This window comes from Echeneis naucrates, chromosome 14 (assembly GCF_900963305.1).
Source record: "Echeneis naucrates chromosome 14, fEcheNa1.1, whole genome shotgun sequence".
Classification (NCBI taxonomy): domain Eukaryota; kingdom Metazoa; phylum Chordata; class Actinopteri; order Carangiformes; family Echeneidae; genus Echeneis; species Echeneis naucrates.
The window spans coordinates 12,992,065-13,047,414 of record NC_042524.1 but is presented as its reverse complement, the minus strand read 5'-3'; the positions used below and the strand labels follow the sequence as shown (position 1 = coordinate 13,047,414).

Sequence of the window (55,350 nt, the reverse complement as noted above, 5' to 3'; positions counted from 1 at the left end):
GTGAAGACATCAACATTTCCAATTTCCATTTGACTCCTCGCTTTTTAGACATTTACTTAGAAATGAAAAGTGAGGAGAAACCTGTTGAACTCTGAGAAATCACAAAATTTCGTGACAATCCAGTAAATTGTTATTTATACTTTAGTCAGAGCCTGAGCTAAAATGACCAACTGATAGACCAGCATCGCCATCCACAAACCAGCTTCTCTACCTATAACCTTAGCTATTGGTCATATTGACTGACCAGACCAGGTACTGCAGTGTGCCGTGACTTCACCGAAACTCTGTCACATACAGTACAAATACTGACTGTTCAAAGTACAAACATCACATTATTTAAACAGCTTTTACTCAAAGCCCATTACCGAGCCCACACATTAATCATAGTCTAATTTTAGACTGTTGGAGAATGTCTCAAAAGTGAGTTAAATTATATAGCTTTAAACATTAAAATCATCTTTGTTAACAGCCGACTGCAGACGGCAGGTATTGTTGCTGATGTTGTGCAGCATCATGGTCACAGGGCCAATCTCATCACTGCCGCTGCTGCTGCCTGTGCTACAGTAACTTCTTCCATTCGATTTCGCATGAGTGGATTTAAGAGTATCTAAATTCGTTTATTCAAGTCATCTTTCAAATGTTAAGAGGTTGCTTTCCGGCTTGAAAAAAATGTGCACTGTCTTCCTCACATGCAAGTAACTGCAAGGGAAATGCAGCACTGCTTTTGAAATGTAGCATACACACATACGTATTTTTTTTTCTATTATATCCACACTAGCTTGAGTGTTCATCTATGAATCATAATGAAACAGTAAATTTACTAATTAAAAGTGATTAACTGAGAGGAGAATGGAAACAAATTGCAACCACAGGTTCGTTTTTAAGTGAACTTTCCCTTTAAGCAAGGAGGTCAACGGGGACAAAACTGAATAAATATTTCAGCTGACTGCAGGAAGGACAAGGAAATAAAATATTAACAGGCAGATGATTAAGAGTTAAAGCCTAAGTGTCTGTTCATTACTGTAAATACTGTATCTGACAGTACTTTGAACTATGCCTCTGATTATTGGACAGCAAATGTGAATTCACATTTGATAAGATACAGATTGTAAATTGTGAGTTTGAAGTTTATTGTTTATTTGGCTGTTTAAAAGAACATTATTTAATACTTACTAGTATAAATCTTTACCTTCTTTTAAAATTCATCTTAGCATTGGGTAGGGTCACATAATACACAACGCAACAATACAATTAGAAAGCCTGAACATGAAATTTCACTGTAGATTCAGCAGTGCTTCTAAATCTTGGACTTTTGTATACTTCCATATTTCCCTTAACATATAGAGATCACCAATTAATTAAAAGGGCGTTTTAGAAGAACCTGCCCTTTGGTCAACTTCTTTTAGCTGACAGCACTGTATGACTATGTAAACACGACATTTCAATCGCTGTTAAATCTATATGCTCTAGCAGGAAAAAAAATTATTTGCTAAGAAAAAGAGTTTCAACATATCTTTTGTCATACTGCAGACTTGTTAATGCTTAACCGGTGCTAAAACGGACACTTTCTGCCTTCAATAAATCATCCATCGATCACTTAGTTTTTTCTTTGCAGCTTTCAGTGATTGCTCTGCCCTCTATTCACTATTTCTCTGTAAGTATTTGCTTATGGGACTCGATATCACCGCTAAAATCACATGCTACCAATTCCTCAAAAGGATTTACAAGCAGGAGGACAAGATGATGTGGGCAACCAAAAAATCAGAATGACAGGGAAATTCTCCAGAACAACAGGACCATGACTTCATAAAGGGTTTCCCAATTATTCAACACATCAGAAAACCTCTCCGTGACTTAGTTTGTCCTTCTTCTTTTAGTACTTTTTGCAATGCTCTGAAAGTATTAAACTGAGAGAGAAGATGGCAAAATTATTCATTTTCTCCTGCAGAAGTTTCAAAAACAATCCAAGAGCAATCCATCCCACAGCTGAGATAACTGCCTTGCAATAGATTACCTATCTCCACTGCCAATCAAAAGAGAGAAAAACTCTAATTGTATACTTACATTTCTATGGTAACGTGCCAGGCACGTGAAATGTCATCAATTTTGGGCGGGATTGGAGACTTATAATGTAGCTAGCCAACAAATCAATGTTCAAATTAGTCAAGGTTTGAGTGCTTGAGAAAAAAATCCTGAGTAAGTTCTCACACTCCTAAAATGTATATTAGACACAGGAGCTGCAAATAGAGCTCCTCACTATCTATTTAGGTTTGCTAATTATTAATAGAAAATTTCTTTCAAGATGAAAGAGATCATCGAGGTTGTAGCACTTTTTCTAGGTTTTGTTGGCTGGATTCTGATTTTCATATCACTACAAGATCAGTATTGGAAAGAATCCACCACAGAGGGCAGCGTAATTACAACCTCCACAATCTATGAAAACCTATGGATGTCTTGTGCTAGTGATTCCACAGGAATTTATAACTGTCGTGACTTTCCATCCCTTTTTGCTCTCCCAGGTAAGTAAAGAACTTGACTAATGGTGTATTTACAATCCTTAGATTATACAGGATTGTAGGAAAACCATAGAAATATTTGTATCTGCTGTCAAAAATAAAATATATAACTATGGCTATGTTGGATGGATAAAGTTATGAAAAGGTTATTATAAATAGGTTGGGCATCTATGAATATTTTATACATCAGTATGTATGTAGTCAGTTTTTTCTGATGATTCAGCTGTATGCAACAGCTGAGTGTGCATTTTATAATCTGCAATTTCAGAGTTGGGGAAATGGCAGTTTTACATTCTTTGGCTGATTGAGACACATTCCTTCTTTGAGAATCTAAATTATTGGCTGGTCCATTCTTAACAAACCAATAAAAATCAATACATAAGTAATTTATTTGTAATATGTAATACAATGTATATCATTGCTGACAAAACTCAGCCACTATAAAATCTGTTACAATACTGCTGTAAAGTTTCTGAAGCTTGTAAAGTTTGATTTATTGAGGCTGTAAATAAGGTGCTACATTTACCTTATGAATGTTTCTGCCGAAGACTAGATTAAAGTGAAATACGTTATACTTTTAGGAAAATAGTGTCTCGACAAACTCATATATCATACAAATTTTATAGAGCTGTGAGAGTTTATATAATTTTATATTATTAATTGTATCATTTGTATTTATGTTGATCGCAGACTACAGTTACAAAATGGTTCTGTCACTCTGTTATTCATTCTTGTTGACTGTACACCCAAAACTACAAGTAATTCAGTAAAACAGCATTACAAATACTGTGTCCTAATCAACCATGACCTTGACAGTGGATGGAATTAAAGCAGATAAAACAGTTCCAGTTGATATATTTAAGAAGCACCTCACTGCTCAAAACCCTTTGAGGTGATTATGTTGACATTACAATTGCGATGTGAGTCGTGATTTTAATAGATGTACACATTTTTTGCAACAGAATTTCACTGGAAAAATATATTTCGATGTGATTTTTGCTGGGGTCATTACCAAACAAGCATGTTCTCCTATATATATATATATATATATGAAGCAATGGTATTAAATTTGGAAAAGTATGTTATGCCACTTCATAAAAAAATGCCACTCCTACATTACTCATCTTGCACTGTTGTTCTCTGTCGAATACTTGCTCAGCCATGGAGCATGTGCACAAGTCACTGTGCTACTGGATCACTCAGCTCAGACTTTTTAGGCTGCCTGACCAAAAGACTGCAGTGATACTTTGTCACCATGGTGATACAGGCCTAATAGAGAACAACTCGACAATTGATAACCAACAAAGCCGACTATTTATGCTCAGTTGTCAGATAAGCAGGTTTATCTCTGGGTCAGTATGCAGTGGGACCCTCAGTGCCTTCATATCTCCCATCATCCCTCAGCCACAAGGTGAAATGAGGATCCACAACATGACTTGAATCCCGTGAATAATGGCTTGACCTTTTGACCTAGTGTTCAAAAGCAAACAGCAAAAGGTGAACTAGCTTTAAATCTATAGACGTTAGTGCGCAACTCTGAAGGTTGGCCTACACCTCTCTGTTGTCCTTTTGGTTGGGTAAACATTTGGAGCCTATGAAAAGGTTCAATAGAGGTGAGAATAATAGGGGAAATCATAAGTGGGCTATTTGGAATTAATCATTGATCCGTAGTTTTCTGGAACATCTTAGCTCAGGTGTTGTGGGAAATTGGTTGGGCACACTGAGACTGTTGGGCCAGGAAAACCACACGTTTGTAGAGGAAGATAACTGTGGTAGTGAAAGTTTGAATGGTTTCTCTCTCCGGATAACTCTACACGGGTCAGACAGAAGAAACAAGGAGATATGAATGCGATAGTGGAAGCTTTTGCCTTCTTCCTGGGCTTTCTGGGCTGGTTGATGGTTGGGGTCGCCCTTCCAAATCGATACTGGAGGGTCTCTACAGTGGATGGTAATGTTATCACAACGTCAACCATCTATGAAAATCTGTGGATGTCCTGTGCAACTGACTCTACTGGAGTTCACAACTGCCGGGATTTTCCATCTTTGCTTGCACTGAATGGTATGTGGTCAACCTAGCAATTGTTTTGTTATATTGATGACTACTTATCAGATTGGGATACAGAAAATTAGATTCAAGACTTTACTCTTAGAGCAACTTGGTGTAAGAATTGTGTAGGTAAAAAAACACTTTTGAATCTGAGTACTTTATAAATCATCTCCTCGTTTGTAAAGGAGTGACCATGTTAAGTACAACAGGACAGTATAAATATTTGCTAAATCAAATCAACCGAGAATGATTCTTTTTTTTGTTAGTGTTCATCCTCATTCACTTGATTTAAACATGACCTCAAAGTACCTTTACAAACTTTTCAGGAGTCTTCTACTGTACTATAATCATTATCATATAATCATTAAATAGGGGTGATATATGGAAAGGCATGATAAGACGAAAGAGGGTAAGTAAGTACAACAACCGTGAACAACAGTAAAGATAAATTGATACTCAAAAAATGATAAAACCCAGGAGACCTAATGTTATTTATAATGTGATAGATTTAGTTACTTTGTTGGTCTAAAATATGGAATATAAACAGATTGCTATAAATACTTTCCTGTGTCTTTAACTCTGAACAACAATCAACACAACAATCAAGGGGCAGGCTTTTCTACAAAGTAGCTTAAAAAAACCCCACTGGATTCCCAGACCCAGTCTTTAACTGTTGTCTTCTTAGCTTTTATCACAGACAGAATTCATTCTCTAGTTCCAACATAAAGATTTAGTGTTTTGAGAGGGAAGATTGAAAGGGGTGATATATTAGGGCAGAAGTAGACAACAGCACTTCTGAAAATGGTATTTTAGGGAAATGTGTAATTTGAAGCAAGGGTGTGATTACATTTTCTTTTATCTTTGCGCACAGGGTACATTCAGGCCTCCCGTGCACTGATGATTGCTTCCATTGTGTTTGGGACTTTTGGGCTTGTGGCGACTCTGGCAGGAATGAAGTGCTCGAAAGTAGGAGGAGAAAACTACGTCCTGAAAGGAAGGATTGCTGCAATAGGAGGAGTGTTCTTCCTACTACAGGGTAAAGACACTGAGGTGGATGTGAGGCATCTGACAAAAGTAACAATCCTGCCAAGCTTATGGTACAAACAATTACTTAAAAATATAGATGAAACTGTACAATCCCTCTGGTTTAGAAGAACTGGTATCAAGTATTTTGACCAATGAGCAATGGTTGTAAGAAAAAGTGGAAAACCTTTACACAGAACCCTTAATGAGGTTAACATGGTAATCCATCTGTGTACAGAAGACAAGCTATCAGAAAATGGGTCACCCGTTCGAAAGGTTATCGTTACTCTAAGATTCTATAGACATAACTGTCTATTGATTTTTTTCATATGATTTAGATAGTTTTGGTGGGTAACTTATTATCATTGCTCAGTGAGATTTGTATAAAATGGTTTTAGCCTCAGTTACACCTCAGTTGACTTTGAGTTTAAGAGTTTTACTCCTAAAATGTTGATGTGAAAAGTTTGTTACATCATCTATACCACTTATCTGACAGCCTCACAGGGCGTGCTGGAGCTAATTCCAGATGTAAAAGTTTACAGTTTCATGATTAATGTGTGACATTTGTCTTGAAAAATACGACAATGGTTTGAAGGAAGGGATTTGTTTTGTTTTGTAGGGATTTGCACCATGATTGCTATATCCTGGTATGCAGCCAACATCACACAGGAGTTCTTTGACCAGTTTTATGCAGGGACTAAGTAAGTCAATACAATCTGCGTCTTTCATTAAGTCAAAATAAACTTAAATTGCAAAAATCATGTTAAATCGTCTTCTATCGCAGGTATGAGATTGGAGAGGGCCTTTACATCGGCTGGTCTTCAGCCATACTTGCCATCTGTGGAGGTTCATGTCTGCTTTTTGCTTGCAAAGTGAATACCCCCAATGAAAAAGTGTGAGTATCTGTTGATGAAAAGTTGGGTATGAGTCAATGGGTATGGATGCATTGCTGTATGTTCTCCTTATTAAAACAAGCCTTTTGTATTTTAGACCATATCGATATCATCAGTCTTCCAGAGGACACGTGGTGTCAACTATGGCAACATCTCAGTCCGTGCCAAGCAACTACGGAAGGAATGCATATGTCTGATTGTATCAGAACTAATACAGTCAAGTCTGAGTCACTTCACCAGGCATCAGCAGAGTGCGTTAGGAGACAGAATTCACTATGGGAGGGCCACATTTACCTGGAAAACCAGTTTATGAACAGTAACCATCGATTAATCTGGGGATTTATTAGTTTAAGCCAAACTGAAAACTGCATCACTATTTCAGATTTTTTTCAAATGATTTAGACAGTTTTGGTGGGTAACTTATTATCATTGCTCAGTGAGATTTGTATAAAATGGTTTTAGCCTCAGTTACACCTCAGTTGACTTTAAGAGTTTAAGAGTTTTACTCCTAAAATATCGATGTGAAAAATTTGTCACATCATCTATACCGCTTATCTGACAGCCTCACAGGGCGTGCTGGGGCTAATCCCAGATGTAAAAGTTTATACAAAATATAAAATTGGTTTCATGATTACATTTATTTTGCATCACTATTTCAGTACACATGTTCATATTTTAACTTGCTGTAGACTGCTCATATTTAATCCTCAGATAACTGTTCCATAGTTAATCATGTTCAAGTCTATGAAGTTTCTGTTGGTATGTAGGTGTTGGTATGAGGTTTCACCCAGCGTGACTTCATTTTGAACTTCACATTTGAGTAACAGGGTTAAAATGAATTTAAAAATCATCTTTGTAGGCTTTTCTGTATTTGAACTTTTTTGCTGCATGTGTTTCTTAAATGTAGTGGTATACAGTTTTCTTATGGGGAATTGTACATATCCTATTGTGGATTTGAATGTTTTATACACAAACGAATATCATTTTCAGTGACTGGTGCACTAGAATTTTAATGAGAGGATCCATTTCAAGATGAACAGAAATGTTGGGCTTTGTAATTAATAAAAAAGTAAAAAAAAAAAAAGAAAAGAAAAGAAACATCTTTTTTTCTTTTTACATTTAACTCCATCAACTGGCAGAAAACTCAAGTGTGCGCGTATTAACCACCAGGTGGCTGAGTGGTGCGGTGCAATGTCCTGGTTTTGATTCCATCCCAAGACCTTTGCTGCAACCTTGCCTGTTTCCTGTTGGCCTCTTGGTGAAATTATGGCATTAAAAGCCCCCAGAACTTATTGTAGCAATAAAAGATGATGTGCAATTCCACATAATCTGGAGTTCATCAAACAATAGGCCATTTTAAAGAGAGGGGCATCACTGAGCATCAAACTGTGCGCTCTATTGGCATTGTGTGTGCAGTTCAATGTGCCACCTGCTGGGAAACATAAAGTGTACAACTGAGATTGGGTTTACTCAAGACAAATCACAACCTTCCAAAATTCCCTCTAATGAAATTAGAACATGTAAAATTATCTTTACTAACTAAAAACCTTTTCATGCAATGGGACCATTGTCCTGATGCCCAGAAATACATTGTTCTTCAGACCCATGAGTACTAAGTAGTCATTTCTATATTATCACAGGGGTAGGCACTGCTCATGAGTTGGAGCACACCCATCTTCACCCCCGGCCTTCAGCTGGGTCTCAACTACCCACTTCTAAATTTTACAGATTGTATCTTTTACAATTGTGACACTATCACTGTGACAAAATCTGTCCAATCACTAAATTGAAGCTTATTAATATTTTACAAAGCATGAGTCAAGGCAGAAAGGAAACCATATATATAAAAATTTTTTTCTTGAAAAACTTCTAACTTTTAGGGGCTTCGTTTGCTAAATTGTCCAGGTTTTGTCCATCAAAACGAATGAAGTGCCAGCCCTCACTGGCAGTGAGGTCCTGAGCTCCTTTAGCAGCATAGAAATCTTGAGTAGGAGTATTCCAGTTCAGTACAGACAACTGCAACCGCACACACTGCTTCTTTTTCCCCACCTGAACAATCAAAAGACTATTAGTTGATCATTCACTGCTACCTCTCATCACGTAGGACAACAGCTCATACACAAAAATCATTGTTACCTCAGCAACTTTGCTCAGTAAACCCTTGCCAATGCCATTTCCTGCAGAGGAAAAATGTTTAAATCACAAGTTCAAGAAGAAATCACGAAGGATTTTTTTTTATTTGGGGACAAAATATCCATACAACAAATAAAACAAGAATATTGTATAATATAGAAAAATATTCAGATTTAGAAAAAAGTGAACTATCACTTAATTCACAATTCGACAGCATATATAATTTACCTCTGAACTCTGGCATCACATACAAATCCTCCAAATACACTGTGCGTCCCTTCCAAGTACTGTAAGTGTAAAAGTAAAGGGCGTAGCCGACAACTTTGAATCCTATATGGACAAGACACAAGCCACCCAAAGACAAGAAGGGAAATTAAAAGCTCCATAAAATTAAGGGATGACTGTATTTGTGTCTTAAAGAGAAGTGGGGTCATTTCAAATTTGAGTTTGCATAACTATCATTAAAGTACATACACAGATTGTTATTGATCTGCTTGATCACTTTTCTTTATAAAGCAAATAAATATGAAGTAAATTGATAATTATGAGGAGTTCCTTTAATGCTGACTACTCGAACATTGTGTGTGTACGATGCATTCATCTTTATTAACAGAACATTTTCTGAGTAAGGATTATGATTTTTGTGCAAAAGCCCGCACCAGCCTTCAGTTAAGGTTGATTTATGAGGCAACACTTGAATAGTTATTATGATCTGACAGGTACGAAATGGGCACAAACGGTTAGGAAACAAATCTTTTATCATCTGCACAAGATACTGATAAGTTCAAAGCTGGCTGAAAAGGAAAAACTACATCTCACCTTTACCTTCTTTAGATTTATGCTCATCAGTTACTTCTGCGACAAGGCATTCAAAGAAGGGATTCTGGGAGAAACCATCACGCTCCAGTTCTAGTAAAAGAAGACCGATATATGTCACAGACATTGCATTCTTCCAAGTTATGTTGTCTTTGTTACCACCCAAAATACAAATGAAAAATATAAACATGTAAGGCACCTGAAAATAAATGAACTTTTTACAACTTAGCTCTTATTTTATAAGAGTCACTAATATCCCAGCACTTGGTGAGGTTGTCATAAAACAGGCCATTAGGCACTCAAAGGTGGAAAGAAATCATATTATTCCAGCTAAGGATAACATCCTTCCTCTGTCGGTCTCACAATTTTACAGCTAAATCTGCAGGTTCTCCTCCAATTAAGCTGTTTAATTATATATATGCTGCATTTACTCTGTCATAAAACATTTGCAAAGTGATCCTGAATGTGTCAAAGCTGCTCAACTTCAAGTCTTTTTCTATTACTCTCTTGTTGGCTCATTTCTACTGATATAAGAAATGTCTATTGTGTCATGTTTATGTTATACTGAAATAAAAGATCCTTTTTTTTTTTTCATACACCCACACACATACACATCTGTGAGTGAGCACTTCTCCTTTAGATCACCCATCCACCTGACAGATGTGACATTTTAACATGCTGATCACACAGCATAGTTATTACATGTGTACCTGGGACTGGTCACAAGGAAAGTTTGTTTTACGAAATGTGCAGTTTTATCACAAAGGGCACTGCTGCACATGTTGCAGGTTTTCAGCTTGTTCCAGCTCACCATCCCAACAAACAGATTTATTTACACACACACATTTATTAGACACTGGATTTGGGATTTTGCATGATTTATGGTAAAACTGAGCGTTTTGGTTGGTGTGACCAACATTTGTCTCACACAAAGCATCTTTTTTTTTTTTTTTTTACACAGAGCTGATCAGGTTGCTGTCTGCAGTTTGCTGGTCCACTTTCTTTCAGCAGCTCTGCAAAGTCACTGGCTATTAGTAGGACATGGAAGTCCAATTGCATACATACAGGTTAAGAGCATCCAAATGTGCTCAGTGGATGACATGGCTGCTGAGTATGCAGCCCACTGGGATGTTTTCAGCTTCAAGCAATTGTACGCAGATCTTTGCAACTCTGTGCCATGCATGATGATGCTGCAAAGTGAGGCAATGACACAGAAGATTGGCTCCAAAAGGTGAGCATTTGGCCGCTCAAGTTGGTCACAATGACAAAACGGCAATCAGAACATGAGGATTTCTTTGCAGAAAATATTTGGTTGTGGTGTTGGGATGGTGAACTGAAACAAGTTGAAAACGTGCAACGTGTGTGGCATTGCCCTTTGTGATGAAGCTGCACGTTTTAACATGACCAGCCCAAGGCACACCTGTACAGTAACCTCACTGTGTAATCACAATCTTGATATGCCCCACCTGTCAAGGGTGATGAAGGCTCTAACGAGGTGCTCACTAACACACCTGTGAAAAAGATTTATGATAAATACGACCTCTGTGTGCATGTGTTTAGAAACTCCTGCACTCGTGAAAAATGGGAGTGCTGTGGTATATATTTGTGCAGTGTCTGTTCAAACAGCGTTTAATGCATAATGCAGTCCGAGTTGGTTGCATTGTGTATAATTTAAAGGTGACCTGTCACTAACCCTGCTCACCCAATCAAGCACACTTACAAATTTCACAAAGGTGTGAGATCTTATCCTACTAAAAGTTCAACACTGCTCAATTCACAATTTCTGAGCTGACTGTATTACCATTACTGATTACTGCACTCTATGTATCATTTCCTATGTCTCACAAAGCCTTACTGCTCCTGTAATAACTAAGCTCAGACATGTATTATTCACACAGACGCAAACATACAAAGCTACTACTGCAACTGCACATAAGATATTCATGTATCATATCAGTTGAAGAACAGATTTATGTGTAAGTTTATGATAGGTTAATATTTGCCAGGCTCAGTGCAGTATGCGTCACTGAAATGTCACTTAAAATTTGTATGAATTTGTGGCATTAGGTTTGCCTGAGTTTTTCCTGCTGAAGGACTAAACATGTGTGTGTTAATGGACATAGTGTTGTTACAGATGTGAGTCTGGCCAACTTTTGTCAAAGACACTGTGGTGAGCAATCCTTTTCAGTGATTAAGCAGATTTTAGGCCTAAGACGTGGATCCAGTGCGTGTTAATGATTGATATATACAATGTGTGTGTGTTGGGGGCTCACTCTTTCATTAAATCCTCCAGTACTGAAGGTCCACAGTGGATGGATAGTAGCAAGTTGTCTGTGTTTTATCTATGCACCAAGAATCTCAAACAAAATTACCTTCGTGCGAGATCTTCACTTGTTCGGACATTTTTTCATAGACAGCCAATTCCTGTGAAAAGGGGATTTAATAATGTATTATGTGACTTTATACTGCAGCAGAGGGAATGGAGGCGTTCCTCCCAGTAAACCCACTCTGACTCACCATTATCATTCTCGATATGTCTTTACAGTCCTCTTTTTCTGCAGCCCGTATTTTAAAATCCATGCTCCCAGAAGCCAAAGACAACTTTCCACCGCTGCGTCCACCTGTCAGTCCGGCCGTCCTTCTTCTTCTCCTCCTCCCGGCGGTCAGTCCGGCTCTGAAGCTCGGTGCTGCCCTCCGCCGTCGACATGAGGAAGAACAGATTCCTTCTCCCGCCTAAAACGTCCCCTTCTTCTTCACCGTGCGGACCTTTGTTTCCACAATGACCCTTTTATTCTTTGTATTTTCTTGGCATTACACCCAATTCAGACAATAACAAAAACTTTACTCCGTGGTCATCTGTCACATCTATATCTTTATATCTGCATCTTTTTTCCAAACGTCTGCCTTTTTTTAAATCTCGTTTTCTTTTATTTTGCCAAGAGGATGGTCTCATAAATGTATGTAGCAAATATGAAACGGCATGAAATATTTTAATAATGAAGGTTTTTGGCTTTGCTCTATTTTTTAAATATGATTTGACTTAATTTTCCCCTCGAAATAAATGCGTTTGATTATAAATAGATTATTTGTGAACCATTGCTGCTGTATTAGTGGCTATGGTAAATGATTTTTAGACATTATTTTTTACGGAAATATAAAATCTTTTTTTTTTTCTTATATTTATGGGCTCAGTGTATTTTAAAAATGAATTAGCTAATATACCACCGGTATGCCCAAAACTTATCAAAACTTTTTTTTTTTTAATGAAATAATGTGTGAGGCAGGTTTGGTTGCTATGGTGACACGTTGATATCATTTAGATCTCGATCATCATTTGAACACAAACAAACTCAGAAAACGTTCACACACAAATTTCACTCGGTGATTTCCGGCCAAAGACGAGTCCAACCGACCGGACTGACTGACCTTCGACTAAAGTGGACTAAAGCTGTTCCAGCATGGAAGATGTGAGATTTATTGTTTTAATCCAGCTTGTTGTTCGCTGTGTTTTAACAGGACAGCTCTGTTTGGATAAAGCACATTTTCCAGTCAATGTGCAGAGATGACATCAGATCTGAACAAGATCATATAAATAACAGAAATATAAAAACACTTTCAGTCCTGGGTCAGTGTTTTTCTACTTTGCAGAAATACTCAGGTTATTTAAGACTTTCAGAAATGCATTTCTCAGAGAACAATTGAAACAGACTATAAACAGACGATATCTCTGTGAGATGTTCAAAGTGTATTTTTTAGACTAGTAATGATAGAAGTTGCAGTGCAGTCAGAGGGTTTTCCTCTCAGGTGACCGTTGAAGCCGAGCAGAGATTTGACCTTCAGTAATCTGATCAAACGGTTTCTGATGACCAACAGTGAGGGAATAAAAAACACTTCGTCCAGCTGTTTTCATTCTTCCCCTTAATATTGTACAATAGTTGAAATAAATATAGACACATTTTACAGATTAATATGTTTTAATTGTTTCTGAACCAGGTGCTCTGTGGTCTGAATTTATTTAGTGAATCGATAACTCTTTTAGCAAAAAGAAGAAACAATTTTCACTGAGTGAGGCACAAGTTTCATACCTACTTTCAGCTTTTTCTGCAAAATGCGATTACAACAATGACTTTCAGCGTTTCATAGTTTGCACATAACGATTTAAAATAGTTCAAGCTTTTTATTAATGATGTGATGATGCCAATATCAGACAGGTCTGGGTGTCCAGGTAGAGAACAGGAAAATAATCTGAGAGGAGGAGGAAGACCAGGACTACAGATGTCTGACTGTCACTTTCTGCTGTTTAATCTGAAATTACTTTTCGTGCTCTTGGTCTTGGTCTTTCTGATTCTCTTCTTCTTCCACCTCCTGCAAAACTGTAATTTAAAGAGACAAGGGTGTTTTCCAGAAAGTCATTATTGTTTACAGTTATGTTCATGTGTTTTGCAGCAGAAGTTTAAAAGTTGACTCTGTTTCTGATTTTCAGTTTTACACTTGGAATGCTGTCCTTGTACCCGTCAGCCAGCCTGGTATACCAACGCTGATCCTTCAGAGGGTGCCAGTGCCAGCCGTCTCCAGCAGATCTTTATCCACACCTAGACCCCATCCTGACTCACTTCCTGACTCCCCCTCTCAAACAAGCTCTCGAGTTTTCTTTTCACCTTTACCAGGATAGCTTAAGTCAATAATATAATAGTACCTACCTTTCTGTAGCAGTCACCTTATGACTATTTATGGGACATTTCTAGCTGGCATCTAGAGGACACACCTGGACCTGACTGAACTCTGCTCGCTGAGACAAGCTGTCAGATAACATCCCCAACACTCTCAGTGATACAGCGGAAAATTTGAAAATGATAAATGATTCCTCAAATAAAAAGTCAAAGCATGAAAACAATCCCCTCAGTTTATGCTTGATCTTCAATTTTACGTTATATCTCCCTAAATTGTGTAACAATATCAATCTATATGCATTACTTTAAATTCTTCACTTTTCAAACGCTTGACAGTGATGATTAAGTGGTGAGTTAACACATGGTTCAACTTCGGGCTAAACTTTTCTTTCTAACTTGAAGTTAAAAAATGGAGTCTTGTTATACACAGAAATGTGACAAACGAGGTCAGGTGTCCAAGGATGGTATTGGGTCACTATGTGACAGGAGGACAGCTTCAATATGTCAAGTCTCTAAACTCCACTGGGCTTCAGCGCCAGGGGAGTTACCACTTGTGATATTGTACACATACAATATTACTTATTTGGTCAAAGATTATTTGTCTGCTCTATCAGCTAACAGAAATCTGTTTTATTCTGTTCTTAATGTTTGTATACATGATGTGTTTAATGTATTTATATTGTAATTATTTTCTTTCCAACCGTCAGTTATGGTTCATTACTTACTGAGCTGCTGCTGTTCACTGTGGGGAAAATGTGGGTTTTTCAAAAGTGTTTTTTGAAAAAGCAAACAAACTGTTGCTATTCAAAAATAATTAGCAACTTAAGCAGATGATTAGTTTTGAAATATTTTTAAATATTATTTTTATTATTTGAACACTTTTTATATTAAGAACGTTTACTTCTATCACTAATTTTCTTTTGGCATCTTCTCTGAAGTTAATCATGCCCTTCATAACAAAGAAACAATGCCTATGCTGAAGTGAAGGTAAACTTTAACTACTGAATTAATTAAGTAAATCTCGTCAGGTTATCAGTATAAAAAGCCGTAACAAGATACAGCCAATTTCCTGAGCATACTGAGACAACTGTGGGACTTTGCTTTTGTACTTAATTACTTTCCTGTGCCATTCATTAAATAGAGACCTTAAATTAAATTAAATTAATGAGGTTATTTTATCTTTAATGATCTTGGGTTCACTTGAATTTTATAAAATGTGTTAACTCTGTTCAAAAATTTCTGGTCATCCTCCCTCTGATTAAACGAAATGACCATGATACAGCCAGCGCTAAACATCCAAGTCCTTTGCTTTGTCTTATGACAAATACATAACAATTTATGAGAGCTGATGGAAACAAAAATGACCAATAACTATGGCTATTAATTATATTTTATAGCATACTTCTATTTGATAATCATATGTACTCTTAAGTAAGCAATTTATTCGACATGTAAACATCAAATAAAGGCGTTCATACAAAATCCAATTTATTTTAGAGTAAAAAAAAAAAGAAAAAAAGAAAAAAAAAAGAACATGAAATCAATTAGAATATAAGATGAATCATTACAGATCTCACAGACTGACCTCAGATTTCATTGGGCATTAATATATTTACAACTTCTGGTCACATTTGAATCAGTCAAAAGTTCAGATATTCTTCCCCTTCATACCATTCCAGAGTTTAACCCTTTACGTTCAGCCCAAACAAACCTTGTGTTTTCAGCTGCACCAAACATGGTAAGATTCTCCACTACCTAAACAAGTCTCAGTGTGGTGACTGCGTGCTCGCTCCAGGAGACTCGGACCGTTCCATCTTCATCCCTGCTTCTAATGAGGTTGAGGAAATTGAGGTTGGTATCACAGAGCTCTTTGGCTCCAAAGAAGAAGACGCAGAGGAGGGCAAAGACACCACTATGTATTTCTGTAGAGGTCGGGATCCTGTCAGTCCAGGGCCACTGCCAGACTCCAGTTTTACCAAAGGCTGCAAGGTCGAGGTGGCACTTGGAACAGTGCTAGTTACTGGTGAAGCTGACTGAGAAGAGCTTAGGGTGATTACCTAAAGGAAGAGAACAAGCACATATTTAAATTCATGCGTTAAGGAGTTATGGGTTTTATAGAGAAAGGTTTTATTAAGTAAAGTACCTGTTGGGTTGTGGCAGTTCCTGCGCTTGTTGCCATGACGATGTACTTTGTTGCTGGGGGAGAAGGCTGTGATGGGGTGCCTGGTCGAGGGGACATGAGGGTGAGGGAGCTTGGAACCTTAATGATGCTGGGAGTGCGAGGTCCTGTTGACCCACTTAGTCCACTCTGTGAGACAGAGAGGGTGGGACGAGGCTGCAAAATAAAGCCATCACTGATTATTCATTGTTTATTTACAAATTGATGTTTTGTCTAAAACGGCTTACAAACGTTTCACTGTATGACGTATAAAATGCACCTGAGTGATTGTTAATGTCGTTCTGTTGACTTGCTGAGCTTGCAGCGCAGCTTGAGTTCTGGCTTTCATTACATGAGAGCAGAGCATGGGTCCGAGGTATCCATAGTCTGTCCGATACTGCTCTACGTTGTCTGGCTGAGGGCGTATCTTGGCAATCACACTTGCACAGTGTTTCTTTGACAAGAAAACAAAAGCACATTTGTACATATGAAGTTCAGTTCTGGCCTATAACAAGAAACAGTTACTGATGAATGTCATATAGAATGTTTTGCTTTAGTCTACAAACATAATGATCTTGGAAGCTGTCTGTTTTTAAAATGCATAACTGTTCAATGTAATTTATTACCAGTAAGAGGCTTTGAACATGGTCAGCTCCTATCTTATCAATATTGGAAACCACGGGTCCCTCCATCACTGCTTTGATGCGAGCACCCTCTACAGTAAGCCGAGGAAGGATTAATGTTTTAATCACCTACAGAAAACAAAACCCGAATGTTAGAAGAACAAAAACAATGATAAAAGGTTTAAGGAATGCAGAATTACACTCACATCAGGTCCCAGTTCAGCTAGTCCAGCGATGCAGCCGTACCGCGTTGTCCACTGAGTTTTGTCATCCAACCAACTCTGCAAAAGCAATGGTTTGCTTTAGGTCTGCTTTTGGACAGCGTTATCAAATTCAAGTGTAGCATTTACTGTCTTTATATACAGTCACTTCAAACATACCGTAATTTCCAGATTATAAGCCTCTACTTTTTTCACACGCTTTGAAACAGCTATGCAGCCATTTTATGGATTTTTATGGGTAACGAGCTTCATGCCGCCAATACATTTAGCGTCACATCAGACCAATGAAATTACCTAGCAGGTCACAGTGGACCAATGAAATAGTTTGAATTAAATGAAACACACCCACATTTAATTCTTCAGCTCAGTAATTTATTTTGTGCTTCATGCACAAACCCTTATCATGAAAAACACACTAAGCAATGGATATGATGCAGCTTTCAACTTAAAGTCTATTGATCTGGCGAAAAGTTGAAATCTTTCTGTGTAACACAATTCCTGCCACATGCCATTTCTCGCACACTCCCATATTTCCCACACCTGCGGCTTATAAACAAGTGCTGCCGATATATGTATAAAACTCTTTTCCTCTTTAAATTTAGCGGGCACGGCTTATATTCAGGTGCACTCTTTAATCCAGAAAGTACAGCACAATATCTTTGGATTCAATTTTTTTAACCACTTTAATGGCCACAAAACTGTAAATGACCAATCATTAAAAATAAGGGTCAGGTTATATGAGTTTTGCTTTAGTAACAAAAGTTGTCTTTATTTCAACACTTTTAGGCATCTGAAAAACTCACCTTAGTAAAAGTCTTGGTAATACGGGACTGGATGTTGTTGGTTGTAGTACTGAAAGTTTTACAACTTTGGGCCATAAGGCGAGCAGCAAAGTCTCGCAATGCCCAGTGGTTGTCAACATCTGGTCGCAAACACAGCTGCTTACTCACAATGCATGTCACCACAGCTGGGATGAGTTCATGCAGCTACAAATAGAGATAGAAAAAATATAATACAATAAAAGTATTTGTTGCGATTTGACCTTTAAAAAAAAAAAGGATACAAAATGTATATTTGTTTTCTTTACTCACATATTTTTCCAAATATAAGGTGGGGTTGTCCATCAACGCTTTGACCATCCGCATTAGGTAAATCAGCAGAGCCAAGTTATTTTGCACCACATTTACACGAACCTTAGAGGAAAGTATTAAGTCAGTTATCTCAGAGTCATGCGTTTTTCATGAGCTGAGTATTAGAAAAATGCGTGAAAAAACTCTTACCCCTTCAGAAATAAATGTGCTGAATCTTGGAAGCATTTGATACAATCCAGGATCTGTAGCAATGCTCTGTAGAGCTTCCTGAAAGAACCAAGAAGGAAAAATGGTATGAAATATGGGACAGTTCTGTGGACTGCAATGGGAACTGCCTTTTACATGCAAAGTGCTACCTTTATTTTACTGGCAAATTAAAGGGGTCTACTGCGTAATTTCTCAATAAAAAATTTGATTAATCTTCAGAATGAATAAAATAAATTATGTATAAACGATATGAACTTACAGCTCTCTTGGCTTCACAAGAGCCAACACATGCTTCTGTGATTTCCTTGTAGTAGAGTTGCTGTTCCACCGACAGTTCGTGAGTGCTGCGTGGTTTCAACCTTATTAGACCTTTTTCCTTTCCTGAAAGACAAAGCCAAACATATGTGACGAAGGCTACATGGGTTTGATGGACTGGTAAGTGATGTAGATGCACAGGAGACAAGAACAGAAACTCAATTTTTACATAATGTATGTTAGACCTTTGCCATCAGCAGCCGTTGCCCCCTGACTCTTTCCTTGAATAGCGGCTTCCTCTTCCTGACCAGGTTTGGCAACTTTGAGTGGCTCTGTAGATTCAGCCTTTTGTTGTTCTTTGGGTGCTGAAACATAGGAAGTACAATTTAATAGTAACGTCATTAATCATGTGTTTTGTTTTTTTTTCTTCATCAAGAGAATTTAAAACAGGACTCACCTGGTGGTGGATTTTCTGGAATAGCAGGCTGCACCCCTTCAATACTTAACCAGTGGGCTGTGGATCATCAGGAGGGTGACATATAAGCACACGAGCCATGCAATCAAAACAGGACAATATCCTGACATGTAATATGATGATCTGAGTACCTTTGAGAGACACATCTAGTGGAACTCTGGGGAGTGGTGTGTTTATGATGTCACTGAGGTCGACTTCTCTTTCCTCATAGAAATGAAGCTCTCTTCCACCACCACTTGCAAAGCGAAAAGGGATAAACTCTTGCGACTGGAAGCCATACAGAGGCTAAAGCAAGAAGACTTTATTTAGAACACAGACTTCGAGAAGGGAAGACCCAATTCATACTTTTCTTCTAACACATTCATACAACCAAACTGTTTTGTCTGGAAATTTATTCTATAGTGTATATAACCTCTCTTACCTCCACATTTTTTAGTTTGAGAGCATTATCAATGTCACTGGTGGTTAATTTGCGTCTCTTCCCATGATGCATAAATTTGAGGGCATCCTATGTAAAAGGTTGAAAAGACAGAATTAAAATATAAAGTTTGTATAAGAAACTAACATAATGTCAGCTTCAATCATCTGTGATTTACCTGTGCAATTTCTTTAATTCTGTAGCTGACTTCTTCACTAATAGCTACGCAGCTCTCCTCCTGCAACTGCCCCACTCCAACAGACTCTGCCATGGCCTTCATGGACTCTGTGGGCAGGATTACTGAACACTGCTTTTGCCGTCTTTCCTCCGCCATGTCTGACAAAGTACATAGGTCTATGATTATCACATCTCATATGCTCACACCAAAGCATTGCACACATTATGATAAAGCTTTGATTAAGTGGAAATTTTTTAGCATTAAATAAAATAAATAAAGCTTAGCAGGTGTTAAATCGGTCACAATTTCAGATTAAACTTAAATTACTGACAGACCCAATATCATTGTATTGTGCTACACCTATTCATGAATTAGTAGTTGAAAACAATTAAAAATTACAGTCAAAAAGGCTGATGATTAAATCATAATTTAAATATTGTTTAGGCAGAAATTTTACTTCATACAGGTACAGATTTTGTGCATTTCTTTATCACACTTGATAATAAACAGGCTGGATTTTGGCCAGCTTTTCAAAATGCAGCTTTGTGGGGCAGTGACAAAAAGGTAGGCCACTCTTAGTTTTATAATCTGATGGTTGTTGCCAATCAGAACCAGGGTCACAATTAACTTTAGCCAAACTCTATCCAACCACACGCCAGAAAATCTACAATCGTTGTAATAACATCAACAAGTTGTGAGATCTTTTCCAATCACGTCCAACTGAGCATACAAGAATTTGGTATTATGACTCGAACATAACAATCGCAAACATGAAGCCAAATCTGTACGATTTTTTTTTAAACGAAAACAGATTAGGGGTTATACTATTAGACTATTACTACATTTAAAACACAACCTTATGTTTAAAAAACCTGATAAATTAATTGTGCAATTTTCGGAGAGCAATTACGCGAAAGAGAGAAGCCAGATGTCAGTTCAATATCGACTGAAGGGGGATACTTATTATTTCTGTTATTTCTGTTCTCAAAATAAACTCACTCATATGAGCCTGTCCAGGTCAATTGTTGCAAGGAATGAAAACCATTAACAGCAGTGTGTTAATGATTTTCATGCCTACTTGGTGTGTGTAAACAAACCAACTGAGTTCCACAGTTTGACGAGCCTGACGGTACAACAACCAACTAGCTACATGCAAACTATAAGAGACGTTAAAGTATTTTTACTCCACCGGACAGCATAATTGCAACACAATTTTAAATGTCACATTTAAGCTAACCTAACCCTTTGTTGGCGATTTTATTATAGAATATTATATTTCTTTAATATTAACTTTAAGTGGGCTTAATTCTGTGTATTAGCTTGCATGCTAGTAACTAGCTTCCGTTGACGTTTTTACCTGAGCGAAGTTGTTCTCTCCTCTCTGAGTTCAAACAGGAACTTAAGCGAATAGAAAAAGTCAATTGCTATATTTGCAACAGAAAATGGCACGAAGAGCTAATTCATCTCGATGAATGTCCATCGCTTGATTTAAAAATATAACTAATTCATGGTTTGCGGCTGGGACCTCGGTTCGTGAATTAGCGCTTGTTTTGCGTCGCCATTTTGAGTCACGTTTGAACTGGTTGTGATATCGCGAGACTTCCGGTAAGCACAACTTGAATAACCGCCAAAGTTTTAATGTAAATCATATTAAAAAGAGCTTATATAAAAATATTTTAAACAATAACCATATAATAATATAATCTAAAGTTAAAATTTAATTTGTTGTGGAAAATAAAATGTCAATTTCCTGGGAAAATGGCATTGGTTCGGAGCCCCCGGAACCATTGTAATCTTCGAGTTTGCAGGGGGACGCTTGGACTGCAACAACGGCGACTAATGTCAGGAACGTGGAAGGACACTTCCAGGAGCAAACATGTACAGGTTTTTATTAAGGACTGCAAACGCTGCTCGAAATTCTGGCGTTGGTGTGTATGAGTGGAGAGTGCTGTCAGCTAAATGTGACACGGCTGTAGTTTTCAGGTGAGTGGGGCCTTACACACGCAGACGATCCCACACAGCCTGCTAAATGCAGCTACTGCAATTTATTCTTCAGTGTTGCATTATTGTTTGTGCAGCCGAAAAACCTGCACCGGTGGAACATTTTGACGGACATTTCTGTCACTGGCTAGTTGTTTCCACGCAGTTGAAGTTACAGCTGCTATGAAGCCAAAGTTTTTTTGGTTTGTTTGTTTTGTCCCAACTTGCTAAATGGATAAACTTTACTTCATGGCATTAGTAGAATGACACTCTTTCTGTTTGGACAACACAATCATGTTTCGATTATCATATGGTCTTCTAAGTCAGTGAAAGAAAAGACGTACGTATTTGATACAAAATCGTTTAAGTTGCAGATGTATTGGTCTTTTTTCAGAGTTGAGATATTAAAAACAAAATCCCATGTGTCTTTGTAGCTTTACCTTGTCCACATTGTCCGAATATCTGTTTTATGAATGTCCGCTTACACATTTTCAGTATTTACAAGTGATCTGGTAAAACTACCGTCAATTTCTTAACTTAAATTCTGTCAGGGACGTTTTATACAGTATTATTGACAGTGGAATTAGTTTCAATATGATCATAATTTGTTATATCAAGGTATTCTAAATTTACACAATGTGTAGACCAGCAGTGAGCATGATGGTAAACTTACATTGATGCTAGCTTCACTGTGGATGAGTTGCTAATGTGTGGAAGGGGTGTATTTATCATATGTGAGATCTACCGTTGTAAACCGTGTGAGAAAATGTTGACTGCCAAACAGGATAATACGATGAAGTCAGTTCACAATGGCATCCAAACACACACGGTTCAGTGACATGTAGTCTTTCTCAGGTTCTTAGACCAATGATAATTCACTGTCTGTTCCACCTAACATAGGGTTGGAAATGAAGCTGGAGTGAAAAGCATCAGCACATGTTCAGTCAAATTCTGTGAAAAGAAACCTGACGTCATACTCTCTGGTCAAGATGAAAAAACACAAGATGACAGAGATGAAAAGGCTGACCCAAGTGTGGTTGCACAGAAAGCTGGACAAGACAGAACGGACATAAAGATGGCTGAACAAAGGGAAGAGCTGATAGTGTTGAAGACGGATGATGAAAGCTCAGTACAGCAGCAGGTGGATGTCAAAATTGACCAAAGTGCAGCAAAGCCAAGCCAAGTAAAGATTAATACAGCTAAGAGTGGGAAAGAGAATCTCCTTGACCTTCTTGGAGCCATGAAAGTGGACGTTACCAATAAGAGGAAGCTCAAAATAATGAAAGCAAAGCAAAATTATGTGTCCGCACCCAAATCACATCCAGCTGTTATGGAGAGCACCATCAGTATGTTTCAGAAGGCTACAGAGCAGGGTTCGTCACATAGGTAAGGGGGGTATCATTAAAGTTTGTACTTTCTTATCCTGAAAGGATAACTTAAAGTCTTTAAGTCTTTCTTAAACCACTAATTCCAGTCTCTGCGGTTTTTAGTACAACTTTGGATCCTGAACTGGTCGCAGCTGCTTCTGCTGCTGCCTCCACTCTGCCCAACCGCAGCCTGGCCGAGTCTGAGCTGCTGAAACAACTGAGGAAACACGAAGCTATCACTGAAGCTCAGAAGAAGGGGGACATGAAAGACCTTGGGTATGTGTCCTGAGTCCTGTGCGTCTAATATATGGATGTTAATTATTATAATTTTTTTTTTGTGTCAGTTTAGACAATGAAAAATAAAAGGCCCGATTTTAATGTAATGAATATGACTTCAATAACTTTTTCTCAGAGTGATAATTGCTGACATGAAAGTAGGAAAGAATCCCAAACGATTTAATGCTCGTCAGACAAATCAGATACAGTTTGATGATGATGAGGAGCGGGGATACACACAGAGCAGAGGAATAACTGCTGAGCTTGGCGGCATTCAGAGAAGGTAATTGTTTTTGCCTTTATTCAGATGGTTTTTCAGATGGACTGTGTATTTCATCCTTGTTTTACTTTTTCTTTTTCCTTTTTTTTTGTTTGGAGGAACTTGTTCAGAGTGAAAAGACTCAATATCTTCTCTCCCAAGACGGATGAAGCTGGAGTTGAATCAGCAGTTGGTAATAATAATTTTAGTTTTAGGTTGTTGTTTTTTTTTTTTTTTTTTTATTTTAGATTTTTCCGTATTTTTGTTGTCCACCTGTCTCATTATTTTAAGCATGATATTGCCATAACAGAATTTCTTGAAATTTGGCACAAACATTTACTATGTTGTATTTGTTAGAAATTCTTGTGACCTCACACAACAGGTTTTGGCCACAACTCAAGGTTAAATGTAGCATTATGTAAAGAACAAGCACAATGTTTTTCAAAATACTGAGCAAGTTATAACTGCATCTCTCGTTTTACAAGTATGACTAATTTTTCACTTCAATCTTACATGTAGGATTACGCTGAATATGGTTTGAAGTTTTTACTGCTTATACACTGGGTTAGGAAATATTGTTTCAAGTCTTTAGGAAGTGTTTTCTTAAATTTCAGTTTCTCAGCTCAATATCTCTCTTATCTTATAGCTTGTGTTTTTATTTATCCTCACAAATTTAGCCAAACATAAAAATGAAATGAAAAGACAAATTTGTTTACCTTGAGTTTTATATCAACTTACAAAATCTTTTGGTTTGAACTTTACTGGAGCGTTTGACAACTATTCTTTTCTCATATTTCAGCACAGCCAACTCTATGGGACATAGACTTTGCTAATCAGTTGTCTCTATCAATCAACCAAATGCCTCGCAATGCACTTGAGGAACTGATCCAGTGGACCAAAGAAGGGAAAATGTGGCAGTACCCAGTCAACAATGAAGCTGGTGAGTTATCAGTGCTGTAATTGTTTCTATTGTATAACAGAAACCTAAAAGGAAAAAAAGATTGGCTAAGGGGCATGGTGTCGGTGTGTTCTTGTACTTTATCAGGCCTGGAGGAGGAAGCCAGTGTCCCATTCCATGAGCACGTCTTTCTAGAGAAACATTTGAATGAGGGCTTCCCCAGCAAGGGACCAGTGCGTCACTTCATGGAACTCGTGGTGACCGGTCTGTCCAGCAATCCCTACCTGACTGTCCAGCAGAAGAGAGAACACATTTCCTGGTTCAGAGACTATTTCCAGCAAAAAGAAGATGTCCTCAGAGAAGCTGAAGTGCTCAACTGAACTGACAGTTCAAAAATGTTTTAACATTTATTGACTAGGAAACGCCTAAAAGCAGGACCCAGTCTTGGCTATGTGCTATATGAATCCCACAGAGTTTGACAGGTTCCCGTGGCGACCTGGTCTATATACCTTGGCTCTTCCAGGAGGCCTGTGACAGTGGACTGGAATAAAGTGTGTGACATTGTCAAACTTGATACAGTAGGTACTGCTTCTAAAATACTGACTGGGCTATAGAACCACTGTTCAATCAATATTGTTCAATATTGTCATATTTTGTGATGAATGGAAAAATAAGCAGGCAGAAAGTGAAATTTAGCTTTTACTAAGTGTACAAACATTATAAAGCTGGAAATATACAGTTTTTTGCTCGCCTGCATTTACCACTCATCGTTTGCTCACACTGTATTTACATATTCCAATGCTAATGCATACAGTCAATGTTAATGTTTCACCAGCTGCATTAAATGACTTTCAGTTTCATTGGGGATGTTTGCCAATGCAGTAGTTTTGTGGTATACTGCTGTATTAAGTAAACTAAAACATGTTTGTAGAATAGGTTGCACAAAAGTTTGATAAACTGATGATGACCATCACATTCTAAGAATACAGGTTTGAGAAAAATATTTTTTGTATTAATTTACTGTTGGGGTCATGAAAACAGCTCTGATCATGATTAATGGTGTTTTCCCCAGCAGGATAAGTTGTGTGCTGCATCTCGGACCTTAGATCAGGACTGCAGTAGGAGTGTAATGAGACCTTGAACCTTGTGCACTTTGGAGGGGAAGTGCTTTAAAAGTAAAACATGTTAACAATGTACCACACAGATTCCTTCTGGTCTAAAAACACCCATGGCAACCTATTGTCCATGAAACTGTGGAAATTAAGAGCTTGACATTTTTAAGTGCCTCATTTCCACATTTTGTTCACTTTCCTTAAACACAGCCGTGATTGGCATGATAAGATGTTGGCAACGCTGCCTTAATTTTCTAGGTGCAGACTGCATAAAGAAGAAAAATTGTGTGGAAAGACACTCGGTTCACTGAATGTTCCTATTTGCGAATAACCCACTAGATGTCACCACTTGCAGCTACGGTATCTTAGAAAGTCAGGGATTCTGACAATCCGTGGTGTTGTATCACCTGTGATTTAGTGTGGCAACACCAGTGTACTGGCTATGAAAATCAAAAGTTATGCTAAAATACAAACTAATGGCTGGGCTGTTCATTAAAAGGAAATCAATATTAAATATAGAACTACACATCATATCCCTCTTATAAATATATGACAGCTGTTAGGGTTACTCATGAAAACCACATGGAACGGAGTTGGCTTTTCAGAAATATATTTCTGGCGTGGCGAGATGGGCTCAGCATGCCACAAAGATAAAATCGAAATATTCAGCTGCAGCTATGGTGTATTTACGTGCCACCAAAATTACCATTAAAATTACAAAATTATGGGCCATTCTACAGAAATGTTCACTTTTGGGATGGCAAGATGTCTGAATTTTTTTTTTCCTAACATTTAAACTTGGACTACATTGTTACATAAGTCACTGACTTTATGAACACACACAAATGAAAGCTTGATTTTTTTTTTTTTGTACATTTATCTAAAGACCACATTAACTGCTTTTTTGTCACTGGTGTTAACACACTTTTTTCTCACTATTTAAAGCTTTTATAAAATATTATGTCTCAGTCTCTTCAGCACATGTAGTCAGAGTCAGAGAAGAATTATGATAATGCAATGCAATCGGGAGACTGTATCTTATTAATGTATTAATGTTTGTTAAAAGTGTGATCGAACGACTTATTTATTTGCACAACCATGTATTTGCTACAGCAATGAAAACGTGAAAATCTGGTATAAACAATGAATAATGCAGTCCTTCAAAATCTTAACTTATGAGTGAAGCAAAATTTTAAATATGACACATTTTATGAATCTGAGGAAAACCTCACAGTAACACCAGTGACATACACAAGACAAAAGATTGTTACATCATGAAAGTTCATGAAGAATTTAAGAACACATGAAGTCCATCAACAAACAAACAACTAAACTGTTTCACAAAGTTAAGATTTTTAAGATTCAATTGTCCACTACTATGGAGAAAAGTGGTCGAGTTTCCACCAACAAACTTGGAACTGTTTACAGTTCATGGCAACTTTTTTCACTTGTCCAGCTTCCCCATGATGAACTCCCAGAACTGCTGCTCAATCTGCACTGAACGCTTATTGAGTGCCAAGGGCTCTGGAATCAGGCACGTGATCTGCTCATCACTGTACCAGTTGACATCATCTCTGGGGCTTGGCCAGAAGAATTTATTAACTCCATTCTGGTGCATGCACTTGACTTTTACGTCGTTTTCTTCCAGTTGCAGGATGATGCCAGGGTAGGGCTCGTCATCATCTCGCACAACACACCATTGTCCAATGTGATGCTCTTCGATGGCATTTGGTCTGAAATCCCTCTCTGTTTGATCTATTGCCTCCATAGCCACAGGAGTAACCTCCCGTCGACTGTGGCATGGACAATCAAACACGCCCTCAGCTCCTGCTCCTGCCTGTCTTTGCCTGCATCTTTGCTGACGCTGCCTCCATGCCTTTCGTTCTGCCCTTTTTTCCCTTTCACTTAAATCAGCTATTCTCCTTCTCTTCCTTGTTTCAATGTCTCTGGTATAGCCCTGCTTCCTTTTCTCTAAATACTCTGCTCTTCGTTCAGGATCAGCATCCCTCCGCTGTTTATAAAGATGCTTCTCTTCCTTGTTTCAATGTCTCCGGTATAGCCCTGCTTCCTTTTCTCTAAATACTCTGCTCTTCGTTCAGGATCAGCATCCCTCTGCTGTTTATAAAGATGCTGCTTCTCAGCTGCACTCAATTTAGCCATACCTGACCAAAGAAGGATTAAAAACTAAAAGACACAAATTATAATGTTTTTATTTCATGCAAAAAACCTCAAACACCATTAAATAAAGTGTATCCACACATCTGGAGTCACTGTTACCCATAAGGAAGGTAACACCCGTGACAGTTTTCATGAAAAATTTATTTTACAAAATGGCTGCTACAGAGCATGAAACCACATGTTGTCAGTCATGATCTATTCACTAAAGTATGTAATTTAATACATTTGTATACAATTTGTTTGCAATTCCCTGGAAATAAAGTAGGTTACACCAGTGACAGTTAAAAGCTTCATATGAAATCATGAGATAAATGTTAATATTTCTGAAAACTGAAAAGAGACAATCTTCTTACCATGGCCCTTCTTCATAGATCTTCAGGAAAGAGGTCAAAGGAAGTCAACTGATGTCATCAGTGTGATTTCTTTTTCCAAAATAAAGAAGTATTGTCACATTGCAACACCAGTAACATAACTGCAGGGGACGACTACTTTTCAAATCACTTTTCAAATTTTTAAATATATTTTATATTTATTTGGTATTTTGTTTTAAGATGCCATTTGTATCATATATTTGATAGTTGTTTATACATTTTTTGCATTTTGAATGGTAGAAAGGCATATTTTTAAACTCAAAATACAGAACTTTCCCTCCATAAGTGACTGTGGGGACTAGCACTTTGGTGGTGGTTGGGGTTATAAATAATTGATTAAAAAGCAAATATTACCTAGATGATGGCTCCAAATGGTGTGATGGTTCAAATAATATGTTTTTTTTTGTTTGTTTTGTTTTTTTTATAAAATACAAAAAAAAAAAAAAATGTAACAGACTATTTTTTCAAGAGTAATATTTCTCTAAAGGCCAGGGACAGAAAATTTGAATTGTTCTGATGATTTAAACTCATCACAATTACAAAAATTAATACGTAATAGTAACCAAATGAAATATAAGAATTCATGTATATAGTTAGTTAGAATATGTTGCACATGTACATTTGATTCTAAACAGGGACCCACATTTCCAACCAGCGAACACTTGACAGGCTACTGCGCTGTCAAAAGGAGAGTGTCAGAAGACGGAGCCTGTGAGTGGGCCGTGAACGCAGCAGCAGCGCTCCTCTCCTCGTTAACAGTGACAGAGCTGCAGACTTCAGAGACACAACTTGTGAACTTCAGAGAGGACCTTCAGCCAAACACCTCCAACTTTGAGTCCACAGTCTCTGTCCTCTGGACCCGCAGTCTGGGGGAGGCAGCAAAACTTTTTCTCTTATTTTATTTTTAGCCCAGTGACCGCCCCCCCTCATTGATTATAGTTGTTATTTGAGTGTCTATGTGACTTTGAGTGCTGGTTTTCATCCTGACATGGCTGAGGTACCGCCGGCACAGACGCAGCCGGTCGAGATAGACCCGGACTTTGAGCCTCTCTCCCGTCCCAGATCTTGCACTTGGCCGTTGCCCCGGCCGGAGCTCATCGACCCCGCCGGCTCCAACACGTCCTCCCCGGCCCCGTCGGTGCTGCAGGAGCCGGGAGGAAACCCGGAGTTCATCAGCAACCTCGGCTTGCTGGAGGAGGACTATGAAGAGTACGCCGATCAGAAGCAGCCAGCGGCCGGCAGCGACTTTCAGTGTCGGGACGGAAGCTGCGTGCATCCACGCCACCGGCACCACCAGCGCCACCATCATCTTCAGCAGCAGCTCCCGGCTCCGCAGCTGCCGCCTCAGCAACAAGTGCCTCCCCCTGCCGTCGCACCCCTGGGTGCCGGCCAGAGGAAGAGCGCCCACAGCTCGTCCCGCCGTAACGCCTGGGGCAACATGTCGTACGCGGACCTGATCACCAAGGCCATCGACAGCTCACCCGAGAAGAGGCTGACCCTGTCTCAGATTTACGACTGGATGGTCAAGAGTGTGCCGTACTTCAAGGATAAAGGAGACAGCAACAGCTCCGCCGGCTGGAAGGTGAGTGCGCGCACGCCGGCCTCCTGGGCCGCGTCGATGCGCATGCACGGAAGTTTAGGGTGACCCTGAGATGGTTCATGGTTGTATCATAGCATACAAATATAGTCAAAAGTGAAGAAGAAAAAGTAGAAGTATGGAGTGCCTGAGAGCAGGCAGGTGAAGTTAAATTGGTCTGTACTTGTTTTAATATAAGTGACCAGACTTAATTGATTCATCTTTGGATTTTCTCGCTGTGCAGAAAGTTCAAAAACCGCAATACAAACATTTCTTTGCTGCACTGGTGCTCCATCTGCTGAGCGCCTTTGCGTTACAGACACTGATGGGCCTTCATTGAGTCAAGTCGCAGTGAGGAACTCACAGGTGTAAATAACAACAGCAATGGCCTCCGAGTCCCAGTTATTGCCACCAGTAGCGTGTGTTTCCTTCTCCTGAGTCAGTGATGTCAGTATTTGTTTTCAGTTAGCTTCAAACAGCAGAGTACCTGGTGTGAGATCACTTGTGGTCAGTGTAACATGACAGAGTGCATCACCATTTTACCACCCGATGTGTTCTTCGGTAAATGTGTCCTTTAAATTACTGTCTATTATAATAACATAATGTCTAAAAGCAGGGCAGGTAAGTGTTTGGTTTTGTATGGAACTAAAAAAAAAAAAAGGGAGGAAAAAATTTGTTTTATACTCCAATTATTGTACTAGTCAAATCAACCTGCCACGTCCGCCGTGAGGTGGTGAGGATCATATATCAGATATGAATTCAAAATATGATAATATTTTGACTATTCTCAAATGTTGTGTCGTGTAAGAAGGCAAAAAAAAAAAAAATAACATGGCTTCAAAAATGCTTTGGTTGGTAATATAGCTACTGAACTTTGGCATCTCTGTAACCTTTGAAGTTTTGGAGTGGTTTCCTCTGTCAGTGGTAGTGCACGCCTCTCTGCTGTGTCACTGAGGAAATGACTCTCAACCAGCAGAGCACCAGCCAGCATGCAATGATATAAACATCCTATACATCTCTGAGAAAGCTCCTCACTAAAAAGGCCTTTAATGTCATTTGCAAAAATAAAGTTTTGTAGCGCAGTGAATAATACCTGCTGGCAGCAAAAAACTGTTAAGACAATGTTCAGTTTTATGATAAATGTGCAAGCGTTTATCGTAAAATGTTTGCACATTCCCCAGTGTTGGAGAAAAAGGCTGGGCTGAGTGATAGTTGAATTTTGGTTTGACCGAGGAGAAGGATACAGATTTCAAAGATGCCTTCTCTTAACAAACATTAGTGGGAACAGACTTTCCAGTATGACCGCACAACAAACTGACTCATGCTCCATGCAGCATTTCCACAGTCATGGGAAACAAACCTTGTTTGAAAGCTTGGGATGTATTGGAAATATTTAGTGCAAGGGACAAGTTGGAAAAGCATTTGCCTAATGTTCTTACAGGCGTTTTGGTCCAGATCCTGACATTGTCTCACCAGGTGTGGTGACAATAGCAACAGAAGGATAGAAGTAAACCAAGCAGTCAGAGCATATAACAGTAAAGATCTGCAGAGTCAAGTGTGCAGGCCTTCCTGTAACCCCTGCATACCCCTCCAAGACGTAATTTTGAAGTTATGTCAGGAAATGCCTTTGTGGACCTCAATCAAATATAGTTTCCATTGTTTAACACCCCCACGTAAAAGTTTGATCGCAGCTTGTATCGTGATTGAAGGCTTTTGCTAAACATTCCTGTTCTCCGTGATTTTCTTTGTACATGTTTGTAAATGTTGTTGCACTGGTTGGTGGGAAAGCAGACAGATTTTAGATCCCCCCCCCCCCAGAGAGCATGTGAGTAAACTTTTTGGAGTTGGCCTGACAATAACAGGAGGCAGTACAAACAGCTCAATCAGTGTTGGAGAGTGCGTTGGAGGGGAAGGAGCTGGTTGAAGGGGATGCTGGGAACAACGTCAAACATCCTCCATTCCTGAGCTGTGTGCTCATATCTCTGTGTTCCTGTCTTCTAGAGTTTCCTCAGCGGATGCTACAGCTTGGAGAAAGGGATTGCTGCTCTCTATCCTATCACTTCCCTTTGTGCCCCCCACTCTGGCTTTATGCTGAAGGTGTTTGTTCAACAGAAATTCAGACAGAGATTTGCACACTTCAGTTTTAAGGCCACTATTATCCAGCACCAAGATCACTGTGAGACCAGTTCCTTCACCTCTTTGAATACGTAGTTTGTATTGCTTAAGAATTTAGAGTGTGGTGAGTTTGAAGTCCCAGTCTGTATGTCCTCAGAGGACCTCTGAGCTGCTGCTTGTGCAATATCCAATAACATGATTCCGATGTGCGTATCTCCAGATTTGCTGGCATTACTGATGACTCAATCTACATCAGATCACATTCTACATGACTTTACTTGCCTTGGATCATTTTCCATCCTGTGATCCCCTTAAGCTTGGCAGAGTTTATAATACTGGTCCCTGTGGTCTACTTTTGAACTTATAAGATTAGAAATTATAGTAAACCATATATTCATTCTCTTTCAACATCATAAATTAAAATATATAAAAATAAGACAAAAGCCATCTTTGTTGAATACAGCTTTGAAAAACATGCCAACTCCTGATTTACAGCTAAAAGGACATAAATCATCTATGTGATTAGATGTTAAAGGGGATTAATGTGAGCGCTCTATACTGCAGTTGTGCTGCAGCTGTGATGTGTCACAGTGTGATGGTGTGTTGAGCGCATACAATGAACTGACATGAGCATGAATCCAGCTGATGGTCTTTTATTCGGTGCGATCACTCCCCTCTGTTCACACAGCGCTATCCAAAACTACTCAGATACCTACACACCTAAAACATTGAAATCAACGCGTCTCTGTTTCAGTCTCTGAGCTTTAAAATGTTGCTATGCTCAGCGGGCTTTGGAACTGGTGAATAGTTATTTTTACACTTTCCTGTTAAAAAAACACGACCGTCCCCCCACAATGAACTATGATGCATTTCCTGCCAAGTGGATGGAAAACAGTGCCATGCGTTAACATCCCCGCCCTGCAAAACACGAGGGTCAGGGCTGGAAAAAAAAAGTTACCAAAGGGAGAGCCTGTATATGGACTATGCTTGTGCATTTAATTCTACATGAAGTCATTTCATTCTATTTCAGCTTCCCTACCACAATGTAAACGGAATCACCAGTCTGCTTTATTATGTTTTGTGTTGCTGTATTGACTTTGGAAACCACGTGCATGAGCATGAACCCTGATTGTAATGACAGACAAAGATAAGCCAGAGCCCTCTTAGTGGGTGGAGGACAATGAGTTTGAACTTCAGCGATTATACAGCTCCACCTAGAAAACTGAAGGTGGGTGGAGGGTGGGATGGGGGCAACACCGGTGCTGCTAGAGCTTCCTGTCTCCCACATGTCATGATTTTTTTGTCTTCCCTCCAAAATTGTGCAGCAGCTTAGTGATTTCAATGCCGTTTGACACAAAGTGAGGGCCCCTACCAAATGGGATGACTGGTTCTCTTGGTATGTTGATGGGTGTACGTGTTGAAGTGTGCAGTAAGCGAGGTACTTTACCCTCTTACTGGTACTGCCACTGTTTTTCTCAGTGAACTGTGACCTTAAATAATGGAACAGGAAGTAGCACCCCAGAGTTTAACTGGCACTGAACTTCTGTATTCATCTGAAAACGTGAAATGTAAGAACGTACTTTACTTACTGTACCGTCTCCAGTTATTTAAAGGTTATGAGTTGTGAGTGACAGCCAGTGGTTTCTGGTGCTACACTGACTTTAAACAACTTGAGCTTTGACACACCAGCACTCCATGAGCTAGTTTGTACGCAGCCTGAGGAAATACATGAAATGGTTGCGTATTATCTAAAATGGCTTATAGGGACCCCTTCACGCCTGTTGCTGTCTGGGCCTACTGTTTTCATGTGACAGTTGTCAATATTACACTTAAGATGAGAGGAGCTGCTCAGTGGAAAAACTTATGTTAAGTCCATTTGTACAACATCTACCTGATCAAGTGAAAGCTGTTGAAAGTGCGTGGCACTGTAGAGTTGGCAAAATGCAAACTGCTGCCCTGGATGAGTTCAAATTCTAAAAAAAATCTGATATAGTGCTCCTGCTGATTTCCTCTCCACCCGCTGCAATAGTGCTTGCTCGGATTTTGATCCAATTTGCTAAAGTGTCTCAAGTAATCTGGCAAACTGAAAAACTGACCTTCCATTTTGACATGAAATGGAGTCATGGTGTCTAAATGGCCATTTGAGGTACTGCAAAGAAAGATTTCCCTGAGTCCATAAAAACAATTTCTGTGAAGAGCTCCATTATGAAAGATGTGTATAAAACAAATGACAGGACAGTCTGCCAATAATTATTCTTCTTTTATCCACAGAGGCTGCGTATTTCCTAAACTGTCCTTGAACCTAGAAAGGGTTATGTTATTTAAAGTGTTTGACGTCTTCCAATGTAAAGTGTGTTGGCTGTGCAGGAAGCATCAGAAACAGTCCATTATATGCCTATAATGAGATAAATGGGCAACACCAGTGAGTCTGCTATCCACTTTGTATAATATGACCATAACTAAATAAATGAGAGACACACCAGCTTCAGAATTAATTTTTGATCTATAAGGCTTAGAGGCTATTTTAACTGTGCTGAAGTGACAAACCGAGGTCTTGAACATGGTATTACGACTAACATTAAACTTACTGAACAGCATGGTAGCATGCTATTCTCTATAAAAATATTGTTTTGGTTTTACTGTCCATTTTCAAAAGGGCAATGGTTCCATTTTAAAGTGAATCTGTCTCAAAGCCTTTATTTATGAACTTGGTTTGGGGACATAGCTTGAAAAAAGACGACAGCTACTGAAAGAGTCAAGAAAAAAAAAAACCTGAATAACTGCCAGCTATTTGTCTTTGGATCACAAGGTTAAAAAGGGAGGTCTGCCCTGAACTTAAGAGGCCCACTGAATGCTTCAAGTAACCCCATGAAGAAAGGGAGGCTTGGGGCAGGGGCTTTCAAAGTGGAGCGATCGTGGCTTGAGGGAAGGAGGAGAACTGTCAGCTGACTGGCTGGCAGGAGGCTGAGGCCTGTGTACAGTCTGCTGTCTACACATGTGTGAGTCTGTGGAATCTGCGGCATGTGGGTTTCTCCATTGACCTGAAGCCTGAGCAGGATAAAAATCCCCCCTCTATATTATGCTCACAAAACGAACCGAGCCTCACAGTCTTTATTCAAAATATTAAGGATGTGGGTTGAGGAGACAAAGTAACATTTTGCAAAGGGAAACATGGTCAAAGGTCATTGAGATTAGTGGCAACATCTTGTAAGAACACAAGATTTTGGTAAAGAAAACTTTACCCTGTAAAGTGTGCAATGTGTGTTAATTCAAAGATCTGACTGAGATAGACTGGAGATTAACTTTATAATCATCACAGAATTTCAGAATATTTGAGGATAATTTAAGTAGGATTGTGTGTATTTTTTCTTATCAACAACACATCACATCATATGAGATTGTCTAACTCTTTCTGTCATCCTCTTTTGGTCCCTCCTTGTTTATCTAAAGTTGAACTCCAAACACAAAGCTCTCCATTCTCTGTTATGGTTCCACTTTGAATCCATTGCAGAAGTAGGTCACTCAGTTTGATGTTCAGCGTTAATGAAGAAGCTGGCATTGTGCTTGGAGCCACAACGAAGCGACACGTTCTCCACACTGAGCTGCAGGGCTCTTCTTCTTCTGCAGCCGTGTTTGCCTCTTTATTACATTGCAACAGAAAACTTGGCTCCCACGCTCACATTCAACTCTGCCTGCACTTCTTTGGTCAGAGGAAAAGAAAAGGGGGTGGTTGACAGGAAGACTGTGTCAGGAAGTTGCTCATACTTCTACTGTAATCTCTGCAAGAGCTTTGCTTTCATATTCTCTTATTTACACCAGATATGTGACTACATTGTAGTGGTAGTAATTTGACTGCAATGATTAAAGATAACATGTATTTTTGTAGTCAGGATAAGATAAAGAGGCTGTGGGTTGACCACAAGGAACTGCCAGGTAATTTTACCTTTTCCAAGAGTCATCTTAACAAATTAGATGATTTTTACTTTTTTGAAGTGTAGCAGTTGGTGACAGATCAGCTGATGACCCCTTTTTCTGAAACCTCGCAAAATTAGATGCTGCAGTGTACACAAAGTTCATATTGCTAATGGAAAAATAATAATTTGTGTTGTGAAACTAATTACAGGGAAATTGTCCAACACTGATAGGAAATTGGCACCGACAATTTGAGCTACACAATCAGTTAGCTTTCATATCCTACATGGCCAAGGACAGAGCCAACACATAATCAACAAGCTGGTAAACAAGTTGGCTGTGGAAAACACTTTGATGAATGAAGAGATTAACCCACATCCTTAATTCACATTTAGATTTGGATTTTTGTTTATCTTAACCTGAATAATGGGTTTTATTAACTACATCATTATTCAGATTTTACTAGTGGTTAATGGTTGCTAATATTTAAAACAGGCAGAAAAATAATATGCCTAAATTAGTTTCCTCTCTTCTTTGCTGATGATACTGTTACATACATAGTCTCTCACACATTAACATTTCAATCAACTTCTTGCTATTTCAACCCTGAAACAACTGAAAAGTTCATCTGTGATTTACTTTACACATACTGTGAATTATAAGTAATGAGGTAATGTTGGTAAAAAAAAAAAAAGAAACTGACTTCATGAACTTTATCTCAAATCCCAACATCTTCTCACTTTTTGTTTTGCGTAACGATAGCTGCATGTTGCAAATGCAAATTTGAAGTAAGTTTCCCGTTCCCTCTTAAAACATGATCAGAAATCATAAATGATAAAGAAATGAGTAAGTGATTTGAGCAGCAGCTGGTCTACAGCAGACAGCCTCCTGGGAGATCCTCTGTCCTGTCTGTGGTTTTGTTGGGTGCTGAATCTAACATTTTTGGACCAATTGCAAGTGAGGCCACTTTCACTGCAACTGCACCTGTCCCTGCAACTGGGCCTTGTTTGTTTACTTATCCTGCGACCGTTACTGCATACCTCATGCTTCACTACACAAGAAACAGCAGCTGTGTTGATCTGATTGTTTTGAAGTCCAGTAGGCGGAGTCATGTCACACTGCAGCAGTCTGTCTTAATGAAACTGATCGCGGATGATTACGACATCATTGGATGAGATAGAGGATGGTGAAGGAGCCTCCATAAACCCAAGACAGCCGTTGGATACACAGTCTGTTGGGTATAAACAGTTTGACTGCACTTGCAGTATCTTGCCCAACACGACCTTTCCAATGCCAGGCATTGCTGCACCAGAGGACTTAGGACCAGAGTGTCACTAAACCTCACAGTCTTCAGGTTAGCACCAGTTTGTCTGAGATGTAAAACCATTCTCGTAAATTTTCCATCAGAGAGCTATATTTATATCTAAAGATGACATCACATAAGATGTATTAGAGGCTACAGCGAAGATTATCTTATGCTCTACAAGTTCCTGTTGGATCACTGCCCCAGTTTCTTTCCTAAACAGTTATGTCACTCACAAGCCTCATAATCTGTGCCTGGGAACTGCCCTGGTTGCTCAGTGAGGTCAGTGAAGATCATATTGATTTGCTAATGGCCCACATTCAAACAAGTTGTCGTGCAGCCACAGGTGCTCATATTTTAATACTTGAAATGCGAGCCATGGCAATACATTTTAAAAGAACTTTAGTAACAATGAATGCATAAGGCACCTTGGGTTGGGCTTTCTGAGAAATAATGGGTGAGTGGGGCACCTCATGAATTAGTGACGGAGGGGATGCCTTTTGTTCTCTTTGGGCTGAGGTGAGGTCTGTCTCAGACAAGGATTATCTCAGACAGAGTAGAGAAAGCCTCTTCCCAGGGCCCAGTCATGCAGTCCATGATCTATTGTAGCCACTAATCAGAGGCCGGAGACATTTGCATATCACCAGCATTCGCAGCCATATGCGAGCAAGACAGTTGTCAAGTCATTTGGCTGATAGAACTAAAGTTGGTTCACGGACTGTGCAGTGCACCACTCAGATCTTGGGTCTTCCACGAATGACTCACTTCCTGTCTCACTGATTGAGATCAAATAATAAGACAGAGAAAGGTTACAGAGCAAGTGAGTGCTAACTCCTCAAACACCTCAGGTTTCTCCTCGCTGCATGTGCAGGATGTCCTCTGACACAGGAAGCCTTATTTAAACATCAGTAGTAGAGGAGGGAGGAGTCCAGTTGGGGGCAGGGGTTGTTTTGTTGTGACTCAGAAAGGAGACTGCCTCCCCACCACATCGCATCTGATGCTTCACCTCCTCTTTCTGTTCCTGCTCCATCCAACCTGTTTGCATGTCTCTGTCAGCGCCGACTGAGGACCTCGTGTTCAGCACACAGTGAACTCATTGACCCCAGCTCGGCAAAAACATCTCACTCTGCCACCCTCCCCATCCTTACTTCGAACTCAATAACCTCCTTTTTCCCCACAGTTAAGATCAGATTTGAGGAGGCTACTGCTGATGTATAGCTTGAGAGTGATCTTGCTTGTCCATTGCCTTTGCAGACCAGCTCTTTAATCAGTGTTATTCTGGTCTTACTTGAATATACAGACTTATTTTCAGTATTGAGTATTCTTTAAGTTGGGGTATTTCATCAGTTAGAAAGTTATTATTAGTACATTTCTTAAGAAAAAGAAAGAAAAAATTAGCATTTGTTAAAATGCAATTGTTATGATACAATTGTATTTATATAGTTGAATAAGAATCACATTAAGTCTGATGATTAATAAAACTGACCGCATTGGCTGAAAGCCTGCCCCCAACTCAAAAGTAGTATTTCACTGACAAACTCAAACAATACTTTTGTTGTTTTGAATGAGTTTTTTTATCTTCATGCTTTGTACATCCCTGTTGAATCCTGTGGTTGGAGACATCTGGCTTTACTAACTGCAGGGAGCTGCTTTTGGATTCACATGGGTATTGAGGGGAAATTCCCTGCTAGTTTGTCTTGTGTTGCTCTTTGGTTTGTTAATGTAGATTCCATCCAGCACAGCCATGAGTTGCATTTGAGGAAGAGAGACCAAGCAGCACAGTACATCTGTGTTGTGTAACCGTTTTACTGTTCCTCAACCACCTCAACCATTCATAACATAGCATTAGAGAACATGGACTCAATGAAGCTTTAGGTGTATACGTGTTAGCACAAGGACAAATGTGACCACATATAAAAAACAAGGAGCCAGTTGGGTAAAACCAAAGAAATGCAGTCTGAATGAACCCTTTCAGTGCTGTAGTTGTAAAACTAGGACCCTGATTTTGAGACAAAACACAAACAAGGTTGGATCCTCATAGATCACACTGAAACTGCATTGTTTCTAATAGATATTTTCTCCTGTCCTCTAAAATGACCCATTTGTTGTTTTTCCTGTGCTGTCTTTTCATTTAGCTTCAGCAGCAGTTTTATTTCACCAGCCAGAAATTTAATGCAGGTTTGTCATCAGATTCAGAATCAGTTTTCAGAAGGTTCTGCTCTACTGTCTTGTCATGGTACCAAATATTTACTTAGTGTGTCCTTAAAAAACCCCATGTCCCTTAAAAATCCCTCACTCCCGCATGCCCACATGAACTGTTTCAGTGCCTGGAGTGCGTGAGGGGGGAGTGGAGAAAACTTGCACATAATATTATTGGCATAGAAAGTGAATTACTGTCCATTGGTTGGCTTTGACAACACGCTTAAGTAGTTCCTGTTTAAAAACAAGTAGTAATGACTGACAGCTGCTTTTTTATGCATCAGTGTTTATGTACATAACTGCACCTTCAAACCTTTAAACACTGTCTGGATACACAGGAATAGTTGCGCAAAAATAATCTTTGCTAAATAAACCAAAAAATTATTTATATGAAGTTATCTGCATTGTAACTAAAACTGCAAGGTGACATCCGCACACAACTTACCAACCATTCACTCTTTTCCCACCCAGAACTCTATCAGACACAACCTGTCCCTGCACAGTCGCTTTGTGCGCATACAGAACGAGGGTACAGGAAAAAGCTCTTGGTGGATGCTGAACCCAGAAGGAGGAAAGAATGGGAAGTCACCTCGACGCAGAGCTGCCTCCATGGACAACAGCAGCAAGCTTGCCAAGAGCAGAGGGAGGGCGACAAAGAAAAAGGTACTGCTCCTTTCATTGACACAACAGTCATATAATTAAGAAGTATAACAAAGGGATTTTAGCATGAATTAAGAACATAGAGGTGTGTTTGTGAGAGCCTATGTGAATTATTTACGTATTTCTCTGCCCAGATGGCGCTACAAGAGGGAGTCGAGGAAGGAGCTCCCAGCCCTGGCTCCCAGTACTCAAACTGGCTGGGAAGCCCAAACTCCCACAATAATGAAGACTTTGAAACCTGGAGCTCCTTCAGGACACGCACCAGCTCTGATGCCAGCACTCTGAGTGGACACCATTCACCTTTTCCCTCTGAACAGGATGACCTCGGCGACTCTGACGGCCACATGATGTATCCTGGAGCGGCTGGGCCAAAGATAACCCCGACTCTGCCCAGCCTGTCTGAAGTGTCTGGACCGTTGGGCCAACGCTGTTCAGAGAACGTCATGGAGAGTCTGCTGGATAACCTGAACCTACTCTCTCCTAAAAACTCACCACTGGGTTCGGACTCCTCACATTCCTCAAATGCTGTCATGCTACAGAGTAGCCCCTACAGTTCATCTGCTTTGACCTCACACTCACAGCAGGACTACCGAAAGTGCATCTACGGCCAGGTGAGGATGAACTCCCTCTCTCCTGCTCCCATGCAGACACTGCCCGAAACCAAGCCAAGCTTTGGGACCTATGAGAGCCAGTTTATCTGCTCTCCTGGCCTCCTCAAGGAGTTGCTGGCCTCAGATGCAGATGCCAGCAGGGACATGAATTTGCCCTCTACGGATACAATGGTGTCTCAGGTTGGAAGGGGAGATTGCCTCGTCCACACTTACACCAGCCAGAGTCAAGTTGGAGGTCACATTGGGATAAAAATGATGAATCCTCCTCAGAGTCACCCGGTTCCTCTCATAAACCCACAAGCTATACATAGCCAGGGTCCTTCAACCTCACGAGACTTGAATAGCTGCAACATGATCCCTTTGACTAGCCCGAATAGTGTCTTAAGACCACCTCCTCCTCGAATGACCAGCCTAAGGACAGGCACACAGCTGCCCCAGGGCCTCCAAGCACACACTAATGACATGCCAGCAAACTACATGCGAAGCAATGGCTACAGGGAACTTCACCCACACATTCATCATCAGGAGCGTCTCCCCAGTGACCTGGACAACGTGTCCATTGAGCAGTTTGAATGTGACATGGAGTCCGTCCTTCATGACACCCTCATGGATGATGGGGCACTGGACTTTAACTTTGACCCTGCTGCTGGGTCTCATGGGTTTCCACAGAGGGTGAAGAGCACCACACACAGCTGGGTGTCAGGCTAAGATGCATGGTGGATAATTTACAGGTGATAATTACTTTGACAATAAGTATGACTGTTTAAACATTCAGTAAATAAAATGTCTTTTAAATGACGGCTTTTGCTTTTCCCTCCAGATTTTCATCATCCATTGATCACCTTCATTCAGAGAGTCGAGCATCTAAATCCAGAGAAAACACCACCATCACTCGCAGTGACATTTTCATGTCCTGACCTATTTGCAAACTAGTCTTGTTTACAGGTGCCTGTCAAATTACTGGATATGTATATATTTGATTATTTTTTTACTGATCTGTGTTATATTAAAGTATACAGTACAGTATAGTACATTAGTACACAAGGAGCCAACAAAGCAGTATATGTATATTCAGTGAGAATGGATGTATCTGTGGCCACAGAGTTTGACCTAAATTCGTTAAACAGTTTTGGTTTGTTTGGGTTTTTTTTGCTTCAGATTTTAAATTTCATCCTGTTCAAAATTGGAAAATTTTTCCAGTTGGTCCAAAATTCACCAAAACTCACGTGGTGTCATATATCTAAGGGGGCTCAAGTGAAATGTCAGCTGTATTGACTCACCTGTAAGGAATTAATGATTGGAGAGACAAGCTGCAACTCTGAAATGAGCTCCTCAGTCATATACTGCAGAGTATTTATTTTACTCTATTCGGAGCTATTGGATTTTTGATTTTTACTCTGTATTCTTGTAGAAATATGTGTACAATGTGTATGCTGTATTAACAACAATGAAGGAAAATTACAGTTACAGGAAATGACAATTCTGAACACTGCTGAAATTTCACAGCAATTTCAAGTAATTCAAGTACTGTTACATTTATGGGTGTTGCATGCAACATCTGGCTTTTTGGGGAAAACATGAGTACTCTGTAGCACCTAGCAAGACATTGCTGCACATCTTATTTTGCCTTGGACTCATGACCTATGGATGTTACAAAAATGATCCTGTGTGGATTTAGGAAATCATACATTCTGTCATTGACAGAAAAACAACTGCAACTGGAAATCAAAGCTGTTTTTTACCTCTTTCTGAAAAAGGGACATTTAGACAATTTCTGAGCAATACAGGAGGAAGAGGAATAGGTGACCAGCCAACAAACTGACCATTCACTCTCTCAGTTTAGTTACAGTTTTATGCACCAAAGACATATTTTTTTTTTTAAATACTTTTCAAAGTTCCTGTGCCTACATAGTCTCACAATGTTGTATATATTATTTTCTTTAGCAGTTATTTTTTTGTATATGAATGTTTTAAATTACCTGAAAGGATTGTATCAAAATATTACAGCTTTATGGATGATTGTGTTGGAAAAGTTTGTTTACATATCTCAGTCCAACCTATATCAACAAATATACAATAGGGTCCAGAAGGAAAATGGCCTCAGACCTTTGGCACCCACTGTATGAACGCTCATACCTCAAAATATTTTACCTCTGAAGTGTTGAAAGGATTTTTCCTGACATTTTCCTCAGTGAGTAAAGCTGAAACCAGTTATGCTCTGTTTGGACCTATCATCTGCTTTGCATTTCTAGTGTTTTCTTGTGCTTGAAGATTATCGCCTTTAGTTAATAGTAATGTGGTGAGAAGTAAAAGTTTTAAATTAAACATGAATTTGTGTGAAATCGTACATTTTGGAAGACTTTTCAGAAAATATATGTATTCATTAAATAAATAATATTTCCACTTGCATGTTGCATTCTTCTATATTTCTGTTGCCCTTATACAACCTCTAGAAAGAGAGTCACCAACACAGATATGTCACTACGGACTTCAGTCTATTTATGATCCAGGATGTCGAATATAACGCCAAGACTGTCGAAGGCAGCATAATACTCCCAACCACAGTTCAGTGGAGGTAACTCATGCTTATTCACCCTATTGTTTGTGATTAGTGTTGAATCCTTGAACCAGCAATGCCATTACTTTGGATGCCAATGTGAAAGTGTGTGTGTGTGTGTGTGTGTGTGAGCAATTCCTTTAAGGATTTGCTGTGAATGAATGAAATGAGCTGCTGTTGATTCACATATAGCTACCAACAAAAACATACTGTACCTCTCACACACTGCCTACACATACTTTGCTGGTTATCAGCCGAGGGCAGGCCCCCAATTAAAAGCTTGCCACCATTTTCTATCACTATCAGATCACATTTTCTATTCCTTCCTACAGTGACTCACAGTCTCTACGGTTTCTGGACTAACTGGCAGTGAATTAACTGCAGATGGAGATTTAGCAGAAGGTGTGCAGCAGCAAGCCTGAGCTTTTCTAATTTATAGAAATTAGAAGGGATAAAGGGTCTTTTAAAGCTTCAGTATGTTTCAAACAAACAACAATGTTTTGTCCAAAAAACATGTTTGTTCCAGTTCCAAATGACCACACTCGCGGTTGGTCAGTTTGATTGTATATATATGCTTTGAAATGGACCGAAAATGGGCCTGATTTCTCGAGTGCTTTTAATACCATACAGCCTGCACTGCTGAGAGGGAAACTGGAGGGAGCCGGAGTGGACCAACAGACCAGCAGTATTTGAGGCTACGTGACTGTGTGTCTGATGTGGTAGTCTGCAGCCCTCTCACCCTCTGTATGAGACTATGGGTTCTCTCAGCAGCTCCTTCAGTCAGACAGTCATACATGCGTACTGTAGGAAGGAGCGTGTTTATAACATGTAAGCCCTGGTGTCTCTCCCTTCAAAGCATGATTTTTCACCACTGATTGATTGAGGTATATATATGTATATATATATACATATATATTTATAGACTTTCTAGCCATATCATGCACATTTTTCCACTGTGCAGTCATCCATAATCCGTACTGCATATTTTTCTCTATACAATATTTCTATTTTTTTCTTTTTTTCTTTGCTGTATATAGACACCCAGTTTGACTGTGAGGAGTTAGTAGGATCCCAACAACCTACTACTAGGTTAAGAAGGCTGTTATCACCCGTTTATTTCAGAGCCTACCTACTAGCCCACATATATGTGAGACTGATGTGTGCTGATAACGCCCCTTTAATAGGCTGACACCAGTGAAATCGGGTGATCTAGAGTTCAATCTATGATTTACAATTGCTCATTTTATTCTGTTTCTGTTCTCTCTTTACAGAGCTGTGGTAACAGGCTAATTTCCCCAAGTGAGATCAACAAGGTCTCACCTTATGTTATCTTATCTTAAGACTAAAGTAAAAAGCAGGTCATAATTTCAAGATTTAGTCTGTACAAAATGTGACAAACTTGATGTCACTGATAGCAGGTTCATTTCCTGTCTGGAAATAATGTGCCACATTAAAAGCCACTGAAGCGGTCTTGTGTAGAGCAAGGTTCAGTATGTTCAGTATGCTTTGTTAGTTTAACAGAAGAATACACTACAAAATCATAGTAGTTCAGATAATAGTATATCATGAATAATGAATTGCATTAATTTCCCAACAATTATTGCACTTAAAGAGCTGTTTTTTTTTTTTTTTCTTAATCAGCAGTGACAGTTTCAGCAGCCTTCTATCGCAACTAAATATACATTTTTCATCAGCTTCACTTCTTCATGGCTTGGACTTAACACGGTGCTTGAAACATTCTTGACACTTTGCTCAGTGTTAACATTACAAAGTACCCTTTATGTGGATTTATCAGCAGCACATTCATCCTGCCAGTCTTCTACTTCCCCCGAAAGGTGTCCAACTGTATTCAGATCTGGTAACTGCAGAGGCTGCCAACTGAAATAGATTACTTTTGGTCTGTGACAGGAAGTATTATCTTTCTGTAAGTAGCTGTTAGGAGATGGTAAGTGAGAATCATCGAGGGATGTAGATGGCTGCAACAATGACCACACCCTCAGATTGGCTGTGGCATTAAAAGCACGACTGATACCTTTTTACTTGTGTACTAAATGTACTAAGAAAACATGCTCCCTTTCTGTTACACTGCCACCTGTTTAGCCCATGGATTCAGGCTGTTGATTCTGACCCCATCAGCAGAAATCAACTTCCATCAGACCAAGAAATCCTTTTTCCAGTTCTCAGTGATCCAGTTTGATCAGCCTGTGCCTTCTGTGGCTTCAGACCCCTGGTCCATCAGAACTTATTCTCCTCATACCCAAACTTTCTAACCTTGGTGGTGCAGAGAAATAATATAAACCAAGCCAATAATTCATCACATCCATATCATTAATAATTTACTTAACACTCTATGAGAGGTTCCTTTTGTGACTGCATGTAGAAAGTTATTCTGCAGCACAGCACACACAGATTGAAGGATTTGCTGTTTGTTACATTACCTCATGTTACAGATTTGGTTTAAAGGTGTCTTGCTGTGCTCATGATGCCTCTAATTGACTCAGAGAAAAACATCAGATCCTCTATTAACACCTGCATGAAGTGGAAGGCAAATGTTTGTTTAATGCTCCTTAGATCTGAATTAGAACAACTCCTGCCATGCTTATATAAATAAGGATGGGGAGAGGCTTTGCACAATAGTGGGTCCCACCGGGGGGCACTGGCCTGGAGGGGCTGCACAGCAAGCTGGGGGCAGGCTAATTTATCTATGTAGCCCAGGCACAAAGCCAGGAAATTAGGTGGTCTGAGTTGTTGAAGCTTTGCTAATATAAAACACAATATGCACATGCACACCCAGTGTCAGGGCAGCAATGCATCTGTGTATCTCCCAGAGGGAGGCCAGGATAAAGATCAAGTGATGATGAGGTTAACCATGGAAGCAGCCTGCTGATCAGTCAAATCACATAATGCTCGAGCCGGGAACAGAGACGATCAAGGTGGCTTGTTTAAGGGCAAACAGCTCTGGCTACCTGTGATCCAGGTCGGGATCTTGGCATGGGGTGACTGAATCATGACAGCCACATGCTTGAAATTTCAGTAACTATTCCATTAAAATATGGTCAGAAACTACATTATGATTAATTTGATTTTCAGGCACAAGTAATTAAGGAGCTTGATAGGAATAAGATGGTTGATGGTTGATAAGACTTTTTTTTCCTCTTGAAGACTTGAATAGTGTTACTACAAAGACAGACTGAAATAAGTGGGTGAAAGGTAACCCTAACCCTATTAATGTTCGATAAAATACAGTATGGATCAATAAAACAGAAATCTTTTAAACCAGTAACATGCCTATCTATTCAATGTGACACACATCGGTTTTTCCAAGTAAGCTGAGCTTGTTGTCTTTTCTTTCACTGAGTTAAGATAACCACATGTCAGCATGACTACATGAACCACCAATAATATAAAAACACTGATGGGGGTCAAAACAAGACACTGGTACTGGGAAAGGTCCACCCAGTATTTCATCATTAAATAATACAATGTGAAACCAAACTGTATCCATTAGTTCAATCAGTTTTGTCAATCTTGTCTCACGGGGTAACGTCCCAGAATGCAACCAGTTTGGCGCCTATTCCCATTCAGAGATAACCTCAGTGACACCATGTGTCATCAAGCGTTACTGTTGCCTTCTTTCTTTCTACTTGTGGAGGAGGGAGACAATGAACTGCAGTATGCTGGTTTTCAGACAGGAAGTGATGTCAGCTTCAGTTTTTGATATTCTGCATCTTTACCATCAGTGGCAATGTTTGTTTTGGGAGACAGATAATATATCCTTTTACATTCATCCACAGTTCTCTAACCACGGCAACCTAAAAGTAAACCCCTAAATGTGTTGGGGTGTCAGGGTTAACACTAACCCTGTGGCAGGTGTAGAGCAAAATTTGTACAGTAAATAGTTACTGTCCACTGCACAGATAACTGATCACTTTTGTATTGGCCATGTTCAGCTTAGATGATTCTTTCACAGTGAATCATAACAAGGAGCCAGTACCAACAATTTCAGCACCACCTTCAGCTGAAAAGCCCTTTATCCATTAACTTGCTTTATCATTCTATACATTGTTGATATTGATAGCTGTTCTGTTATTCCTGTACATACTTATGCATAAGGAGGTTCAGTTGTGTAACAGTGCAATACCATCAGTATGCTGTACGTTTTTAAAGGGTTGTCAAATGTTGGCATGAGTTCCCTCAGCAGGACAAAAACTGAAAGCTCCCCCATCACAAAACTGCCAAGAGCTTAAACTCAATGTTCTGGAGACATCTAGTGTGTAATTGGTGCAAGTCTAGGATGTGTCATCAGAGCTTCAGCTTTTAGTTCTTTCTTTTATACTGCTTTGGCCACTGTTTTCATGATTGGGACTTTGGGACTGGATGTATTCGGCCTTTCTCTCAAGTCCATGTGTCTGTGACTGTTTGTCTGGCCCTGGGTGGAGTCATGCAGATTGATCACTGATCAGCTTCACCTGCTGCTGATCAAGCAATCAAGCCAGCTACACTTCTGCAGGATAAAAGGGAGAAACTGTCACGTTCCTTGATTCCACTAGCTCTAAATGCGTCACTAACTATAAGAGCAGAGGACCCTTGTGCTTCATTTCCTGCTCACCTTTTTCCAGAGAAAGATCATCACCTTGCCAAACCCTGCCACCAAGATTCAGACGATCCCTTTTCTCGTTTTGTTGCTGTTTCCGTTCTCCCTTGTCAGTCTGTATTTTTGGCAATTTGAAACAGACTCCTTATAATCCCCAGCATGCACTGGAGGAAGTCTACACTCCGGATAAGTAATTATTTTGTTTTGGAGATATATATATATATATATATATATATATATATATATATATATATATATGTATATGTATATACACACACACACACACACACACACACACTTCCATTGTAAGTATTTAATTGCATATTGATCAGTCATTAGAGAAAACACTGGAATTTGAACATAACCTTTATTTTATTTTTGCCATAGAATTTAGTACTTGTTTGGCTAATTTTTTTTTTTTGTGAAAAATATAAGAACATCTTTATTGCAAGAACTACTGCACAAATGATAGTGAGGAGCAAATCGTTAGACAATGTGGCAATTAAAATATAAATGTACTCTGAATACAATTACAACTGAAAATGACATCAATGATATGTGACATTAAAGTCAAAACAAAGCATAAAGGTAAAATTAAGTAAGCAGTAAATGAGCCTACAAAGGCCCAAAATGGTACAGACACGTGCAGTGTAAACATAACCTACTGAGATAGAAGCAGCTTTGAAAAACTATATGAATTAGTACTTGACACATACTGGGGACACTAATGGATACGCACAGGAAGGGCAATGCTTCATTTGAGGTTATCTGTGTTATTACAGTGGATATTTGCTATGCAAAACATTACAATTCCATCATTCCTTCTTGCCAATACCATAGTGACATCTACCATTTAATACTTGAACTGCACAGACAATATAACTCACTCAGCTGCAGTATTGCTGTGGGTGTCAGAACCAAAACCTCCACCTCCTCTGCAAACAATCGAACATTGCAACACATCATTTGTTTTTCAGCTGTTGGGCAGACTCATGCACTGACATTAGTCTAATCCCAAATGTCTTCAGCTGAAGAAATATCACCTCACCTGTATTAAACAGGATAAGCATTTCCTTTATTGCTGTCTGAGGGGTAAAACTTGGGCTTTATTGAGCTGAGATTTTAGAACCATGTGCAGCTTCCATGGAGGTCCAGAGTAGAGATCTCCTTAATGTTTTAAAGGTACTCAGGGTGTCTGAGGGTAACATTGTTTGCAGTAAAGGCAGTGTTTAAGCAGGTATTCGATACCCAGAACATCTATCTGAATACCTATCTGGTACATGTTACATACAGTACTGTCAGAGTAGTTGAGCATAGTGGTGATACTTTAAAATTAAGCCAGAACTGACAGATAAAAAGCTGCAACATTTTTGCTCTTAAGTGAATCTCTAGCAAAACTTATTCAATCCAAGTGCTCTTAACTATGTCACATAACAGGATATTCAGGAGCGCCAGGTCTACATGTTCTAATGTCAATACATACAACATAATGGAGCCTATTTGTGTTCAGAGCAGCAGTAAGATGCAATATAAATCTATAAGTAGAATCTGTAAAAAAAAAAAAAAAACACACAAAATTAATAGTTGGCCATTAAAGTAATGATTGTTTGGCTACAGGTACGTCTCAGGAATCTTATTTATGAGGGAAACCTGATTAATATGACAGTTCAAAAGATTGTCTGTAATATACTCATTAATTAACCATTATAATAGAAAACACTGCTCACTGCTGCATTTGTTTACATTATAATCACCATGATTTTTTTTTTTCTGCTTTTAGAAGCATTAAACTATGGTGTTCAGGGTACAATAATGAGAATAAGGTCTGTTTAGATAAAACGTTTCACACTTAACACATTTGTTCAGTGCTAAATGAGATTTTTTTTTTTCTTCCCTTATTGGTGTTTTCATGGCTTCTACTGTCTGCCTAAAAACTAAAAAAAGTCATGGAAAATGTTCACTGAGCTTTGTTCTGTGAAAGTGAGAAGTCATGGACTTAAAAGACCCACAGCCACAGGAAGTGACATCACCAGTGATAGAAGCCAGGGTGCCGATTTGAACATGACACTGATTGCGGAGCAAATTGGCAGGATCCCTGCGGAGGAGCAGAATGTGAGTTTAGATGTTTTGTTTTGTTTTTTTTCCTGTAGTTCAGAGGAAATAAAGAGCCACACAACAGGTACAATCTACTCACTGTGATGCACTGCCATGCTGTTCTCTTTCCAGCTGTTTCCCTGGTAAACTCTGCAGGTGTAGGTGTAAGGCTTCTCATCAGCCAGTGGGGCCCAGGTGAGGCGGCACAGATTGGGAGTGACGAGGCTAACATTACTCCTCCTGCGATCCTCGGTGGACACGTAGATGACGGCGTTGGGGTAGGTGCTGCCCACCAGTCGGCTGTCCTGGCGATACTCGCAGTAGGGGCCAGGGATCTGGTAGGTGGGTGGAAACTCACAGTCCACCCTAACGTTTCGCTCCAGGTAAGTTAGGCATGGAAACATCTGGGGCCCACGTGGAGTGAAAAAATACGTAGACACTGAGCTCACTGTTGGGGGGGGGGGGGGGGGGGGGGGGGGGGAGACACTGCAATTAACCATTGCATTCATAAATTGAAATCAACACTAAATTGTTTGGATTCACAGATAAGATCATACTTTGATCAAGCTGCAAGCTGCTTAAAAATACAAATTGTGTTCTTTCAATACTGAACATTGTTTTCAATGAATATATGAATACGTTGTGTATAACATGGAAAAAATAGTGCACCTGAACGGACATGCTGTGACAAAAAACTGATGCAGTTATTCAAACTGCTGTTGCCCACCTTGCCAGCTAATTAGCTTCTTAAATTGTTACTGAGCATTACAGCGATGACAGTCTCAATACTAAGATGTCTATAGGAAAAAAGTCTCATAACCTCACCTTGCTAATTAGCCAGCAAGGTAACTTCAATATCCTTTAATTATAAAGGACAGGTTTTTTTATGTTTTAGATGCAATTATGATCATTTGTTTTTGCAGACATTTATTACCAACAAATAAGATGGCCAAAATAATCCAGTCCGACCAACTGTGGTTATGGCCATTATGTGAGGACTGTATTAAAAGGGCCTCTGGCATGATGTAATCCAGAGTTGGTCATAACAAGTCAGCTCCCTCTATTCAACTAAGCATAGGCCGAATGTAAGGAATGTTTATTTGCTGTTGGATTATACGAACCCAGTGAAGATGTAGTTAATCCCAGTGGTGAGACTGAGTATTGATGTTTGCTGCAGTACTACTGACTTCCAATGGAAAAGTTTTTTGTTTTTTTTTTTTCCCACCACAGAGACACAGAACAAGTTACAATAACTCCTGCTTCCAACAAACTCCAACTACAGCCAAAGCTGCCTCGGTAGATGTAGCAGTGACATGCCAGTCTGAGAACAAAGCATCGGAAAAAAAAAACAGAAGCACACATACTGTGACTTTGGTGCGTCATCGTGATCCTGGCAAAGAGGAGACAGGCCGTGGCGAGCAGATGCAGCTCCATGGTGCCTGGATCGGTCCGGTCTGATCAATAACCTTCTCACCTGGAGTTCAACATGGGACAAGGACAGCAAGGTGGACATGCAGCCTCAGATTTATGCGAAGTGCTCAGGGTTTTATTCTGTAGTAGAAATGAGCACAGAGAGGCATTGAGCTGCCTGAGCCTGGGTGTTCTGTCTCTGCATCCCCAATGCGGGCAGGACTACGCCCACTGCAGCAAACTGCCTCACTCACTGCAGCTCTGAGTGCGTCCTCGACATCTGTCTAACACGCATCGAAACGGTCTGAAAACGTTGGGCTTTCCACGCAGATGTGCAGTGCAGATGAGAGAGCCGGTCTTACCTGATGTCCTTTCCCCGTCCTGAGGGCTGAGCTGTGCGGCTCTGCAGAGCTGCATCAGCAGAGCAGCGCCAGAATGGGCTTCTCCCTCAGACTCACACATGCACTGAGAGCTGCGGCTCTTTTACTACATTATCATCCCACTGCTCTGCAGGACTGCAGCGGTACTGGGATGGCAGTGGATAGAGTAAACTTCATTTCTTTCCTTATGTCAAATAACTGACCGCCCACTGAAATTGCCACTCAGGTGTGAATGCAGTTTAATTATTCAGGGTTCCTAGAGGAACCTGGAAATGCGATTTAACAACGCTGCGTTCAGCTGTAGATTTCTTTTTGTTTTCTAGTCCACTTAAAGGCACGTAACCAATCATTTTCACCTTCTCTTTACTAACACGAAACCAAATGATGAACATTGGTACAAAAAGAGTTCCCTCTGCAGGACGGAAAGTAGAAACACCACAGCTCTGGGTGTTTTTAGTGGCATCTGCCGGAAGATGTCAGACTATGAGGTATCTGCACCTCCTAGTTTCCTAGTTTGAGTGCATTTATATCATCCAAACATAAAGTTGCTCTGTAACACGCCACACCACTCATTTATATTAGGCTCCTGGAAGGGCAGAGCAATAACTAATTTATAAATGCAGCTGTCATCTTTCTCCCACAAATGTTCTTTATTGTAGTTCGAATGAGCATGGGCAGATTAACAAATGTACAGGTCATGCCTACAATATAAAGAAATAGAAGGTTCACTGTTACTTCATCCAACTTCATATCCAGACATTAAAATGGGAAGTTGTGGAAGAGGATCAGAAGGAGCGGTGCTGACGATGTGAATCCGTAACGGCAGCCTGTGACAAACAGGTACAGCTCAGTGGAGATTCATGTCTGCCCAATCCCATTAATAACCTTCTCACCACATGCAGCCTTGGTGATTAAATTCTGCACACAGACACAGAGTGGAAACTGTGCTGTATATCAATGTAACCCACAGGCCTGGGTGTGATGTTCTACATGCAGCCCGACATGGCCTGCAGACGAGGCTGTAGTAATGCAATGTTTCTATACTGGACTCTGTGTCACTGGGACACAAGGCTCTTAGCAGAAAAACTAAAATTCCCATCATGCTGCATTATGGGTACTCTGGCTGTAAGTGCAGATATATTTTAAGATGATTCTTTGTATATATGCTATATAAGAAAAGGAAAACACTCATATCAGCGGAACACGTGGGATAATAAGAATTGCATTTGTGATATTTAAACAGCTGATTGATGATTTAGCTGTGACGTACTGGGACCGCAGAAGGTCCCCATTCAGAAGAAAGTCAAAGAGCCAGCTGTGTGTTGTTCTGTGGGACAGCTACAGTATTCCTACTGTGCTGGTCTCATGGTGTAGAGAAACAAACTCCACAAGCTTTGCCCACAGCAAATGACAGCAGTGTCATTTACCTCAGGATAGCAAGTTTAATTAAAAAATACTTTTTGTCACACTTACAAAAATGTAACAGAAAAACAAAGGACCACCCCTTGGCCACACCTCTTTTAAAGACATCTTTTAAATGCCTCTATTATTGTAATTATTATATGAAAAAAATCAGGATCTAATAAATGTTTTGGGAATGGTCACATAGAGTATGTACATCTAACAACAACCAATCAGCCATTCATTCATACATACCCTGAAATGTTATATCATTTTATACTTCTATTGTTATTACAGTAACATTTTTCCACATATTTATTCAACATACAGCAGTGGACGTGCACATGAGGACGGAAGCTGACTTGACTCAGTGTTAGCATCTCTACCCTGATGACTGTTACGACCAGCTCTCAAGCCGCAACAATAAAAGGGCATTTAATTATGAAATGAAATGTGTGGGCTACCGCTCACACTGTGCTGTCATGTTGCATCATATTGAAGGGGAAACTTTATCATTGGTGTATAATATATATATATATCAGATAATCACTCTCATAACAGCATTTCCTTTTTCTTTCTCATTCAGAAACTGGAATTAAATCTTTTGATTTGAGTCCAGTGATTTATGTATTGACATGCGATCCTCTGTTGTGTGATAAAACAAGGATGGAGATCAATAAATATCCTTATGCAATACTGAGAAATAACCCCCAAGTCCACTGGTACAGCATTTCTCCCACCTTCTTTCTCCCCCTCCCTCTTTCTTTCTGTCCCCCTCCCTCTCTCCTATGTTTCTTCTATAAGCCGACCTCTAATGTATCCACCCCTGGCATAACTGCAGAGCACTGAGGAAAGCTCAAACTGCATCAGACAAGGTGAGAAGGATTCATGTACTATCATATGCTGAATCAGAGCTAGGATAAAATGTTTAACTCCTTTCAACAGACTTCTCTTTTTTTCTTTCTTTTATTCTGTGTGAAATCCTTGGAGTCAGCGCTAAAGCAAATATATATATCAATGAAGACGAGTAGATTTGCATCATGAAAAAAAAAAAATATATATATATTTATTGCTTGAGTGATGTGTGTATTTTCCTAACATCTTTCTATCCAAGTGGTTAAATAATTAACCCATGTTCTTGAGAGATGTTAAGCGCAGAAATGCGTCAGTCTTGGCCGTTCACCAGTGAAGTTTGCAGTTCATGTCTTTGTAACACTGAGGCTGTATTGCACTCAGTTACTCAGTATGGGACAGTGACCTCTGTGGATTTGCACAAGAGCTGCGGACGTGTGGCATTCATGTCGCTGCAATCTGACCCAACGATTAACAGCACTGTCAGCTTCATTTGTGTGGAAGCTTAATAACGTAATTGCATGAATTAAAAAGAAAGCTGCTTATTTCTACTGTGTTGTAGTCATCTGTAAGTGTGCTATGACACTGTTTGGCAAGTGCAGATGTGATCAATGTGACTTTTTTTTTTTTTTTTAGGAAGGTTGAAAGAATGTTCTTCCTTACCACAATATTACTCTTTGGTAAGAATTAAGAAAAGAAACATTTCAGCTATCTTAACCTCTTTTTCTCAATCACTGCATTGATGATATGATTTTGATATGTGTGTTAATGTATATAGGTTTTGCATCGGGCCAGAAGGTGATTCAAATGAACTACTGCTCAATAGATGAGGACCATCTCAGGATAGACTGCAAATATGCGATTTCTGCTGAGTCACCGGAAGTATTTTGCAAGTATACACAAGGTGAAAGACTCCTTGATACCACCGACCCAGATGAGGAGCAGCATGCCCCCTTCAAGAACCGTGCCAAAGCCCGCATCTTCCCAGGAAACAACTGCCGCCTGCTGTTTAAAAACCTTCCCATGGGCAAGTCCAACTTCACCTGCAACATCAAGCAGCCCGACTCGGCCACGGCATCCAAAACCTCAGTGATTGAGAAAAGTAAGCTGTGTGCTTGAGGACATTGTTTACAACAGATGTGAACATCTTGCTACATGCAAAAAGAAAATAATTGTGTGTCTGTCAAGCAAAAACCTTGGAACCTGGAACTTGCATTATTTTTTCTTGTTGCAGAGCTCCTCCTCCCATGCTGTGCCTGGAGTATCCTATTACAAAGCTACAGTGGCCTACTGCTGACCTTGGTGACACTTCCCATGCTGCTGGAAATTCACTGGCTGTAAAACGAGGCGCCAAACTGCTGCATACTTATACAGTGCAACTATAATCATTTGGTGACTGCTACTGGCCTTCCCTCAAGTTGTTTGTATGTACAGTCATACAGTCGTACAGTCACTTAACAGTATGTTAAGTGATTTGGCCTGAAAATATTTACAATATATGCTGCATTTGGTATGTAACAG

General features: G+C 39.5%; 5 protein-coding genes across 6 annotated transcripts; 3 read left to right on the top strand and 2 right to left on the bottom strand.

Moving 5' to 3' along the window:
* The first annotated feature begins 4,358 nt into the window (after positions 1 to 4,358).
* LOC115054436 (claudin-15-like) lies at positions 4,359 to 6,676 on the top strand. Its single transcript, XM_029519678.1, has 5 exons — positions 4,359 to 4,575; positions 5,435 to 5,599; positions 6,206 to 6,287; positions 6,371 to 6,481; positions 6,577 to 6,676. The coding sequence occupies exons 1-5, from the start codon at positions 4,359 to 4,361 to the stop codon at positions 6,674 to 6,676; spliced, it is 675 nt and encodes a 224-aa protein (XP_029375538.1).
* Positions 6,677 to 8,159: 1,483 nt separating this feature from the next.
* sat2b (spermidine/spermine N1-acetyltransferase family member 2b) lies at positions 8,160 to 12,038 on the bottom strand. Of its 2 annotated transcripts, XM_029519927.1 has the most exons (6): positions 11,946 to 12,038; positions 11,801 to 11,852; positions 9,438 to 9,521; positions 8,841 to 8,942; positions 8,616 to 8,656; positions 8,160 to 8,528 (listed from the first exon to the last, which is right to left on the bottom strand). In XM_029519927.1, exons 1-6 carry the CDS (start codon positions 12,006 to 12,008, stop codon positions 8,349 to 8,351), a joined length of 522 nt encoding a protein of 173 aa, XP_029375787.1. In that variant the 5' UTR covers positions 12,009 to 12,038; the 3' UTR covers positions 8,160 to 8,348. The 2 variants fall into 2 exon arrangements, with proteins under 2 accessions (XP_029375787.1, XP_029375788.1); XM_029519928.1 differs by lacking the exons at positions 8,616 to 8,656; positions 8,841 to 8,942 and having other exon boundaries at positions 8,368 to 8,528.
* A 3,523-nt stretch (positions 12,039 to 15,561) lies between these two features.
* taf6 (TAF6 RNA polymerase II, TATA box binding protein (TBP)-associated factor) lies at positions 15,562 to 21,291 on the bottom strand. The gene is made up of 15 exons (XM_029519511.1): positions 21,082 to 21,291; positions 19,725 to 19,882; positions 19,550 to 19,636; positions 19,260 to 19,413; positions 19,111 to 19,167; positions 18,899 to 19,018; positions 18,658 to 18,779; positions 18,381 to 18,458; positions 18,192 to 18,293; positions 17,904 to 18,086; positions 17,086 to 17,160; positions 16,883 to 17,008; positions 16,537 to 16,710; positions 16,242 to 16,433; positions 15,562 to 16,155 (listed from the first exon to the last, which is right to left on the bottom strand). The coding sequence occupies exons 2-15, from the start codon at positions 19,878 to 19,880 to the stop codon at positions 15,865 to 15,867; spliced, it is 1,917 nt and encodes a 638-aa protein (XP_029375371.1). The 5' UTR covers positions 19,881 to 19,882; positions 21,082 to 21,291; the 3' UTR covers positions 15,562 to 15,864.
* A 261-nt stretch (positions 21,292 to 21,552) lies between these two features.
* Positions 21,553 to 25,369, top strand: mrps31 (mitochondrial ribosomal protein S31). The gene is made up of 7 exons (XM_029519579.1): positions 21,553 to 21,707; positions 22,605 to 23,090; positions 23,195 to 23,347; positions 23,484 to 23,630; positions 23,726 to 23,799; positions 24,406 to 24,546; positions 24,652 to 25,369. Exons 1-7 carry the CDS (start codon positions 21,601 to 21,603, stop codon positions 24,882 to 24,884), a joined length of 1,341 nt encoding a protein of 446 aa, XP_029375439.1. The 5' UTR covers positions 21,553 to 21,600; the 3' UTR covers positions 24,885 to 25,369.
* A 3,558-nt stretch (positions 25,370 to 28,927) lies between these two features.
* LOC115054767 (forkhead box protein O1-A-like) lies at positions 28,928 to 42,926 on the top strand. The gene is made up of 4 exons (XM_029520145.1): positions 28,928 to 29,747; positions 39,742 to 39,933; positions 40,065 to 41,272; positions 41,362 to 42,926. The coding sequence occupies exons 1-3, from the start codon at positions 29,154 to 29,156 to the stop codon at positions 41,247 to 41,249; spliced, it is 1,971 nt and encodes a 656-aa protein (XP_029376005.1). The 5' UTR covers positions 28,928 to 29,153; the 3' UTR covers positions 41,250 to 41,272; positions 41,362 to 42,926.
* Positions 42,927 to 55,350: the final 12,424 nt, after the last annotated feature.

Bases quoted from the DNA above. Each gene is read 5' to 3' on its own strand.
- sat2b (XM_029519927.1), bottom strand. From the start codon at position 12,008: ATGGATTTTAAAATACGGGCTGCAGAAAAAGAGGACTGTAAAGACATA. The intron at 9,522-11,800 runs GTAATTTTGTTT...TTCTTTTACTAG, and splicing joins AGTGAAGATCTCGCACGAAG to AACTGGAGCGTGATGGTTTC. The intron at 8,943-9,437 runs GTAAAGGTGAGA...TTGTCCATATAG, and splicing joins TGAGCATAAATCTAAAGAAG to GATTCAAAGTTGTCGGCTAC.
- LOC115054767 (XM_029520145.1), top strand. From the start codon at position 29,154: ATGGCTGAGGTACCGCCGGCACAGACGCAGCCGGTCGAGATAGACCCG. The intron at 29,748-39,741 runs GTGAGTGCGCGC...TTTCCCACCCAG, and splicing joins ACAGCTCCGCCGGCTGGAAG to AACTCTATCAGACACAACCT. The intron at 39,934-40,064 runs GTACTGCTCCTT...TTCTCTGCCCAG, and splicing joins GGAGGGCGACAAAGAAAAAG to ATGGCGCTACAAGAGGGAGT.
- taf6 (XM_029519511.1), bottom strand. From the start codon at position 19,880: ATGGCGGAGGAAAGACGGCAAAAGCAGTGTTCAGTAATCCTGCCCACA. The intron at 18,780-18,898 runs GTCTAACATACA...TTTGTCTTTCAG, and splicing joins AACGGCTGCTGATGGCAAAG to GAAAGGAAAAAGGTCTAATA. The intron at 18,459-18,657 runs GTAAGTTCATAT...TGGTTCTTTCAG, and splicing joins CTTGTGAAGCCAAGAGAGCT to GAAGCTCTACAGAGCATTGC.
- LOC115054436 (XM_029519678.1), top strand. From the start codon at position 4,359: ATGAATGCGATAGTGGAAGCTTTTGCCTTCTTCCTGGGCTTTCTGGGC. The intron at 5,600-6,205 runs GTAAAGACACTG...TTTGTTTTGTAG, and splicing joins AGTGTTCTTCCTACTACAGG to GGATTTGCACCATGATTGCT. The intron at 6,288-6,370 runs GTAAGTCAATAC...CTTCTATCGCAG, and splicing joins CAGTTTTATGCAGGGACTAA to GTATGAGATTGGAGAGGGCC.
- mrps31 (XM_029519579.1), top strand. From the start codon at position 21,601: ATGTACAGGTTTTTATTAAGGACTGCAAACGCTGCTCGAAATTCTGGC. The intron at 23,348-23,483 runs GTATGTGTCCTG...ACTTTTTCTCAG, and splicing joins GGGGACATGAAAGACCTTGG to AGTGATAATTGCTGACATGA. The intron at 23,800-24,405 runs GTAATAATAATT...CTCATATTTCAG, and splicing joins TGGAGTTGAATCAGCAGTTG to CACAGCCAACTCTATGGGAC.